Source organism: Lissotriton helveticus, chromosome 1_1 (assembly GCF_964261635.1).
Source record: "Lissotriton helveticus chromosome 1_1, aLisHel1.1, whole genome shotgun sequence".
NCBI lineage: Eukaryota > Metazoa > Chordata > Amphibia > Caudata > Salamandridae > Lissotriton > Lissotriton helveticus.
Window position 1 is genome coordinate 1,312,345,248 of NC_136057.1, and position 72,089 is coordinate 1,312,417,336.

Genomic DNA, 72,089 nt, shown 5'->3' on the forward strand with positions numbered 1-72,089 from the left:
CAATGGTTGTTAGGCCGATGACTTCACTCAGTCACAGCTGCAGTGTGTTCTGGGTGGAGTGCCAAGTTTGGCTTTGTCCAGTTCCTCGGCCAGGCCTGTAAACCCCACCCTTCACAGCATATGAAAAATCTCTCTGGATGGCTGTTGCATTCCCTCCAATGCATGAAATCATATGAGCAAAAAACAATAGTCAAGAGTGGCTCATAAACTAGCAGAGCAGATTTAATGGCCGCACAGAGACTATCGGTGAACACTGACTAAAGTAAGACAAATCTACTGGGGGTCTGGCTGCCGAACACATCACATCATTCACGCTACAGCCTAGAACCTGGTGCCATATATCAGTGCCAGTCACTGTGACGTCAACTGGCATAGACTTCTAATCTTGGCTCAACTACATGAACTTGGACAGCTTCAAACCCCAACTTTCACCAATGCCAAGCCACTCTTTCTATCCTAGATGCCGATTTCACCATCAGGAAACAAATTGACAAGAAAACCAAGACAGCCTGATACCAGATCACTCTCCGAAAGAAAGTAAAACCATTCCTCCCAAAAAAAAAGCAAATTTGGCACACCCATAGCCAGAACACCATAATGAAGATACGTCATCTACAAAGCCATCAAAACCGGCACTCCCACCTGCCCAGCTGGCTGACCAGAGCTCGCCACCCTCGAGGCTCTTGGAACACCCACAGCCAGGACACGTCACTCTGAAGACTAAGAATGCAAATGAGGCAACCAACACGTGTCTCCATGTATGCACCCCGGAATTCAAACAACACCCCTGTATCAACCAGGACCGCCTAATGATATGCCAGTCTAGTAAGGGGCTGAAGCCAGCACTACATCACAGCGCAGCAACAGTCCACTTCCGCTCTGAGATACCAGCTATCGCTCCAGCTACCTCTCGGTGGTATCTTTGCCTAAGACTATGTAGATATGTCCACTAGGTTAACGCTACAGAAATACCACACACACACATTCGTGCACACAGCAAGTACAGGGCCCAGGCCTTTGCCAGCGCAGAGGCCTGAGCTTCCCTGTGCCATGCCTCGGGGCTGTGGTGGAGCCTTTCGAAGCAGCCTTTATTCATTTTTTCGATGTGCTTGGGAAGTATTAATTTCCCATCTAATTCAGTGTCAAAACGTGAACCGTGGCTGTGCTAACAACGCAGCGCTAGGAAAAAGTGAGTGCGTCCCAAGGTGCTGCGAGGCAGCGGTGACAGCATCGCCCAGTTATTTGGCAAGAGCCTCCTGATCCCCCGGCCCATTCACTGGGGACGGGAGGGGCGGAGGAACAGGTGGCAAACTGCAGAGTGAACAGACCTTTTCGAGCGGATCTGCAGGGGCACCATTCTGTGCAGGCGAGGCTGATGGACAGGCACCGGGGAGGGAGGGGGGGGATAAAGCTGCCCCCCACGCACACACTCCGCACAATCCATCCAACGGATAATTGTAGTAATTGGATTTGTTGCACGGCTCAAGGGGAAAAACAAATGCTTGGGCAGAAAAGGGGAAAAGAGTGTAGCAGTGAGAGTTTAAGGCAGGGCCATTACGGAGACAGCAGGTGGAAGGGGCACTGGGGTCGTCCAGAGGGTGTGGGAGTGCCCACCAAGAATACGGACACGTGCAGCACCAAGATGCGCGACTGTTTAATGCACACAGGGAGCCTGTGGCCAGCACACCGATACCGCTGCAGGAAAAAGTTAGCAAAAAGTTAACGATTGAAGGTAGATTTTCAACCAGACTACAGAGGCCTGTGGCGAGCTGCGCGGCTAGACGGCTAGACGGCCAAAGGAAGGGGGAGGGGGGGGGGTTGTGTAGAATGCCAAACGCATGCGGTGAGGGTCCTAGTCCATTAGGCGTCGTCTGTCGCAACACATTCCCCAATCCCAACCCAGGTGCCCCAGCACTCACGCCGCTGCAGCTCCTCCTTCCTCCTGTACGTCTCATACCGAGAGGCGAAGCGGGCATTAACTCGAAGTTCCGAAGACTCAGGCATGGTTGAAACGGAAACAGCGGACATGCGCTTAGCCAATCGGCGCACAGAGATAGGCAAGCTCCGCCTTTTCCGTCCAAGGAATGCTGAAGGATGGACTGAACTTTGTGTCAACAGCCACAGACATTAAAGAGAGACAACTTGGGGCGATAGTCACAGACCTACAGTTTTCGACATAGAAAAAACACTACACCGGGACAACCGCGGAGTGCAAGAAAGAGGACGCCTGCTGTTATCAAGAAACAAAACACTTACCGCAACCTAGGAAAGAAAATACTTTTCTATTTCCAGCACAGAATATGTGAGGAAAGTTGCAAATAGAAATAGTACACGAGGAGATATTTTTTTAATTATTCTAACTCCAGCACTGTAACATATTCGAGGGAAGTTAAACAAGTCAGGTCCCGGGCCGGCAGCCAATCACAGCGCGGCCCGGGGAATGACGTCACGGGGGTGTCCCGGGCCGGCAGCCAATCACAGCGCGGCCCGGGGAATGACGTCACGGGGGTGTCCCTGGCCGGCAGCCAATCACAGCGTGGCCCGGGACACAAGGGCGGGACTTAAAAAAACAGTTAGAAACGCCCCCGATTCGCGTTCTGACCAGGAAAGAGTGACGGACAACAATGTCTTCCAATGGCTAGCCTCCATTTATGGAGCTAGCCAATGAAAGACAGAGGCGGGACCAAACCCCATATGTAGGATCATAAGATTTCGCCCTGGGTGGAGCAACTGCTACGCAGTTGCAACGGCCAGGGCGAAACCTAAAAAACAACGATTTTCCGGACCTTCATATATATTTATGCTTTAGATTTGACATGATGGTGATGTGAAATAACATCTTGAGGTATATACCTGTGAAAATGTGTTTTAGAAACTTTTTATGTCCATTTAGCAACTATATAGACACTATAATGAAATATATGATCTTATGAAAAATTACAACTTAAAAAGAAAACCTTTTACCATTATCCCATATATCAAATCTCTATTTATTTATTCATTTCATACATATTTATTATACTTCAGAAAGTTTCTTCATCAACATATTTACGAGCATTTTAGAGATGATCTTGCGCACATAATTTATACAGATGATGTTTGGCATATGGGATACTTTTCGTACAAGATTGTATGCATGTGCCACATAATGAACAGCTAACGCATTTGCACTTTAATTATAATTGTGTGTATCTGGGAAATCCAAATGATAAATGACACTCGAAGGGAGCCCCCCCCAACGTTTTCCTCAGTTATTTCAAGTGTATTTATAGAAATTCGTCTAGTCATTCAATATAGTTGGATGAAATAATGTTAAAATGTTTGCACTCATAGATATCCTTTATTGAAATAGGATTGCATATATGTGTGGGGTTGGAGTTTTTGGTTTAAATGGTATGTGAATCTGCACTTTGTAGATGGCCTTTTGCACAACCTTTACTGCATTGGCACTTTTCAAATAAAATTGAAAGTGGTTTTCTTTGATGTAAACTCTCTGTTAATCCATCATTTATAGAATAGAGTACTATAATTGCAGTCTTCTTTGATATAAATTCTCTATGAATCCATCTTTTTTTAGAAAAAAGAATACTTTACTATAATTGGGAGAATTATCACTCTTTTTGTAATGCATATGAAGGAAGGAAGCATTTTGCCTCGAGGCATTTGCACTTTATTCATGTGTGGATCTTCTGAATGCATTTTCCTGAACTTGGACTATATCTTATTGTGTGTCATAATGAGAAATCAAGTACTTTGCGGTGATTCGGACACATCTGGTTAATCCACTGAATCGTGTTAAGGAGAAAAGGTTAAGTATATCGACCACTCTTCAAATTGCTGTCAAATAATTGATTCACCAAGTTTGAGAAAATGTAAAATGAAAAAACAAGGGCACTTTATGAAAAAAGCATGTAAAAAGAAATGTTCTAAAATGGTGGACGAGAAATGACAGTCTTTTGTAAAAAAAATTATACGGACTAGTTGTATTGAGTTATGACAACGGGAAACGTACTATGGCGTTATGAACACTTTAAAAGGACACTCTAAACAGTGGGACTCTGTGGTCCTGTGGAAGGCAAAATGCCAAAACACGTAGACTGCCGTCCAAACTCATAACAAGCTACAAGATTGAGTGGACCCTCAGGGGCCCCACATTGGGCCAGTCATTTTATAAGCATAGTCCAGTGCTGCACCTGAGCTGATTCTTGCCAGATTATTCCACAAGCACACATTCTTTATAGACAGGCGGTAGCTAAAGCTATAGTGGGACGTTGTTGTAATAGGGCAGCAATAGCGATCTCTGATCAGAGTCCTGGGTTGGTGCAAGCACTGACACATGGTTTATGGACCAAAGCAAGTAGAAGGACCTTGTTTCTGTGACTAGTATTAGGTTTTGTCACATTAGTAAAGTACTTGGAGGACAGCATCTTATTGTGTTGGTTGATTGTCGAGTTCTGAGATCTTGCCCCCTACACTCCCACCTTGAGGATCCTTTGACCGCGTGCCCTCACTAACCTGAGAGTCAGGTATGGAAAGGGTGCACTTGGCATGGTTTGCAGAGCTTTAGTAGGATGGACCCCAGGACTCCAGTGGCAAATAGCCTCAGCCACCACAGTTGAGGCCCTGTAGCCCTGTCTGCCCGGTGGCCCCCTGAATGGGGTCTGACATTAGCATGTCACAGCCATCCCTGCCCTATTTGAATATGACTAACAGGGAAGGACAGTGGTGCTTCAACCCTCCCCCGGTCAACGTGGATTACATGGAGCTCAGAAGCACTTGGGTGTGCCCAACCTCTTCAAACACAAGTGAAGTCACCTAGTGATGATGCCAAATACCACACAGACTGGAACTAACACATTCTGTGTGTTTAGCTCTTAGCGAGCTTATGTAAGGACAGCTTGGATAATGTCCTCTGCGTTCCTAGCTCCAGGAGATCCAGGAATCCAAACTTCGAAAACACTAAAGAGACACCTCAAATATCCCCATAGTCTTGCACACACCCAGTTGAGCACAGATTAGGGGGTTCTGCTCTTGCCTGAAATGGTGAATGCAGAGATCAATGAATATGTATGATTGATGTTCTTACCCTGCACTCGCATCAAGAAGTTGATGGACCCCTACTAGCGAACACAACAATAGAGTCAACATGTGTTGCCCACTCAGCTTGAAAGACTGCATGGGACTTGCACAAGCCAGTGAACACTACAGGGAAAACCCCACATAAACCTTGGATCCTCAGACAAACAATTCATGACACACCCCATTGTCCTCTCATAATCAGATGAAGTTTGCAAGAGATGCCCAGTAGTCACATATTTGGTGTGGACAGTTTTCAATCATACATTGTCCTACACAGCTGGATTGTTAGGCCTAAGAGCATTCATATGGGCAACTTTGCAGCTATTACATAGCTGCAAAGTTTCCCAGGTCCATGCATGATGTGCTGCTCCAGTTCAGATTTTTTTCTTGGAATTTCACGCATGGACTGTGGAAACTTGACTGGGCTGTACAGACCAGGCTGAGCTCAGCATGTCCCTTTCATGAAATCGGTGGCAGGGATTCGCTGCGGCAGTGCCTTGGTTCCACCAGTGTGGGTCAAGCGACTGACGCAGCTGCGGTCTCCACTCTGGAAAGAGCTGACCTCCCAGCGCTTTGTCCTGCTTGGCTTCAGGTCTGGCCGCCGCATCACCATGCTGTAGACCTTCCTCAGCACGGCCCGCCGCAGCAGGATGTACACCCAGGGATCCAGGATCTGGTTCCATGACGCCAGGCGCACCCCGATTAACATCAGCCACTGATTGCGCTCCATTCGGTCCATGCGCCCACTGCGGACGTAGTTCACAGACATCATCACAAAAACCTGGAAAGAGGAGAAGGAAAGACGAGAGGTTAGGGATTCAGCCTGGGCACTTCTAAAGGCTGCGTTTATCCTTCAATAGCTCTTCACTCTGCCCCCTGTTGCCTTTCCCCACCCCAGCACTTCCAAATAGCCCAAGACCTAGCAGGGCTCCTATGTTATCAAGTCAACAAGAGGAGCTGTAACTGTAAAGATGTGGCACTATACCCGAACATAGAGACATCCAGGTTTTAGAGGACAGTTGAAGAACCCGGGTCAGGTGCCTTGGAACAGCAGCTTGAGTGACACAAGCACGTGACCTATCCCCACAACAGGAACATTGAAGCCTTTTCCACCCAGGTGCATGTCGCTGCCTGCTGGTAGAGAGGCGAATGGTGTAATGGGGCGCCATCTTCTGATGGGTGGTAGACTACCATACAGTGCTTAATTTCAATGCAGAATCCGAGTTCCAATGGCCTGTACGCGCTGCTATTTTTATTTTGAATGTTTATGATTAAACTGATGTGCTTTGCGGGGAAACAGATGGACAGCGCCACCATGTGGCGGACTATCATAGGATAAGGGCTGGTGTTAAGAAATAAAGTGCCGGTGCCGAACACTGGCAAACACTGACACAAATTAAGCATATACACTGCACAGCTGTCAGGCATGCAACGCCTATTGGGCTAAAAGGGCTTCAGCCACCTGTTGTCTTCTCAGCCAGGGCTGTCGCAGCACGGAATGACACAGAATCCTCCTGCTGCCATTGCCTGCTCTGGGCTGGGGCTGTGAGACCTCAAGGACCGCCTCATCAAAAGTGCTTTGCCGGCCTTTCAAAAACTATTTGGGAGGCTTTGTTTTGTTTTTCTTTTACTGACAGGGCTCTCTCTAGTCCCCGCTCTCACTCCCCATTTAGTTTATTTGCAAGGTAACTATCAAGGCTACTTTGTCGACTATGGAAGAATGCAAAAAAGCAGTTTTGCTTTGAGACATTTGCTGTGCCTGCACTGTGCTTACCATATGATGTCCATACCAGTAAGGCTCTAGGACATGCCCGAGGTGGGACGAGGGCGGGCGGAAAGGGAGGAGCTGGGGCTAGGGACGGCAGTTAGCCGTTAGCCCAGGAAGAAGAAGGACGCAAATAAAGGAGCTGATACCCTGTAACCCTGTGTCCGTGTGTGTGTATATCCTGAAGGACACTACATCTGGCGACGAGGCCGCAAGCTCACACGTGTGTGTGCATCGGACGGCTAACTCAGTAACACGTCCGCCATGTGGCCCGCCCGGAGCTCGCCCCGCGTGTGTGGAGGGCTGGAGTGTCGGCGAAAGAACCGGAGCTCGCCCCGCGTGTGGGGGCTGGAGCGTGTCTGAGGGCCTGCCTACTGGGAGCCCACCCCGGCGGCAACTAACATGGAGCTCGCCCTGCGTGTGGGGGCTGGAGCGTATACTTCGAAGCGCCTACCGGGAGCCCACCCCGGCGGCAAAGACAAGAGAACAAAAAAGAAATAAACCATCTCACCTGGCGCGGCATCCGTGTCTGCAAGCGTGGAAGCGGTGAGTGAAAGCAAGCGCGAAGGAACGCTGTGTCTCCGGTGAAGAGAAAGGCCAAATCTTGTTGCACACGAGATTCTCGCAGCGGCCATTTTGAGGTCAGGCAAGATTGTCCAATCCCCTGTTAAGGATCATTGGCGGCCATTTTAGAGTCAGACGGAGAACCTGAACTGCAAATAAGCACTGGCGAGTGCAATGAACATAGTAAACAAGCACTGGTGAGTGCAACGAAGATAGCAAACAAGCACTGGCGAGTGCAACGAACATAGCAAATAAGCGCTGGCGAGTGCAACGAAGATAACAAACAAGCACTGGTGAGGGCAACGAAGATAGCAAACAAGCACTGGCGAGCGCAACGAACATAGCAAACAAGCACTGGCGAGTGCAACGAAGATAACAAACAAGCACTGGCGAGTGAAACGAAAATAACAAACAAGCACTGGCGAGTGCAACAAGTGTAGTAAACAAGCACTGGTGAGTGCAACGAAGATAGCAAACAAGCATTGGCGAGTGCAACGTACACAGCAAACAAGCACTGGCGAGTGCAACAAAGATAACAAACAAGCACTGGCGAGCGCAACGAATAGCAAGAAAGGGTCGGTAAGAGCATTCAAGAACAGAAGAATAGTACAATGACTGACCCAGCTACCATAGGTATGTTGGGGGCCTAATTCCTGCGCCGCCCCGAGCCCCTCGCTCTTGAATCTGGCGGGGTATGGGCCTGCGATGGCAAGAATGGATAGAAGATTTCACGGACTTCATGAAAGGGTCGAAAGTATCAGATGCCGAAGAAAAGTTGCTTGCACTCAAGAACCTGGTCGGCAAAGAAGTTGGACAGATCATAAAAGAACTGCCTACTGAGTCTGCTGGGTCCTATGAGAAAGTCTGTGAAGCGCTAAACCGCAAGTTCCTGCACAAAAAGAACGTTGACTAAGAGCGGTACACCTTCAACCTGGCTGCACAAGAGAAAGGTGAACAAATGGGTGTATTCGTCACACGCCTTAGACGTTTGGCGAAATACTGTGATTTTGACAAGTTCTCCACTGACGACACCATTCGACTGAGGATTATAGAAGGTTGTCTTTCAGAACCGCTGAGACGCAAACTGCTCATGAAAAGCTACTCGCTGTACGAGATAGAAGAAATGACGAGATTAGATGAGCAAGCCGATGAACATGCGAAGAAAATGGAAGCCGGGAGAAGTGAGAAACGGGAACAAGCATTCAGGATGCAGTCTCGACAAGCGCATGGAAGGTCCCCACCTCAAGTGCGCTACTCCAGATCCAAGAAACAATACCACCAGTCAAGTAATGGACACAAAAGCACAAGCCACACCAAGAGACGATCAGACAGACAAATGAAATGCTACCGATGCGGATACGACTTCCCGCATGCAGATGCATGCCCAGCACTAGGACAACAATGCCGGAAGTGTGATAGAGACAATCACTTCGGAAGCATGTGCGGGACATTGCACAAGAGTGATCAGCGGGGACAGCCCCGGCAACATCATCCCTCAGGCAGTCGTCACCATGTCAGAGCAGTCCAGGATAGACAAGACTCATCCACTGGGTCGTCACAATCCAGCTGTCACTCTTGCTGGACATATCAATCTCGACGGTCATCATCAAGAGAATCCAGATCCCTCTCAGCCATCTCACAAGACCGAAACAAATATATCTACTTTGTGGTTGATCCGGATCGGATAAAAGAATATCCACGGCTAGACATCAGAATTGGTTCTCATCATACCAAGTTTGTGCTAGACAGCGGGGCGTCGCTAAACTACCTACCTGTAGCGGAATATCAAAGAATGAGGCCGCCTCCCAAACTAGTCAACGCCCACGTGCAAGTATATACGTGGATGTCTAAGAAACCACTACTGTGTCTTGGGAAGTTTGCAACCGATCTGTCATACCAGGATCACATGATACAAGCCTACATTCACGTCATCGAGGGACCTGAGGCAGACTGCCTCCTAAGCCTGCCCACTGCAGAACGACTAAAATTGATCAACCTATTGTACAAAGTGGATGACAAACCAGACATCATCCAAAAGTTCCCCAAGCTTTTCCAAGGCCTTGGAAAAATGAAAAACTGCCAAATAAGACTGCACATCAATGAACAAATCACCCCAGTGGCGCAACACCACCGGAAAATCCCATTTCCCCTGCAAGAAGCTGTGGAGAAGGAGCTCCAAGAACTACTAGATGCCGATATCATAGAGAGAACGGACGGACCTACACCATGGGTCTCCCCGGTTGTGGTAGTCCCAAAGAAAGGAGAAGCCAGCCGAGTCCTTCTATGTGTGGACATGAGAGCGCCTAACACGGCAATAGAGAGAGAGAGACATCCAGGCCCCCACATCAGTGATATGATCACGTCACTCAACGGAACCAAAATATTTTCAAAACTAGACCTCAACAAAGGATATCACCAACTAGAACTGCATGAGCGGTCAAGATATATCACAACATTCTTGACGCATCTAGGGCTGTTCAGATATAAAAGATTACGTTTTGCGGTGTCCTCAGCAGCAGAAATATTCCAAGAAACAATCAGGAGAACAATTCATCATATCACTCATGTACTAAATTATAGTGATGACATCCTATTATATGGAGCTACCACCCAAGACCATGACAGGGCACTAGATCGTGTCTGTCATGCACTAATGGAAGCCAACCTCACACTCAACAAGGACAAGTGTGAATTCCACAAGCCAACGCTGACATTTTTTGGCCACATATTCTCGGGAAATGGTATGAAACCAGACCCTGAAAAGGTAGCAGCGCTAAATGACACACCGAGCCCAGATGACGTTGGCGACGTACGATAGTTCCTAGGCATGGGCAGCTACTGCTCCAGATATATACCAGACTATGCCACAATAAGTCACCCCCTGAGAATGCTCACCAAACAAGGACAGCCATTTCAGTGGTCCACCCAATGTGAAGGGGCGTTCAGAGAAATCACGAAAGCTGTGGAGTCGGCCAAAAACTTGGCTTACTTCAATCCCAAAAAGAAAACTGAAATAATAGTAGATGCCAGCCCCGTAGGACTATGAGCTATCCTAGCACAATACGACAGAGAAGAAGACCAGCGACACATAGTAGCATACACCAGCAGGAGTCTAACAGACACAGAGAGAGCATACTCCCAGCCAGAAAAGGAAAGCCTGGCTGTAGTATGGGCATGTGAACATTTCCACATATTCATCTTTGGAAAACACTTCACCTTAGTCACGGACCATCAGGCTCTGACCACAATTTTTGGAAACCCTCGAGCAAAAATGCCACCACGGATAGAGCGATGGGGCCTCAGGCTACAAGAATATACATACACCATCATACACAAGCCCGAAAAAGCTGGAAACCCCGCAGACTACATGTCCAGACACCCCACCAGATCCAGCATATCAGAACAATCAATTGCGGACGAATACATTAACTTCGTAGTAGACCAAGCTAGACCTCCGGCTGTTCCGCTGGAAGCCATCTGTGAAGCGACACAAGCTGACGTCACCCTACAAGAAGTGAGACGTCGGATCCAAACCAAGAGCTGGCGGCACTCACAAACCAGTGAACAAAATGACCAAGAGATGGCAGCATTCAAACATGTCCATGACGAACTGTCAATAGCGACAAATGGTCTCATCCTAAGAGACACCCGAATTGTGGTCCCACGACAACTCAGACAAGGGGTCATAAATCTAGCGCACGAAGGACACAGGGGCATAGTAGCCACGAAAAGAGCACTCCGTGAGAGAGTCTGGTTTCCAACACTGGACCTGATGGTGGAAACAACACTGAAAGACTGCCCACAATGTCAACTGGTGAGCCGTCCAGATCCCCCTGCACCGCTACAAATGTCTCCACTACCGGAGGGTGTCTGGCAACACATTGCCATTGACTTCTTTGAGCCAATCAAGTCCGGCCAATATGTCCTGGTCATCATGTACGAATACTCCTGATTCCCCATTGCACAACTGTGCACATCCACGAAAGCATCTAGCACCATACCTATCTTAGAAGAGGTCTTTGCCACGTGGGGCATTCCTCAAGTGGTGAAGTCTGACAATGGGCCTCCATTTAACAGCCATGACTTCGCTGATTTTGCTCAACATCTCAATTTCAAACACCGGAAGATTACACCGCTATGGCCTCAGGCGAACGGAATGATCGAATGCTTCATGACCACGATCAAGAAAGCCATTCAGCAAGCGGAACTCACCCGGAAGAGCATTCAGACAGCACTAAACGAGGTATTACGAGCTTACCGAAACACGCCACACTCCACCACAGGCAAGTGTCCTGCCACCATCATGTTGGGACGACCAGTGCGTACAAGGCTACCAATGATGAGTCCCGCAGCGAGTGAACAATATCCCGACTCTGACCATGAGGAGATGGTGGCCATTGATAAGATAAAGAAAGAAAAGATGAAGGACTATGCGGATGAACGGCGACATGCCGCTCCCACTCAAATCCACAAAGAAGACTGGGTGCTGGCGTGGCAAGAGCAACACCGAAAGACTGACTGCCAATATCATGAGGTTCCTCTGAAAGTGATACAACAAAAAGGAACTATGATCACTGCGGAGACCAATGGAAGACGAATTACCCGGAACGTGACGTACTTTAAGAAGTGCAGCCCCAATGTCAAGGAACTACTGACTGAACCAAGAGTGGAGATAAGAGAACCAGAGACACTACCCAGTCGCAGTCAGGCACTGATAGAAATCACTGACGAGCGTGAGCGTGACAGTCCTGACCTCCAGTCGCGCGCCAGACGGGTCATCACAAAACCGTCGCGCCTGATTGAAGAACTATAAGCAGAGACAGTTGGCGACGGGAAATAAGGGGTGCAAATAGATGCTGTGTTTTGTTTTATTTTTGCTTTGTTTACAGAGGGGGGAGATGTAATGATGTCCATACCAGTAAGGCTCTAGGACATGCCCGAGGTGGGACAAGGGCGGGCGGAAAGGGAGGAGCTGGGGCTAGGGACGGCAGTTCGCCGTTAGCCGTTAGCCCAGGAAGAAGAAGGACGCAAATAAAGGAGCTGATACCCTGTAACCCTGTGTCCGTGTGTGTGTATATCCTGAAGGACACTACATATATCAATGTGCAAGGCTAAACTGTTAAGCATTTTACTTACTATTGTGTTCTGGGAAGCTGGAACAGTTTCTAATTTCAGGAATCCTTGCTTAAATTATGTTGCACTCCTGTTAAGTTGTAAAACATTTTGTTTGAACAGGCACCCCTATTAGGGTGAACCAGATGACCCCTGACCATGGAGATTTGTATACATACTGCCTGTGTTTTCAGTCTTGAGAGGAGTCTTGGTGGCTGATGTCTTCCATCAGTCAACACACTTCCTCAACAAGTCTAAATAAATGTGTATTCTGGTATTACCTGAGTAAAGTGTTGTTTTTTTCTTCTACAGGCAAGAACAGCAGGGTGTATAGCCCCTGTTAGCACTCCCCGCCTAATCTACAAATACATAGTATGGGTCCCCTTCCCCACTTTACAGCAAGAGGGAGAGAATGCAAAATGTAATCAGAATGTAATCAAGAGAGGGACAGAATAAATATGAGAAAGATTTTGCCTTTCAAAATAAGAAATATATGTCTAAAATGAAAACCCAATTGTTAATAATACGGGCTTTACTTTTAGTGGTTTGACGCCATTCACAATAGGAGGTACTATTTAAATAGAAACTGAAAGTAAGAAAAGTTGTATTATGAAACTAGTGGCTAGATTAATCAACACTTCGTGCCAGTGCAAAGTCACAAAAGTGACACAAAATGTTGATAAATGATATACTTTCCAACGCAAACCTTGTTTTGCCCTGGATAGCTGTTTAAAAAGTAACACAACCTCTTAGGCCTACCCAACCCACTAATGTACCCAGCTAAGTCCCGGAGAGGGCGACTGAACGCAATCGCCCTAGGGGCAGCTACTCAGAATATACTCGCACACTGGCGGTCTCCCCAGCCCCCACCTCATTACGGTAGGCTCCAGAGACTGTGGATGGTGCTGGGGATGGAGAAATTGACTCTCACGCTGGCAGGTAGGGGGTCTGAATTCCCTGAGCTATGGCGCCCTTTCCTAACGTTGCTCATAACAGAGTTTAGAGAGCTGACCTGCCCTAGATACCTGCGACTATTGCATTTGATTGACACGCAAATACCACAGGTGAAATCTTCGTGCAAGACTCGTAGACCGCGATGAACATTACGATGCCTCACATTTCCCTTTCTATTGTTCTTGATTTGGCGGACGAGAGAGGGAGGGGGGTGGAGGGTGGGAATGTTGGGTTTCCCTTTTCTGTTGGCGTACTGCCTCTCTTGCACTGTTAACCATTTGGTCAAACAGACCCGCTCCATGCATTTACTAGAGTAATAACACTTACTGCGACACTTGTCTGTTTTATGACGATTCTGAGAGCTGGGGGTCGTGTTTTCAATTTTGATATGTGTATTTGAACTCAATAAAAAGATTTAAACCATAAAAAGTAACACAAGTACAGCTATGCACTAATTTGCATCAAAGTGCCGTTCCATCAGTGGTACATGGGCATTCCTATGCTACCACCAATGGTTTTTAAACAAAGCTCAAAGCAGTAGGGAGCCTGAATGTGTGCCAGAACTTTGGAAAAGAATAGCAGGGCCATTTCTAAATTTGATTGCTGCACTGCATTGCATGGCATATTAGTGAATCTCACCCTTACTTTTCAGTGGACAACATGTTTTCACTCGAAAGATCCCTAAAATTAACTTAAATTCATGTGTTGCACTACTTTGCTTTAGTTTGTGTCAAGGAGTCATCCCACATGGACTTTCCCAATCTAGCACTAATGTTTTTTGATCCAAAGCCCTCTCTACTACTACAGGTAATTAGGACTTTGTGCCAAAACAATTGCACCTTTCAGAGGCAAGCACGAAGTAGGAGAAATGTTTATATTTCTCCAAACTTTTCAAACTTTGCATAAGTGCTGCACTGTGCAGCACACCTGCAAAGTGGCAAACTTTATAAAGTTAGTCTAAACTTAGTCCCAGATTTACTAACATTTTGCATCGTGCGTGTGACACTTTTTTTGTCCCAAAGCGCAAAGTGCATGGCTTTATAAAACAAAATTTAAAAAAACTAGAGACAGCACATATTCTTTGCGTTGCGGATGCTTTAAATGAGTGAAGGATGGGTTAGTGGCATAACACAAAATGATGGGGCACCCCTGAAGAAAGTAAAGAGCAGCTTTTCCGAATATCTCATAGATATTCATTGACCTTGGTCTGAATGGGGCTGCCCTGAAATGTTGAGGGGACTGCTGAAAGTGTAGGCGCCCCACACCACAGAGGCTGCAGGGGCTTGTATTGTACATGTGGCATGGTTGTTCCAGTCCATCCACTGATGTATTTTGACAAAAAACTCGGATTTTATAAAGTCTGTAAACCTATGTTTGGATTTGAGATTATTTGAATCTCCCACAGGGAAAACATTCTTCTTTACTTGATAGTATACCGGTGCTCGATTTCCCTTTGGGTAAAAACGAGCCCCTCTCTTTGGTTTTCAACCTATGTTTGTGCCAAAATAGTGCGCCAATCTTAGGCTGTCTTAACAAGGAAAAATATCTTTATTCCTTCTTGTAAGTTCCTCTTTGCATTTGTGCTGCATTCTGCAGCACACATACACAGACAAATAAACCTCTAAGAATAGATTTGGTGCAGGAAGGTATCTAGATTTCTGATTGTGAAAGGCCTGTCAAGAGTCTGCTGTTCTGCAAACTAATTCTTTCAACCTCCATACTGAGAGAGAGGTGGATACCCTACTGGAAAACACACCTCGAAGCTGAAGAAAAAGGGAAACCAAGGAAGTTTCGAAACTGAAACAATGGACTTTGACAAAAAAGGGGACTGGGGCCTGCATAGCCAGAACAGAACTACTAGACAACATCGGCTGCTTCATCTTTATTCCAAAGAAATATCTAAGGGATCAGCAGTAAAGGCATACAGTAGATGACGAGGCCAAGGGAAGGCTACACTGACTCACCCACCTTCCACGCCACTGAGGTGGGATAGTGGGAGCAGAACCTGGATAGTTGGGCATTTTCAGAGGCGGCAAACAGGTCTACAACAGGTCCCCTGAACCTTTGGCATAATCTCCTGAAGATAAATTGACATATGGAAAGATTTTGGGAGGATGGAAATCTCCTGCTTAATCTGTTTATCTATGTGACCCCGATGTGAGAAGCCCTTGTAGTAAGATGCGATTCCACCCAAGCATCTACCATTAGGGCTCCTAGTCAGAGAGAACATGATTGAGGTCCTCCTTATCAGTTCAGATAAGCGCGGTCACTGTATTGTTGGTTTGTAGTAGACCATGGTGCCCCTTCATTTGATGCCGGAAGTGACAGAGATTTATATACTTTAGACAGATACCTCTAATGTGAAGAGTGCCTGCGGCATGTCAGTGACCAGGATCCTTGAACAACAGTGCCTCCAAGGTGGTAACCCATCTAAAGGAGCTGACTTCCTTTGTTGACACCATCAGGAAACCTACATGAAGTGGAAAACCTCTTGTTAAGGATTCTGGGTTCAACCACCAGCAAAGCTGAGGATGTAGAGAACTTGACATAGGTATCAACAGGCCGTGTTTCTGAGACTCTGGATTCCAATGATGTAGACTATGAAGTAGAAGAAAGTGAAGATGCAGATGTACTCAAGGTTCTGTAAATATGCAAGAGGTTATATGTCCCTGAACTTTCAAGAAAAGTCTGGCTGGAGCTTGACTGAGAGATTTTAGAGTGGTCCTTAATCTTTCTACTCTGACTGCAGGTAGATAAAGCATATATATGTAGAAATGGGCTCCAAACAAAGTTCTGTTTTGAGATTGCTCTGCCTGGCATTTTGGCAGATTCAAGAGAAATCCTTGCAGTGTCAGACAAGAGCGAAGAGCTCCTATTCCTGTCAAAGTCCCTTCTGTAGAACAAGCATTTAGCAGTCAGTCATCCAGACAAAGGAACATATTTTCTAAGTCTGAAAATGGGGAAGAGTAAAAATGGGTGCCGCCATCTTGGTAAAGACTCTTTAAACAGAGAGTAAGAAGTTTGGATTTTCCCTTACAATTCCCGCAATACCAAACATGAACTGGTTACCTGTTCACATTTGGAAATTACATGTATAAAATGTAAAAAGGTAACTCCAATGGTATCCTATGGGAGAGTCAGGCCTTGCAGTAGTGAAAAACGAATTTAAGAATTTTTCACTAACAGGGCACTTTAAAGTACATGCCCAACTTTTTAAATACACTGCACCCTACCCTCTGGGCTGCCAAGGGCCTATCCTAGGGGTGGCTTATGTGTATTAAAGAGGAAGGTTTATATTTCTAGGTCAAAATGGCAGTTTAAAACTGCACACACACAGGCCGTAAAGGCAGACCTTAAACATGTTTAAAGTGCTACTTAAGTGAGTGGCACAATCAATGCTGCAAAGCGAAACAAAAGCGGATGATGGACGGAGCGTTTGTACAAATCAAACACTCATCCCCAGTCAATTGATCTGGGTTTAATCCATCACCATTCTTTAGTTCACTCAGCCACCCCAGTTCAGACATGGCTATATGCAAATCAGTCTGACCCTGTGCCTCCTGGGAACAGTCCAGCCCGAACTGCCAAGCCACGTCTTCCCTGGACCGGAAACAAGCATCCTGGGACCGGTTTCGGATTCATAATCCTCATCAGCCAGGCTATCTTGAATCCAGTGGCCAAGTGAACAAGGGACTCACGTCTGAGCATACCCTGCCACACTTAGGGCGAACAAAGTGAAACAAAAGGGGATGATGGACGGAGCGTTTGTACAAATCAAACACTCACCCCCAGTCAATTGATATGGGTTTAATCCATCACCATTCATTAGTTCACTCAGCCACCCCAGTTCAGACATGGCTATTTGCAAATCAGTCTGACCCTGTGCCTCCTGGGAACAGTCCAGCCCGAACTGCCAAGCCATGTCTTCCCTGGATCGGAAACAAGCATCCTGGGACCGGTTTGGGATTCATAATCCTCATCAGCCAGGCTATCTTGAATCCAGTGGCCAAGTGAACAAGGGACTCACGTCTGAGCATACCCTGCCACACTTAGGGCAAACAAAGCGAAACAAAAGGGGATGATGGACGGAGCGTTTGTACAAATCAAACACTCACCCCCAGTCAATTGATCTGGGTTTAATCCATCACCATTCTTTAGTTCACTCAGCCATCCCAGTTCAGACATGGCTATATGCAAATCAGTCTGACCCTGTGCCTCCTGGGAACAGTCCAGCCCGAACTGCCAAGCCATGTCTTCCCTGGACCAGAAACAAGCATCCTGGGACCGGTTTGGGATTCATAATCCTCATCAGCCAGGCTATCTTGAATCCAGTGGCCAAGTGAACAAGGGACTCACGTCTGAGCATACCCTGCCACACTTAGGGCAAACAAAGCGAAACAAAAGGGGATGATGGACGGAGCGTTTGTACAAATCAAACACTCACCCCCAGTCAATTGATCTGGGTTTAATCCATCACCATTCTTTAGTTCACTCAGCCATCCCAGTTCAGACATGGCTATATGCAAATCAGTCTGACCCTGTGCCTCCTGGGAACAGTCCAGCCCGAACTGCCAAGCCATGTCTTCCCTGGACCGGAAACAAGCATCCTGGGACCGGTTTGGGATTCATAATCCTCATCAGCCAGGCTATCTTGAATCCAGTGGCCAAGTGAACAAGGGACTCACGTCTGAGCATACCCTGACACACTTAGGGCAAACAAAGCGAAACAAAAGGGGATGATGGACGGAGCGTTTGTACAAATCAAACACTCACCCCCAGTCAATTGATCTGGGTTTAATCCATCACCATTCTTTAGTTCACTCAGCCATCCCAGTTCAGACATGGCTATATGCAAATCAGTCTGACCCTGTGCCTCCTGGGAACAGTCCAGCCCGAACTGCCAAGCCATGTCTTCCCTGGACCGGAAACAAGCATCCTGGGACCGGTTTCGGATTCATAATCCTCATCAGCCAGGCTATCTTGAATCCAGTGGCCAAGTGAACAAGGGACTCACGTCTGAGCATACCCTGCCACACTTAGGGCGAACAAAGCGAAACAAAAGGGGATGATGGACGGAGCGTTTGTACAAATCAAACACTCACCCCCAGTCAATTGATCTGGGTTTAATCCATCACCATTCTTTAGTTCACTCAGCCACCCCAGTTCAGACATGGCTATATGCAAATCAGTCTGACTGGTTACCTGTTCACATTTGGAAATTACATGTATAAAATGTAAAAAGGTAACTCCAATGGTATCCTATGGGAGAGTCAGGCCTTGCAGTAGTGAAAAACGAATTTAAGAATTTTTCACTAACAGGGCACTTTAAAGTACATGCCCAACTTTTTAAATACACTGCACCCTACCCTGTGGGCTGCCAAGGGCCTATCCTAGGGGTGGCTTATGTGTATTAAAGAGGAAGGTTTATATTTCTAGGTCAAAATTGCAGTTTAAAACTGCACACACACAGGCCGTAAAGGCAGACCTTAAACATGTTTAAAGTGCTACTTAAGTGAGTGGCACAATCAATGCTGCAGTCACACTAGTAGCATTTAATTTACAGACCCTGGGCATAGGTAGTCCCACTTTACTAGGGATTTGCAAGTAAACTAAATATGCCAATTGGGTATGTCAATCTAATATGTTTTAGGGAGTGAGCACAATCACTTTAGCACTGGTTAACAGTGATAAAGCATCCATGAGATTGGTCGTTAGCATGAAGACTCATGAAGACTCCCTTCGGAACCAGTGGAATTACTCTCTGAAGGCTCTTCACTTTGAAGGGAATCTTCTGTACCCATAGATTGACTCCCCTGAGACTCATGATCATCTAGAATTCCCCTGTTGAATTGGGAACCGGAAAGACTCTACAATGTTTTCTGGTCCCTTGTTCCTCTCTGGGTACATGAACTATTGCTTGCTTTTGTAACATGAAAAGGTAAGTCTGAAGCATGGCAAGCAACTTAGAATGAGACCCTGGTCATGCCGTACGTATACTTCAAGAACTTCTAGGTATACAGGAGAACTTGATTCAATATCTGTTGCTCATTACCTCTAGAACTTAAGCATCAGAAGTAGATTTTCACAGCTGTCCATGAAATGCTGCATCTAACCTCCCATTGGCCAGGCAGAGCCATTTCTGGTATAGTCAGGAAAGCCATGGTTTTGCCAGAGAAAGATTCCTTCTGTTCGGTGCAACCAGAAAAGCCTTTGTTTCTTATTTCAAGGTGAAGGCAGATGTCTTGAGGATGAGTATCTTATGTGTTTGAGTACTGCTTAATGTGAGTGCTAACAACAACAATTTTTTTTTTTTTTAGAATAGCACAAATTCATGCCAGAGTAATTAACAAGCAGTAAGATAGATAATACATTTGCACTCACTCTCAGGAGGAATGAAAGATGTTAAAAATTAGGGGTGGGCAGAACTCGCAGAATTTCGCTCAACAGAAATCTGTGGATTTATATGAAAGCTCAATGAGATTCCACTGAGTTCTGCCAACGAGCAGAAAATATACATGTTGTGCTGCTTGCACTGCAATTTAACATCAATATTTTGAGCAACGCTTAAAAATCAGCGCAAACTGCACCGTACAGTGCGCAATAGCACACATTCATTCAAGTTTATTTTGCTACTGCTCCAGTAGAAAATCTACTTGAACGGCATCAGATCTATTCGATAAGCAGCCGTCTGACTGCTTGCGACTGCCAGTGTTAGAAAATCACGCTAGGGGATGCCAAATCTTGCTCGCTCTCACCAGCTCGCATTTCTGGAGCCATGTGGGGGGAAAATTCCAAACACACAGCGATTGGCGGCATTTGGCCAGAACTCTTATTTTAACATTTTAAGAGGAACGTGGAATCGCAAAATTCCGCCAATTCCAAGGGTGGTATATTCTGCCCACCCCTGTTGAAAATCACACCGGTAATTACCTATTCATCAGGTGTGGCACCCTACTAAGGTCAATATTTGGAAACATGCACACATTTGTGCAGCCACAACCAAAACAAGCACTGGCGTTGCCAATAGGTCTCGTAATAGGAAAGTTGGAGCTATTGGTTTTGTAAATGACAAAGCCCTTTATGTTTTTAAAATGAAAACAAAAATAAAAGGCATTGTTATTTGCAATTGTAATAGCTCCAACTTTCCTACTGCGAGACCTATTGGCAACGCGAGTGCTTGTCTGCATGTTCACTTTTTTTATCTTTTCTAAAGGTTTTTATTATCCATACAACAAAATACAATACAATTCTCCAACAAGCAATGACATTTCATCTTCCCTAATATGATTAATCAACCACTGAATTTTTTAACTCGAAGCTATCCTGTAATTTCTAACCTATCCATTACAAAAAATGATTAATTTCAATAACAATTCATCGTAAATGAAATGCATGACGTAGAAACTTGTTGAGTGCGCAAGACCTTCAACAGCAAGAGTCTTCGACTAAGGTATGATTTGGATTATATCTGAAGAGTACAAACCAAAAGCTCATTAATCTTGAGCTAGCCTCTAAATCTTGGTTGCTATAGATGCCTGCTACTCGTTAAAAAGCAATTCAATGCCTTGTGAGCGTTACTAAGTGCTAAATAAAACAATGGAAAACTGAACTAAATTTCAGACATCTCAGACAATATTGTTTACATGATTTGGCCTATACTCCTGAACATTTCTGTTTTGTTCTCATTCCTGGATTCATGTGTTTTTCACAACGAAGAAGACTTTTTGTCTTTGTGCAAACGCTACTGAAGAGCAACTGATTAATGCAGTGCTGACATCAACTGTCTTCCACACAAAAGCTCTGCTTATAGCTTGCCAAGTTGGCAAACAAAGGAAACATTTTTATTGTTACCCAACTCAATGATACTCATTTTACTGACTTTGGAAAGACTGAGGACAGCCACCTGGATTTTATCCTGTGACCTGTAGGTAGAATGCAGATTCTTGAAGTATATGGATTAATCTACTTGGGTACCAGATTGGAACAGTGAGTGAAAATCTACTGTGAATTCATGTGTTTGTCTTACAGGTTACATGCAGCTGTTTTTAACAGGCACATAGGGATCTCTGAAACAAATACATTAGCCCACAGGTCTAACTTACACAGAACTGTGGCCTGCAGGTTACACGCAATTTTCTATAACAGGCAAGTTAACCCACTGAGCTATTTCAGCATCGTGCAAACCTATGCCCTGAAATTACAGATATTTGTGGCAACTATATTACCCATGTGATACTATATGCAGACACGCGGTTATTTTGAGTAGATTAAAATGTGTTCTTAAATCCATAAAAATGTGTCCCTAAATCCAGCTCCGACCGTCTTCTCTACATAGCAATTCACGTCTATCGTTCCATATTTGTGGGTCACATGAGCACGGAATTATTTTTCAATTGCATGCACTATAAATCCCTGTTGAGTTGTTCCTCCTGGGTTCAAAGGAAACAACATAAAGCTGTAGGCATGTCTACTCGGCCCTCCGAGTCGTTGCCTGCAGTATTCCTGCGGTCAGTATGCAGCAGATAAAAGCAAGGTACTGGGAAAGCGATCGCGCATTGTAAAGCTTCAAGCAGGCGCTTCCGCACGAGCCACCTGGGGCCGGGAGATGAGGGGCGTTTTGCAAGCAGTTAATTTGACACTGTAGCTCGAAAGCTCCGGGGGAGGTTGTCGGCGGCGTTTAATGTAATTATGACTCCCCGCAGTGATACAGAGCGAGTTGCCCAGGATCACACAACTGAGGCAGTTCCTCAGAAGACTGCCTCTGCAGCAAACCCCCTGACCGACACAGCGTAGATCTTGTTGCAGTGACAAACAGAGCTCTACAGACACGTCCCTGTATATCTGGCGCAGCGCAGTGCTGTGAATTAGATTACACAAAACGGAGGGGTGTACGTGTGATTGGGACAGTAAAAAATACAATAGCTTTTAAATGACATATTTACATGAAACATAAAATGAGTATCACTGCGGCGGGTAACAGTAAACCTCTGTTATTCAGCGCCAAGAAGCTCCAGAGGTGAACGTGCACTTAGCAAACATGCATATTACATTCACGTTTACATGCACGAGCAAATGAGGCGATCTTCCAAAAATGTAAAGATTTTTGTTGAAACTCGGTAGGCAGGAGTAAAGCTCGCATCATCTCCCAGTCCCGCCACGTTCCTGCCCCTCAAGCAAACCTCTTGCTATAGCAGTAGCGCCACTCCAAGAGACCTAAGAGCAATGCAGGCAGAATGAGAGAAGACTGCCACATATCGGAAATGTAAGATTATAAAGGGACCACGGAGCCGAATGGGAGATTTCACATGGCGTGCAAGCCATCTATTTCACTAGACAGCAGTGTAAGCGCCTCTCTGTCATCTGCAAACACCCCGCCCCCCAACAATCCCCTTTACAATCAAAGAAACCTAACAGTCTTTGTGAAGTCTGAGAGTGAGTCAAAGAAACCTAACAGTCTCTGTGAAGTCTGAGAGTGAGTCAGGGACGCATCACAGCATCACGGGCCGTGAGAGACGGAACGCAGGGGTAAGATCTGCACGGAGCAGAGGCAGGGGAGAGGGGTGACAGGGCAGCATGTGACAGATGAGGGGCCCGCTAGCAGGGTAAGGCAGATGGAAAAGGAAGGAGAGAGGGGTGGAATAAAAAGGAAAAGAAAAAATGAGAAAGAAAGAAGCAGAGATGAATAACAATTGAGAACTAAAATAGAAAGATACAAAAGGAAGGAAAAAAAAATAAAGAAGGAATGTGAAGAAAGGAACAAAGAAGGAAGAAAATCGGTGATGTGGGGGAGGAGAGGAAAGAAAATATAACGAAAGAAAAATAAAGAAGGAATGTGAAGAAAGGAACAAAGAAGGAAGAAAATCGGTGATGTGGGAGAGGAAAGGAAAGAAAAAATAACGAAAGGATAAAAGTGATAAGACGGAGGGAAGGCAGAGAAGGGGAGGGGGAGGAGAAATGCGACACGGTGTGAAGCAGCAGGGGCCTTTGAAGTGAAGCTAAGCTTCACTTCAAAGGTGTGGGAGGAGTGCTGATACGGCCTGGGGGAAGCTGGCTGGGGAGGTAAGGCCGGCCTGCGGCCGGCCATGAATAATTAGGGGAGGAGAAGCCCTGGCCGTGAATGCGCGTGCTTGTTTGGTCACGTGGTTCACGTGAACTTAAACAAAACCGCAGCGCAAGAAGCCCTTGGTTTGACGATGTTTTTGGCCACTTGAATTCTCGATCCCTCAATGCGCTTGCGCGCATTGTAGGTCACGAGACCTAAAAATGCTGAATAACCTTATGGACAGACTGAGAACATGTCTTCAGACATCAATCAGGCAGGAGCACCTTCCTGGACCTACAATGAAACATATTTCACAAAAACTTTATCCTGCCCCAGAGGAAATCGTGCATGAATCAGCAAAAAGTGTTATTATCTTGAAATTGTTTTGCGAAAAACGGTTCTCATATACTTCATATTAAAATCCGTAGACAGTGCTTTTCAGTTTTTAGTGCGCTCAGTCCCATTTCAATGATCACTGACAGCAGCCTATGAGGCATCAATTCCACAAAAACACACTTGTAATCTTATCGGGTTTGTCCACTATTTTTACAAAGCAAAGTTTATTGCTCCATTTTGATACATTGGCTCAGAGGTGCCAATGTCACCTTTGCATTGAAGGGTAAACTCCACCCCTTGCTAGCAGTGGAGCCCCACCCACTGGCTTGAAGTGTTAGGCCCCACCGAAGTCCAGGACTAGTTGCACCCATGACAGCAATAACGGGTGCAGGGCATTCGATAGGGACAGTACCTCTTGTGCGAACCTCGGATGCAGGGCCGGGTTTAGGGTGATGCGATCGGTGCAGCCTCACCTGGCGGTGACATTGGGGGTGCTATTTTTACATAACTTATGTTAATGTTAATGTTAGTGACATTTATAGAGCGCTAACTGTTACTCGGAGGTGTCCTGCCGCTGTGTAAAGTCCTACAGAGCCTAAATCGGAGAGAATATTATTGGATTTAGACAGTAAAAAGCCATGTTTTTAAAGCCTTCCTAAAGGCAAGTAGATTGGTCATGCATCTGCGCCAGCCACAAAACTTCTGCCACCCCAGCTAGCTTTTTTTACAAAGGGAACTGACATCAATCTTACTTCTGAGGAGCGCAATAGTCTTTTTGGTACATACCAATGAAATTGCTGCTTTAGGTAGTCTGGCCCAGTACCTTGAAGGGCTTTGAAGACCAAGCATAGGGCTTTAAACTCAAAACGCTTCTTAGCGGGCATCCAGTGGAGCCTTCTGATCTTAGCCGAGATTGAGGCGTCTCTTGGTGTACAGGTAAGCAGTCTAGCAGCTTCATTCTGCAGAAGTTGTAATTTGTTCATAAGCCCTTCCTGGATAATGATGTAGAGACTATTACAGTAATCCAGCTTGGACATGGTTAAGGCAGTGATAACTGTTTGTTGACTGTCTTTGGGCCAGAATGGCATTATTTTCTTACAGGATCTAAGAATATACAATGTGGATGAAGCCACCGCATTCACTTGATCCCTGAAACTGAGTTTATTGTCTATCCAGACTCCCAGACTTTTTATATTCTTGATAGGAATAGGAAGAGGACCCAATGTATCCGTCCACCAAGCAGGGGTCCTGAAATTAGTGTCATTACCAAACAACACAACCTCCGTTTTACCGGAGTTGAGTTTGAGGCAATTTTGGGCCATCCGAATTCCCAAAGCCGTCATTCAATCATAGACCCGGGATGCCGTTCCCAACATCCTTCCTGGCTGCAGCAATACCACAATTTGGTTGTCGTCCGTGTAAGATGTCAAACTGAAGCCAAACGATTCAATCAGGGGAGCCAGCAAGGATAGATAAATGTTAAAAAGTGTCAGGCTTATAGATGACCCTTAAGGGACTCCACTGGGCAGTGAGAATAGTTTGCCAGAGAATTCGCCGAGTGAGACAGTTTGAATTCTATTCGATAAAAAGGATTTAAGTAATTTCCAGCCAGTGCCCTGGACTCCAATCTCTTGCAGCCGGTCCATCAACAAAACATGATGGACTGTATCAAAGGACACTGAGAGATCCAACATAATCATTGTGGCTTTTCCTCCCTGGACAAGTATAGCCCTGATCTCTTCTGTGGACTTAAGAAGAGCAGACTCCGTGCTGTGCCCCCTCTATAACCATCCTGGGTAGGGCCCAGCACTTGAGAATCTTGCAAAATCAGACTAAGTTGTGCAATCACGTTTTTCTCTGCGATTTTCGCAGGAAGTGGGAGTCTAGAGCTAGGTCTAAAGTAATTGAAATCTTTATGATCAGACTTGGTTTTTTTATAGCAGGGGCAATATGGATACACTTTTCCAGTTTATGGGAAAATACCCTTCAGAAAACATAGCATTTATGATGGAAGTCAATGCTAGTGTGACTGGTGCTGGTGCTAATTTTAGTATAGAAACCGGGAATGGGTCGTACGGGGAGCCTGATATCGCTGCGTTTGTAGCTGTTAATGGGGCAACTTTATCAACTGTGATGTGGAGCTCTTTCTGACATAAGACTTACAGTATGGTCAGAAATTTTTTAGTTGTTAAATCAGTAAAAGTGGAAAAGATGGCATCAACTTTGTCAAAGAAGAATTTAGCTATTTTGTCACATAGTTCTTGACTGGCAGGGATAGTATGGGTTTAAAGATACATGCGTCACAGTTCCTCGTGGCTAGCATCTTTCAGGTAACAACAAAAATGTCAAGATAATTCTAGTGATTAATAATCGTGCAGAAGAGAGATCGGAGTTGTGTCTGGTAGTAGTTTTGACTCATCATAAAGTAGCACGGAGGGTTAATGTGCCTGCTGCAAAGAACATGTATTATGCCGATCACAGAACTGAGTGTAAGTGAACTATGAGTAGCGTTATAAAAAAAATTCATCTAAGTCAGAGAGGGTAAATGGAGTGATGAGGGGCACTGTTGGGGGTGGTAGTGAGGGAATTAGTGGAAAAAAGGATCATTAGGCGGGTGCCAAAAAAGACTGTTGCACCAGGATCCACCAGTGCTAAAGCAGGCCCAGATTCAGATGCGTGTCTAAGACCTTAGGGGCTTATTTACAAGCCCCTTGAGTCGCTGAAGCATTACTTTTTATCACAGTATCCGGGGGCGCAACGTGCCACTGGCATATTTATAAGGCCACATGATAAAGCCACATTACATGGCTTTTCATGGCCTCATAAATATGTGCCCCTTTCACGCAGAAAACTGCATCAAAGGGGTGTGTTGCTGGGGGCGTTCCCAGCAACATCCATGGCATTTTGACCCTGCCCTAGATTTACAAGAAATCGCAAGTCTGAGGCAGCGCCAAAACGTACGCCTCCCCAAGGGAGACAGAACGAGGAGCAATATCTTTATTTCTCTCGGCTTTACCTCTTTTTATGTGTGCTGCATTCTGCAGAACACATAGAAAGAGGAAAAAGCCTTTGGTGATTGTTTTTGTGCCGGAAGGTTTCTCTTCCTGCACAAAAATAATCATCCCTGCAGCGCAGGCACCTTCGCAACATGGTGCAAAAGTGCTGTATGGCAGCGCAGCAGCAAGGCCTGCTGCACTGCTCTGCGGCAAGTAAAAAGCCCATAAATGAGGCACTTGGTTTTCTGCAGTTTAGAAAGATATACAGAAAGGCCAAAAGTGGAACTTCTTAGGGTAGTTGTGACTTTAGGTGCCGCCGGGTGAATGGGTGGTACTGGTGAGGGTAAGGGTTTTGGGGGTGGAGCAGAATGTTGGATAGCGCCACAAAGGAGCAACTTGGGTGCCCACGAGGGAGACATTGACTCTGGTGTCAGTGAATGAGATCACTTTTTTTAATCCCTCGTTAAAATCGTAAACAAATGTGTGCAAAAGCACAAGTCTGGTTTGTTAGGTATACTGTTACTTTTCCATGTGCAGGGACAAAAATGGAAGAGCAATAGAGGTCACCCAAAGGTTGGTGAACAAGAGCGGTGAGTTCAGGGGTTCCTTGGTTAGGGTCTGCTTTCATGAGCATGGTATATCAGTGAGGAAAGATTTTAGGGTGCACAGGGGAATTAACCTTTGTTTTTTATCGTAGGTGGAAGGAGATATTTGAGGGTTCAGAGAGGAAACAATTATTGTATTGTCGGTCGGTTTTGATTAATACATTCCACATCCTGTCAGGAATGTATGTGTGAGCCACTAGGTGGCACTGTCTGATGCTTTACTGGCACTCTAGAACCAAGGATAATTAGCCATATCTTCAGGCTTTGTAGAGACGAATGAGTTTATAGTATGTCATAACCAGTGCTTTAAATTGGCCGGTACTGCCCGGTACTGCCCGGTTCTGAGTACCGGCACTTGTTTATTTTGAGCTGGACAGTACAGGCACTTCTCACGAGAGATGTAATTCTTGCTCGACTAGAGACCTGGGCAACTAATAAGGGGATTATCTCGAAAACCCAATATGGTTTCCGCAGGGGGTTGGGCACTACAGATCAATGCCTAAATTTGTCCCTGATTATGGGCAAGTACATGAAGGCAAAAGGGGGTTCCATCCGCCTTGCCTTCATCGGCTTGTCGAGTGCATTCCATACCGTCAACAGGGAGAACTTTTGGGCGTTAATTTGTGAAATGGACTTTGAAAAGGCACTGATCCTGCTTTTAAGAAGACTCCATGCTAACACCTCCGTCTCCATAAGATTTGGCCCACAAGGGGAAAGGACTAAACCCATGGTCTCCACTGAAGGAGTTCGTCAGGGGTGCATTTTAGCTCCTTTTCTTTTCTTGATTTATACTAACGGTTTGGAAGAGTTTATATTAGGTAAGCACATTGATTTCCCCCGCATCAGAGACAACCCAGTCCCACTACTTTGGTATGCAGATGATACAGTGCTGAGAGTCAACAGCTGACAAACGTCACTGGATGGATGCCTTTACAAAGTTTGTGTTGGCCCTTGACCTGAAGGTCAATTTTTCAAAATCTTATATAAAGGCAATTGGTCCAATAAAGACTAAAACCCGTAGTTTTACTGTGAGGGGCAAGATTATTGAAAAGGTGGAAATCTTTAGATATTTGGGGAATATGTTCAATAAGGAGATGAAGTGGGATCCCTTGGTCATGGCAAGAGCTCAGCAAACAAGTAGAGTTGTGGAGGGGCTGTTTAGGGTTGCCTGCAAGTTAGCCATAAGCCAGTGCCTGAGATTGTTACCTTTAACAAAGCAAAATATTTATCGGTTCTGTCTTACAGGTGAGTGGAGCTACCAAAAAAATCACCTGTTACAAGTGGTGGAAAATAAGTTCATAAAACGCTTATTAATGATTCCAAATAGCTCTGCCTAAACAGCAATTTTACCTATCCTTCACTACAAACATTCAGACACGTTTCTTGTTAACCAGATTCCGCTTAGGCACTTTGCATTTTTTAGTGGCATTTCCCAGACAATCTGGGTGAATGGACAATCTCATTCCCTGTCCTTGTGATAATATGGAAACCCAGAGCACCCTGCACTTTATCCTTTTTTGTGCACTTTACAAGGAACCAAGGAGAAGATTTTTGGCACCCCTACTAAAGAATATTCGTCCATGTGCATATGTTGAGGGGTTCAGATATCTGCAATTGCTGACTAATTCTGTTATATGTAGCACTGAGTCAAACTTTATCAAAACTAAAATGGCTAAGAAATTTTATGATCGATGATGCATTTTGTTTTAATTGGGATTTTATCTTATTAATAAGGATTTTTAAAATATTTTAAAATGTATTGTCTGCTTGTCAAACTTTTGTGGTCTTGGTGCTGAATAAAGTTATTTTGAACTGAACTGAGAGATGTAATACTTTTAATTGTAGAGTACCGGCACTTCTCGGAAACATGCAGGTACTCTGTTACAGAATAACTGCACTTCGATTCCTTCATTTTATGCACTGGTCATAACCTGTAGTTTTGTCAAGTTATGGGAGAGCCCAAGTCGCTCAGTCGCACAGGGGGGAGTAGCCATGACCCCCATGTGCGTGATGAAAGTGGGCCGGACTAGCGTACGCCAGTCGAGTTTAAGGGAAGTTAATAAAAAGCCCGGGGCTCCGGGCGTGGCACAGTTATCTGACCACCACCATACTAAGGCCCCAGAGTAATCCTTTGGGCACGTAGGCCCAGTCCGTTTGACGACACCACATAACCAACCAAACTACAACGTTTTGCACACAACTATTTTTAACACATACCATCTTGTTGGTTAGCTGTCTTCCAAATCTCCTTAAAGGAGGGCAGATTTACAAACGTGGCTGAGAAGCACTGGGAGCGATTCATAACACTGTGTCCAACTCTCTTCTATTTCTAGGAGCACTGACAGTACCTGCTTCCTCAAACTTCATTTGCCTGCCTGGGCCTGTTTCCTGTGCAGGTACTTACGGTTTCTGCACAATGTGTACCAGCAAGATAATTAATTTTTTTCAGTCTCTCACCAGGCCCTGCTCCAGGATTCGGGTTCCTAAAGGGCCATGAAGAAGCATGGATGGGTTGTGACGATTTTTGCAGCATTGTGATGGGTGGCCCTCAGACGGGGATTGGGAGCCTGGGCATGTTCTCTACGCAGGCTGCAATGCTGCCTGTATGGAGAACATGCAAAGTTTGGCCAGCCCCAGAGGGCCGGCCAAACATTTGTTGCATACTTGGAGAGGGCAAACTACTCCTCCTCTGCCCTGCTCTGAGGGCAGAGCAGCCTCACCCAACCGCACGGCTTAAATGCAGTGGGGCAACGCTCCTCTGCCTTAACGGAGGAGCTGTCACTGGAAGTCTTTGTAACAGTAATGTGAAAGGGGGGAGTCAAGGAAATACCAAATGCTATAGTGGTTGCTTCAGGGCTTATATAGGGAAGTGAGGGGGACTCTGAAGACGAACAGGCCTCTAAGAAGGGGTGAGAGATCAAACAAGGTTGGACCGGCTTCTGGTAGCTAAGGTAGTTGTAATGCTTTGTGATGGATGGGCATAACATAGGCCTGATGGCCTGGGTTGTAGGAAGAAAGCGTGATGGACTACAGGGAAGTGAGATGTAGAAGGGAAGAGTTTTTGTAAAGAGCTGTGAGAGGCTGTGGGCAGTGTCGCAGCGCTCTTAAGAATGACACACCGGCACAGGAGTATACTTTCTGCTTCCTTCTTTATTCCCTGCCAGCCTCACACTGACTTACAAACTAGTAACTTCCTGTGACCTCACTTCCTGTTCCTGCTTGCCTGTCCTGTACCAAACCGAAGGTCAGACGGGACGATGCTACATCTCCCCTGTTTTACAAAGTCTCACTTCCTCTATATCTCTTCGACCAAACGTCGAGGTTTCCTTATCAGACGTTGCGGCCGTTCTCTGTGTCTTGATGCTGGACTGTGGTGATTTGTGATTTCCACCATTCGCATGGGACTGTGGTGGCTTTGGTCACTGTTGTCACTCTGATTGGAGGAGTCACTTGAGGGTAAATTTGACACGGTCTCACGGCAGCTACGCCGGTTGCATTTTCTAAAGTGTGAGATGTTTCTCGTTATTTGCTTGTGGTCAGCTTTGGCTGTGACCATGGTTCCTTTCCTCTTGGTGACTTGCATGGGAGTGTCGAGGTATCGACTGTCTGCTTTGGCTCGCCGATCACTTCGCACTATCACCCAGTCTCCTTCTTGTATGTTAGAATCTTTGGCGTGTCTGCGTTGATCAGCATATGTCTTCATTCTGTGCTTCTTGGTGTGATCGATTTCCACGAGGGTGTTGTGATCAACCGTGACGTTTCGTTGTTGAGGAGTTTCGTTCAGCATGGGCAGTCTTGTTCGAGGTGTTCTTCCTAGAATTATAGTGGCTGGGCACTGATCAGTGGTGTTGTGCGGCGTGTTTCGATACGCTCTTAGTACTTCATTTAATGTCTGTTGGATGTCTCGGTGAGTCAGTTCTGCTTGCTGGATTGCCCTCTTTACTGTCCCCATAAATCGCTCCACCATGCCATTTGCCTGTGGCCACAGCGGAGTGATTTTCTGGTGTTTGAAATTGAGATGGGTTGCAAAGTTTGTGAACTCATGGCCGTTGAAGGGAGGTCCATTGTCTGTCTTTACTCGCAGTGGGATGCCCCAGGCTGCAAATATCTCATCAAGCACTGGGATCACTGTCGTTGCTCGAGTAGATGATATTAGTTGTGCGAATGGGAAACGGGAGTATTCATCCATGGCAACAATGATGTACTGTCCTGATTGTAGTGGGCCGAAGAAGTCGACTGCAATTTGTTGCCATACTCCGTCCGGCAGCTCTGACATTTGTAACGGTGCTGGCGGTTCTTCCCGGCTGACTACTTGGCATGTGATACAGTCTTTCAGGGTTGTCTCTACCATGTAATCAAGGGTGGGGAACCAGACTCGTTCTCTCAGAGCTTTCTTGGTTGCATTGATGCCTCTGTGTCCTTCATGTGCCAGGTTGATGACCCCTTGGCGCAGTTTAAGTGGAATTACGATTCTCCCCCCTCTTAAGAGGAGACCGTTGTCACTGATGGAGAGTTCCTCGCGTACCCGTTGGAATGCGGCCAAATCTTGTCGAAGTTGAGCAGATTCAGAGGAGGACTGTTTCATGTCCCTCCATGAGTTAGTGCGAATGCGGGTCATCACTGCTTGGACGAGGGGGTCAAGTGCGGATGCCTCCTGGATGGCCTCAACAGGAACAGTGGGAGGACATGCTGCGTCGACAACAAAGTGGAGATATTCGTCAGCCACAGAAAGTGCAGAACGGGCACCTGCCAGCGGATGCCTCGACATGAAATCAGCTGGGTTTTCAGCTTTCCCAGGTTTGTGGATGATGGAGAAGACGTAGTCTTGGAGGCGCAAACCCCACCGCTCAATGCGTGGAGGCATTTTTGCATTGGGGTTACCAAAAATTGTAATGAGCGCCTGATGATCCGTAATGATCGTAAAATGCTTTCCATAAACAAAGAGGTGAAAGTGTTTGCACGCCCACACCACAGCTAGGCTTTCTTTCTCCGGCTGGGAGTACGCTTTTTCGGTATCCGTGAGACTGCGGCTTGCGTAGGCGATGATGTGTCGCTGGTCTGAGTCTTCGCGGTATTGGGCTAGAATGGCACCCAGGCCCACTGGACTGGCGTCTACCGTGATTTCAGTTTTCTTTTTCGTGTCGAAGTACGCTAAGTTGATGGCTGACCCCACAGCTTGTTTGATCACGGAGAATGCGTGCTGGCACGCGTCCGTCCATTCGTATGGCTGACCTTGGCGAGTGAGTTCCCGCAGCGGGTAGCTGATCGTGGCGTAATCGCGGATGTAACGCGCGCAATAGCTTGCCATGCCAAGGAAGGAGCGTAGGTCTGTGACATCTCGGGGCTTCTGAGTGTCGGCCAGGGCCGCCACCTTCTCAGGGTCTGGTCTCATGCCCTCCTTCGAGAAGATGTGTCCATAAAATTTTAAGGTGTCTTTGTGGAATTCACACTTGCTGGCATTAAGTGTTAGGTTCGCAGTCATCAGTGCATGACAGACTCTGTCCAGGGCCGTGTCATGTTCTGTTTGGTCCTTCCCAAATACCAGCAGATCGTCACTGTAGTTGAAGGCATTTGGGATGCCTTGGATGACTCGCCTGATGGCCTCCTGGAAGATCTCGGCGGCCGAGGAAATGCCAAAGTTCAGGCGTTTGTAGCGGAATAGGCCTTGATGCGTGGTAAAAGTCGTAATATATCTCGACTTGTCGTGGAGCTCCAGCTGGTGGTAACCTTTATTAAGGTCGAGTTTGGAGAATACTGTGGCGCCATTTAGTTTGGTAATCATGTCACTGATATGCGGCCCAGGATGGCGTTCTCGCTCGATGGCGGTGTTGGGCGCGCGCATGTCGACACATAGCCTGACTTTGTTGTCTTGCCCCTTTTTAGGGACTACCACAACTGGCGAAACCCAAGGGGTGGGTCCCGTCGTGCGTTCTATGATGTCTGTTCGAAGGAGATCTTGGAGTTCGTCATCGACAGCTTTTTGTAGATGAAATGGCACCTTCCTATGATGTTGAGCAATGGGTGTCACGTTTTCATTTATGTGGAGTTTTACTTTGAAGTGGTTAAGCTTCCTGAGTCCTTTAAATAAGTTGGGGAATTTCGCAACAATGTCAGGAGTGTCCTCCGTCATGTAGAGGAGTTCTACGAGTTTGAGTCTTTCCGCCGTGGGTAAACTGAGTAGACAGTCTGCCAGATCTGGTCCTTCCACTACATGGATGTAGGCGTCAATTGTCCGGTCCTTGAACGTGAGTGTGGTGCGGAAGCGGCCTAGACAAGGCAGTGGCTTGCGTGACATCCACGTAAATATGCGGACAGCTGCTGGTTCCAATTTGGGCTTGTGTTTCATATTTTGATGTTCTACAGCACAGATATAGTTCAAAGAGGCTCCAGAGTCCAGAACAAATTTTGCTGGATGGTCTCCTATCAGGATGTCGAGTTTTGGATATCGCTTCAGTCGGTCCGGGTCTGCAACCATGCATATGTACTCATCACGATCTGGGGCTGTTACCATACATATGTACTCATCACTGTCTTGTGATGTGGGGGTGCGCGATGGCGATTCACTGGAGATGTCTCTGCGTGACCGATAGGAGTCTGTCACTTGACGCCTGGTGCGGTGACTACTTCCAGAGCGACCTCTTGAGTGGTGCGAGTAGGCTGACTGAGTGCTGGAGTTGGATGAACTAGAGGACCTTCTTCCCCTCTCTTTTATGGCTCGGGCGTGATGACGTGGCTCATGTCCTTTGGTCGATGATCTGTGACTTGGTTGTTTGGCTTGACATGCAATCTCAAAATGATTGTCTCTTCCACAACGGTGACATTGTTGCCCGATTGCTGGGCATTGTCCTGAGTGCGGGTAGTCCTGCCCGCATCTGTAGCAGGTGGGTGTGGCTTTTGCGGACCTCGTGTGTCGCGAGCTTCGACGTGAGGGTTGAGACCTGTGAGATTTTGATGTGGACTTGGTACTCTTGGAGGACCTGTGTGCCTGAATGCGCAGAGCGTGGTCTTTGTGATCCGATGATTTCTGTGTCCCCATTCGCTTCGCGTAGTCCTCCGCCTGGTCATTAATTCTTGTCAGTTCCTCGATTTCTTCTAGTGTATACGGTTTTTTTAGGAGTCTCCGGCGCAAGGTTTCAGATGAGCAGCCATCGATGATGCGGAGTCTCAAGGCATCTTCCGTTTTGAAGTTGTCGAAGTCGCAGTATCGTGCAAGTCTTCGTATGCGCATGATGAAGTCGCTCATGCATTCATCTTTCTCCTGCGTGGCAAGGTTGAACGTGTGACGCTCATAGTCTACGTTGCGTTTGTGGAGAAAGCGTCTGTCAAGGGCAGCTTTGGTTTCATCATAGGTAGCTGTTGCAGCGTTGGATAGTTCTTTGATGATTTGTGCAATGTCTGGACCAATCAGGTTTCTCAGGGCCACAAGTTTTTGCTTATTGTCTTGCACTAGGGAGCCAACCATATAATCTTCAAAATCTTCACTCCAAGTTTTCCACGATGGGCCCATGCTGTTGCCTGGGGTCAGTGGTAATGGCTGTGGTTGGCGCATGAATGAGGCTCCAATGGGGTTATTCGCCATTGTGGGCACGTTGGTTGGAGAAGCTGGGCCTCCTGTACTGGGAACTGGGCTTCCTGACCTTGCCGCGCCTGATGTATTAGGAGCTGTGCTGGCAGTGTCTGAGGAGCTATCAGGGCCCTGATCGGACATCTGCGACTGATTTGCTCTTAGTGGCTCTGGCTGGCTTTGTGAGGCGCTGTCCAGACTGTATTTGCGTATTTCTGGCTTCACGCTGTATTTTATATATTCTTTGTAGCTCCTGGAGCTTCTCTCTGACTTGGCTGCTGCTTATTGTTGATATTTCCCCCAGAGCCGAGTGGTGCCTGACTTCTAGATGGCCGCCATGGAGGGTGCGTGGTTCTGCCTGTAGGCGGGCGCCTGACTTCAAAATGGCCGCCGCGCGGGACAGTATGCCTCGTGTCTCGGTCTTGGGCTGTGCAGGCGGTGCGCGTGAGGGAAGCGATGGGGTTTGAACTCACCCTCGCTCCACGCGCTGTATCTGGCTCCTCACTTCTTGGTCGCGCTTGGAATCGGGCACTGCTCTCTGGTGCCGCGCGAGCCCGACTGCACACTTCTGGGAGCACGCGGTGAGCGCGCTCTGACACACGCGTCTCTCTCTCCTCGGGCAGCGGTCGGGGTTGCTTGGGGCGCTGTCCTGGCATACGCGCTCTTGCTTCTTCGCGTTTCACTCGGGCAGCAGTTTGGTGCCTCGTGGCTTTGGCGGACTTTGGTTTCCGCTGTAGGGTTCGGTGGTCGGCCACATTGGGTGGCTGAGCGATGAGCTGCTTGTGGGTTTTTATAGATATCCCACCCTCGTCGCCATTGTCGCAGCGCTCTTAAGAATGACACACCGACACAGGAGTATACTTTCTGCTTCCTTCTTTATTCCCTGCCAGCCTCACACTGACTTACAAACTAGTAACTTCCTGTGACCTCACTTCCTGTTCCTGCTTGCCTGTCCTGTACCAAACCGAAGGTCAGGCGGGACGATGCTACAGGCAGGTTGGGTGAGCTCCAAGCAGATGAACCCCGGGCACGTGTATATTTCCCCTACCGGACGGCGGACTCTCTCGGGATTGTGCCAATCTCATAGCTGCAACTGGGCAGGCTGTATTGTGGAAGAAAACTGCCCGACTGCGACCGGCTGGCGAGTGGCTCTATGCGAGGCAAAATGGCGGCCGCAGAGGGGTGGAGCAGTTAATCTGCGGCGGATTGAAAGCTGACCAGATGGGGGCCGAGACTCTTGGGTGCAAAATTGGCGGAGTGACCCCGGAGCGATGACTCTGCAATCCGAGAGGCACTGACGGATGACCCGGCAGACCCGATCATCACAGTGCGGCAGAGCAGTGACTGGGGCTGTAGCCACATCCGAGCAGTGGAGAGGCCTACGGCGGAGGCGGCACCCAGCTGAGGTCGGCGGTCCCTGGGTGCGCACTGTGGGGAAAGTGAATCGGACATTGGCAGTTCCTGTTTCCCCCCTTCTGCTGCCCGGTTAGGAGAGACCTGAGGCGGGGAGACTGGGACGCATGATTTGAAGGCCTTGCAGGAGTGCTGAGATGAGGGGCAGCTGGTGCACTTCGAAAGGAAGGTAGGGGTGTGTCCCCTTTGTGCCCTGATAGATGAAGAGCCAACAGTGTATAGGTGACAGCCTGAGAAATGATAGCCTCGCCGGGGTACCGAGTTAGGCTTCACAGCATGGGGTAGCAACTACAGGATGGAGGCAAACTGGATCTAGAGAGGCCTGCAACCCGGTGCTGCTGGTAGGCAGACGTGTGTGCACAGCGGGTGCTGATCAACGGATACGTAGTCACTGAAAGGGCAGGCCCGCTACCCTATTTGCACAGTGTTACCGAGGCCTTTATCGGGTCCCCTATTCAAAGAAAGCATTGTGCAGGCTTGACACCGAGAATCCAGTTGCAGAGCCGGGGCTATGTGCAAGCCTTGGGAGCCCTAGGGTGCCTGAGAGGTGCTCAGTGCTTGCATATAGAGCGGGGGAACAGGCCCATTTTGGCCCGGTAATTTCTGGAAGAGTAGAAAGTGAAGAGGGACGCCTCGAGCACCTAGGGACTCCGGGGGAGATATTGAGTCCTTTTAAAAACTAATGGAAGTCTGACCCTTCCCTCCCTACAGAGCTCTGTCATACTTGGCACACTCTCGGTTTGGAAAAGGGTCCCATGATGCCTGACCCAAACATGGCCGACAATGGTGACTTCTTCCCCGTTGCTGAACTTTTACTTACTCAATCCTTGCAGGACTGTTACTGACCTCAAGAGGACTTCTAGAATTCTTTCGGACCATGGCTCCCCTCCCGCACTATTCTGACAATTCCTTTGTACACATGACCTCTTTCCTGACAGTGCAGTTCGAGCATTATGTTCGACGCCCGGTGGAGCTGCTCTGTTCAGCTAATGTGGAGATCGGACTTTGTTCACCACCTGACCGTCAACTGCCTGGCCAGGACCTTATGCACAGTTTCTCCCCTTCTCCCTGTCTCGCCCACCCTCCCCCTCATCGTATTTCTGCCATTCTGCTTTTGCCTTGTCTCCTCTCTATCCACCTGTCTAACTGATACCCATTGGAGCTTCCTTGAGAGCTAAAGGGGAGACTGGCCTTGGACTACCTCCCTGGCCGTCACCTACCCATGCGGTCTTTGGGCTGACTTTACCTCTGTCTCTTATTCCGTGTTCCCCCTCGTCCTCTCCCTTCTCACTCCCCTTCTCCCCCTTCCTTCTCAACTGGTCTCTCCTTTTCTCCCGTTAATGTGTCTCATATATTTGATGTAATGTGTAATTTTTATTATTGTTGTAACTTTGCTGACCTTATGTAAAGCGCTCCGATACCTACGGCAATATAAAACTCTTTAAATAAATAAATGTCAGAGGTTAAAAGGAGGTCTGACTGACATCCATATCTGAAATACTATAATGAAGTCGGGTGAGTTGAAAGGGGTAAAAGAGGACTGTAAAAGGAAGGCCAGAGAGGCGAGGGGTGTGCATGAGAGGGGCTTTAGAGAGACGGGAATGGCTGCCGGAAGATTTGAGGCGTTTGTGATTAGGAGAAGGGTGAATGAAGGTGAGGGGGCACTACTGAGGCGATAGCGACTGAGTGGCGTTGCAGAGTTTATAGGGCTGTGAGATGGGTTATGAGATAAAGGCCTTTAGGGATTAACTAGTCAGCCTGGGCATAGTAAAGAAGGAATGTTGGAGGTAGAAAAATATTTCATCTGTCTAGATGTGCATGTATATTTCATTGGGTGGGGTTGGTGAGGGGTACTTGTAAAGATTTAAATGAATCATGGTGGAGGTCAGGGCACCATCTCACCAATAAGCATGACATGGAGATCATGGTGGATTCACCCCAGTGGGCAAGTTGGGGCGACTTGGTAAACAAAAGAGGAAATTCTTTGTCTAGGCCTAGTGAAGCCTCTTTTGGAGTACTTCAGGGCAACGTCCTCTCGCGTCTTCTCTACATGCTGTGTGGAACCACTAGGCGCTATACTCAATCTAATATTGCAACAGCCATAAGGCGCTCACCTCTTCCCTTACAGATATTCTAAACTTGATGAGTAACCTGAAAGTAAATCTAAACCCTCCCAAGAATGAATATTTTCTTTTTTCCGTTTTTCGCCAAAGGACAGGAAATTTTTGATGAGTGATCTGCTAAACTCAAGAACATGTACTGCACACCAAATCGACCAGCTTAGCCAAATGTCTTGGCTTCAACCTTGACAAACTATTCCACCTTGACATACACATCATTGAAAGGGCAAAACATACAAGCTCTCCTCCCAACACAAGACCTAAAATTGGCCATCCAAAGTCCTATTCATTTCATGTATAAACTACTGAGGTTCTCCATGGACCAGGCTTCCTAAATCTCTCCTAGCAGCAGTCAGCAGCACATCTGGTCTCCAGTACAAAAGTGCATCACACCAGCCACTGCATAACTAGGTTGGCTTCCCAGGAAGAGTTGCTCTTCTTTGAGGATCGCTTGCATCTCTTGCAAGGAGATTTACATGAATAAACACTTATCTCAAAAGCTTCAGCAGCTGAAGCTGGAAACTCACAAATTAAGGATGTCTTCCCCTCTGAAAAATCATACTCTGGAAATGTGGCGAGGATCTCGGATGCCGCACTGACACACGTCTGACAAGTGGGGTCAACAGCTACTTTTTAAAGGGTCCTCAAAGAGCGCTTACTAGGAGACCTTTAATAATCTGTACCCAATTGATTGTCCCTGGTCTCCACAAAACTCCATGACTAATACACCAATGCCTTTCAGATGACTTAAACTCCTTTTTTTAGGACCTAGGCTTTTGCTTTATCAATGTTGTGCTGCCCCACTCTCTGTAAAGCGTCGGCCATCCTGTGCACAGAATATAAATAAATAAAACAACAAAATCATCCCAGTGGACATGTGAAAAGGCCATGATCATATTGTCCATGCAAGTATGTGGTGGAGGCCATGGCGACATATTACTCATAGACCCTCGTGAAACTTCCCCCGCTGGAATGTGATGAAGGAAGGCCATGTTGACATTCCCCCACATGCACGCGACACTCACCAGTACAGGAATCCAACAAATGGAGGTCACCATCATGATCGCAAGCAGCTGCACCACCATCTCGATGTCATGGGATTTGGCCCAGCGGTTGCACTTCCTCTTGCGCAGCCGGGCACAAACCAGAGTCAAACCACTCACTGTGTTGCAGACCAGTGCCATGAAGAGTGAAATCAGGCCCAGCAGCGAGAAGAGCAACGCAAAACTGACCTCGGTCCAGGGCGACTCTGGGCTGACATGGATGAAGCACCATGTTCCTGGATACTGCATGTCATACCGGCCAAAGCTCAACATGGGAAGTAGGGCAATAAGAAGGCAAGAGGTCCACAGGCCCAAAAGAGTGAACTTCATCCGTCTGGATGTGACTATTGAAGAATGCAGCAGCGGGTGGATCACACCGATGCAACGCTCCATGGCCATGACGCAGCCCAGGAACAGTGGGCAGAGGCCAAAGAAGACCATGCAGGCACCGAAAAACTGGCAAATAGAGCCTGTCTGGTCAAGTTCTTCCCACTGCAGCTCGACAGCGTAGAGGCGCAGCACGAAGGTGCCCAGGATGAGGTGCCCGGCAAAGTCAGTGATAACCAGGCTGCTGGCGAAGAGAAGGAAGGTGGTCTTGGAGCGGCGACGGAGATGGGCGTAGGACTGGACCAGGATCACTAGTGCAATGATGTTAGACATGGATCCCAGGGTCATAGAAAAGCTGGTCATGGTGGCTGACTGGGAGTGAGATGAAACAAGCTGGGTGGAAAAAGCCATGTTGGTGACACCATCTGGCACGTTGGAAATGTTTCTCACCTCATGAGTAGTGTCACAGGAATCGTTGTCTAATGCTTCGTATAGGCTATGCAGGGATAAGTTCTGCTGGTATAAAGCAACCATCTTACTGGTCTCAGCGGGAAACATCCAATGAGCTGTAGAACAAAAGACATGGAAAACTTATCAGAACTTTGACATAGAAACCACAGCAGCTAGAGTGGGGCGTAGAAGAACATTGTGGGGTGGGGTGAAAAAGAACATTTGACGAGTAAAGAATTGGGGAAATGAGTATAGCCGAGAACATAGAAAGAGTATAGCCATCAATGAGTTCCTAGGAAGATGAATAGGAGCATCCATCCACGGAAGCTTTACCCAAGTGTGCTATGGGATTCTGAAACAAACAGAGAGTAGCCATCTTGAGAGCCTAAAACAAGTAGAGAGGGCAGCCATCTATTTGAGCCTAGCACGAGGATGAAGGCAGCCATATTTGGCAGCCTAAAACAAAAGAGGGCAGCCATATATGGGAGACTATAACTAGGAGAGGAGGCAACCGTTTATGGGAACCTAAAACAAGGACAAAGGGCAGCCATCAAGAACAAGGAAAGGGGTCCGTGATCTATGGGATCCAGAATTAAGGGAGGTACTCTGGTAGGCAGCATGCAAAACACTGGCACGGGGCAACAGGAAGGCACTGATGTAACTGGGAAACCGAAAGGAGACCAAGATGCAGAGATCTGTGAAACGGGGCAAGCAACGTCTGTGGCACTGGACAACAGCGAGGGACTCAGACCATGACAATAGAACGTAAGTACCCCTAGAAAATAAAGCGCCTCGAATTATTTAGTGCTGGTGATGCTACAAATTCCATCTAGACCAGACACTGGGAAGAATGTCTTAGGTGGTTCTTCATTACAACCCCAATTATACTTTACTTTGAAGGGAAGGGCCATACTTAAACTTCGACAGCAGGGGTGCAAAGGAAGGCAGCAGGCCCCAAAGCATGCATCCGCAAGAATGGTAGACTAATGAGCTCCATTTTTTGCAGTGCATGGGTCATCTATGTCTAGAGTTTGCACTAGTGCTCGTGCAACGGTGAGAGATGCAAAGCGTCACAAGACTTCACTAAACAACGGACCAACTTTCCCACACAAAAGGTGGTTTGCATTGAAAGTTGACCCTTACGCTACTCCCAAAGTGTGTTGCGCCTTCCCCCTGATAATGTATGCAATGAATGACTGTCCTGAGTTGGTCAGCGCAAAAAACCTTTGGCTTGGTGCAAAGCAACATTCACTAAAATAGTGTTATCTGTTTTGCCCCAAAATCTTATTGCCAAAGAGAAACGGACACAGACAACGGTTCAAGTGGGGTAGCTCCTGAAACAGCTACATGTGACTTGTGTGCCTTACCCTAAAGCACATGGTGCAAACAAGCAGACCCCTGTGATGGGCTCTATATGTCCAGTACAAATACAAAGGCAGGCAGTGCAGTGTCCCCTTTGTGCCACTTGGTGATGCTCTGGGCGAGCGCCGCCAATGACATCATTGTCAAGTGACTCTTACTAAATCAGGGGGCTCATTTATGAGTCCTTGCGTCACTTTTACGCCGCTGGTGCGTCACTTTTTGTGACGCACCAGTGGCGTAAAAAATGCGCCTTGTTGCGCCATATTTACAAAGTGACGCATCTAGGTAGATGCGTCACTTTGTAAACCCCTGCGCCACATTATACCTGTGCCAGGTATAATGTATGCAAGGGGGGCGTATTGACGCAAGAAAGGGTCGTAGAAGTGACGCAGTGAAATCTATGTGATTTCACTGCGTCACTTTTAGGACGCCGTTGCGTCAAAATCTTGCGCCTGCCTCACAGCAGGCGTAAGACTGACGCAGGCCCTTTCACATGGGGCTTGTCCCATGTGAAAGGACACATTGCTGGAGTTGCGTCACTTTTGTGACACACTCCAGCAATGCGTAACTTTTGCGCTTACAGATACGTCAGAAATACTGACTGTATCTGTAACTCCTTGCGCAATGATGCGTCATACTGTAAATATGATGCATCATTGGGGTCGCAAGGAGGGTGCAGTGAAAAGTGACGCATTGCTGTTTTCTCGCAGCTATGCATCACTTTTCATAAATGAGGCCCCTATTGCTGTGCTATTTTTACTTTCACGCAACTCTGTGCTGCGGTTTTGTTACCCGGAACTGAAAACCTTTTCTGAGACTAAATCATCAACAGAGCACACTGTCCAACCCAGTTTTCAACAAGTGCTAGTAAACCACAGGCAATTCCTGATTCCTCCACTTCCATAGTGTCCGACCCCGTCCAGGTCCTGAGGAGAACCCTTAGAATGTATTGGGTTCAGAAACACGTCAAACCCCCCCCTCACAGTTAGTAACAGCCACTACCAACTTATGGAATGTACCATATAAAAAAAACAGGACTTTCTGTCTGTTGTAACCTCGGTTGATCTAGCTGCATCTGGCATGTTGCTTTTTAACAAGTATCAATCATTTGCACTGCCATACAAATAAGGACTGGTCTGATGATTGCCACATTGTTTTTTGTATACACTTGTGTGTTCATTGATGTGGTTCTTTAAAGTATTTCTGTTTGTAATGTGCTTCATGTCAGTGTTTAACTGTAATGTTGAATGTTGTACAGTGTCTTCCTCTATGACATGAATCAAATGTTGTAATAGTTCGTATCTTGAATGAAATAAGAAAAGGTGAAATAAAAGCACCACAACCACTTAATGATTAAAGGTGGTGAGTATCATAAGAACAGTGCACGTCCTGGGGGGCGTGGCTAAGCCGCCTAAGATGGCGGATCGATCTCTCTAGAGCTCCGGCTGCCGGCCCACGTCAAATGCAGTTTACGGTGTCCCCCCACTTGATACAGGGGCTGCGGAGGCAGTATTGACCGTCTGAGTGCCCCGTGACAGCCCTGATCCGCTTGAGGTTCCCGGGCAAGAACCCTGGAGGGCCCGCGGCGCTCCGCTGTCGCTCCCCGTGCTCGGCCTGGCAAGATGGCAGCCACCGGGTGGAGTGACGGCGTCTGAGTGCCGCTGAGCCCGTGTAATCGGGATTCCCCGACGGAACACCCACGCTGGATTCAGAGGTGAGGAGGCGGCGCTGGGGCGATGGCGACCCGTCCCGGCCCGCGGCCCGAAGTCTCAAGAGCGGAGAGGCCTGCGCGGCCCGTGCCCGGGACACCGAGAGGACCTGACAACCCACATAGCACCGCCAGAGACGGCCCACCGTGCTAAACCACCGCCGTGGTGGCCTGCCCGCGCCAGACAGTGCTGTGAAGTGGCACGCAAGGCCGGCAGGCGCAGAGACACTGGTGACGGCCCTGGGGCAGAGTGAACGACGGCCTCCCCTCCTTGCGGGGCCCCGGCAGGGCCCGGAACATCCCCCACCTGCAACACAGCCCCTGCCACGAGGTTCAGGGACGGGAGGGGCTGGTGTCTGAGAGCACCCGATGGCACACGCCACGACCCTGAAGGCCCGGAACACTGAGAGGGACTGACGACCCACGCAGCACCACCAGAGACGGCCCACTGCTGCCACACCTCCATCCCCGGTCTGCCCGACACCCCGATGCCCCGCCATCAACTGAGTGAGGCATGGGCCACCATACCGGGCGTAGAACACTACACTTTTGTGGCGTCAGATTGCCCTCCATCTACCTCCAGCTGCTAATACACAGACCGGGGTCGCGTGAAGAGGAGCGCACTGACGGAGGCTGGCCAACAGAAGACGACACAAGCCCAGACGGCCATAAGTTCGGGTGGCTGCCGTGGGAGACCCCCTCCCCCCGCCCCCCTCGTTTTGAACCGACAGGACCCAGATAACTTGTTGTTGCCATTGGCGGCTGCAACCCCCGAAGGCGGCGGCACCGTTGGAACCCCCCCTTCAGAACGCAGTGTCGGCTGACACGTGACGAGGTAGCTCCCGGAGATACCGAACCGGCCGGAACGCTGACCCAAAAGCCGGTCGTCGCCTACGTGGACCCCCACGAGAGATCCATAACCCCCACAATGGGCCGTCGAATAACGGGAACCTCACACGGCGCAGACCAACAGAAGATGCCACCTCCACTGCCGACTCCGACCACATTGCGGGATGGGCAGGACAACGCAGACCCCACGTCCAGAAAACTAGACCAAGTACTTGCAGCGATAGAACATTCCAGGGTGACGATGGAGAACAAGTTTGACACCCTAGCCACAGACCTCAACCTTCTCCGTGACGACCACAGGAAGCTATCGGACAAAGTTACCCAAGGTGAACAGGTGATACAGACCCTAAACCCACAAGTACAACAACACCACTGGGATATTGCGGACCTCCAGTCCCGACTCAAGGCCTTGGAATACAAGATGGACGATTTAGAGGGGCGCTCCCGGAGGAGCAACATCTGCGTCATGACTCTGCCAGAGGGGGTCAGAGGGGACTGACCCAATACAATTCATCACGGACTGGATTGCGTCCTTCACACCGGCCACAGATCTGACCCCTACTTCTCCATTGAACGAGCGCACCGAGTCCCAACACGGAAACCTAAACCCGGCATGCCCCCGCGACCGTTCCTGTTGAAACTCCTACACTTCCGAGATAGAGACGCAATTCTCCGGGCAGCCAGAACACACGGGAAACTACAAGTAGAGGATAAACAAGTGATGCTCTTCCCCGATTATTCCCGGGCCGTACAACAACAGAGGGCCACCTTCCAGGCAATAAAGCGAACACTCCGACAGAAAAACATCCAATATGCCCTCCTGTTCCCGGCCAAGATCAATATCATCCATGATGGCGCTGCGCACTTCTTTACAGACCCGAAAGAAGCGGACACCTGGGTGGAACAACATACCTCTCGCCGCCCGGCGTCACCGGGCACACAAAACGATTCGTCTGGACGACGACTGCGGAGACAGGGCCACAAAGTCACCCTGACACAACTCAGTGCCAGGTCCACTCAACCAGGGAGCAGCTCCCCAGACCTCACCCAGATTATAGCGGAGCGCAGAAGAGCAATCCAGGCGGTGTCCGCGCTCGGCCCGACGGAAGGGGGATTGGACATGGACAGAGAGCCCCATCTATTCAGCTCTGAGGATGAAACCAGTGATGCTCCGGCCTCCCGTGAGGGTTCACTGACACCCCCGATAGTGACTCCCCAGACCGCGGATCTGCTGATGTAACAGGGATATGAACTCGGAGACCGCTTGATACCGCGGCTCAGCTCGAACTGGACAGCTCGGCAGGCCTTCGGCGGCCCAGACAACCGTCTAAAGGGATGGGTCCGCGGGTGGATCTGAGATGCTTATGGGACTTCGCCACGTTGCCCCGAACCTACACCAAACGACCACTCAGCACGTGACACCAGAAGGACAGTTTCCGCAATCAGTATGCCTTAATCGTGGAACAGGCAGCACCAGGGAAGGAGACCGGCTACCACCCCTTAGCAACAAACTAAAGACTTCACATTCTATATTGTTTGGACGTATTGCCCCGAGCAATAGGTCCCCCTAGTTGGGAATGTTCCCCAGAGTTATGGTTTATCTTCCCTTTACGATATAATTTTCCTGGACACTATGAAGCGGGCGGGCTTGGGGGGACAGAGCCATGGCATGCGGCACCGGGTCGTAGGAGGGGGGGGCGGGGGCCTGGGGGGGATTAGGTGGGGGGGGGGGCGTGGTTGTTGCACAGGGTCCGTAATCTACGCGACTGAACCATGACACCTAATTTACCAAACACGGACCTCAAATTTGTAACCCTAAATGTCAAGGGTATGCATGCGGCCACTAAGAGGTACTCGATCTATGCCTATATTAAGCGACAGCAGGCACAGGTGGCCCTCCTACAGGAGACTCACCTGACGGAACAGGAGGTATGCCGCCTTCATAGAAAATGGCAGGGTATTATATGTGCCACCAAATACTCCGCCTTCACCAGAGGTGCTTTGATATGGATTAGACCTGGGGTGCCATTCAAAGAACAGGCCCGACTGATTGACAGCGATGGGAGATACGCTATAGTTAGTGGCCTATTAGAAGGCCAACCGATACTTATCGGTTGCGTGTATGCTCCGAATACAGAGCAGGAACAATACTGGGACAAGCTAACCGCTATACTAGCCCGTCACACATCGATACCTTGGCTCTTGGGAGGAGATTACAATTGTGTAGTAGACCTACACCTAGCCAGATCACACCCTCCCCCGCCACACTCCCCGGCACACAAACAAACAGAACATTTTCCCAAATGGGTGGACCACTGGGCGCTAGCGGATGCTTGGAGAGCACAGAACCAGACGGCCAGGTTATATTCCTTTCATTCCATCCCGCATGACCTTAGGGTGCGACTCGACAGATTTCTGTGTTCCGCAGCCATCCTACCGAAAATACAACACACTGACTACCTGGGACGCATAGTATCGGATCATGATGCACACACAGTGACCCTTCGTTGAAGACCACCCCACCCCCCTATCCCCACATGGAGGCTCCCTCAGGAATGCCTCACTGATCAGGCCTTTCACCAAACGCATGAGGACTTCATTCAGGAACACTTTCGGCGTAATGCGGGCTCTGCCTCCTCCAGGGCTATAGAATGGGATACATACAAGGATACCGCACGGGGACATTGTATTCAGCAGGTGGTGGGGGTACGGAGAACACTAGAACAAGCACTACATGCGTCAGAGATAGCGCTGACAGGACTGTCCCGAGATTCGGACCAGGGAAGGGCCACCTTAGAACAGATTGGGGCGGCGAAGCTCACACACGCGGAAACACTACGAGATCTGCGGAAATATAAATTACGCATGTATGTCACACGGGCACACAGGGAGGGCAACAGAGCAGGAGCACTCCTAGCATGGATGGCCAAACAGGACACGACCTCACAGCCCATCACAATGTTGGTGGACGAAACTGGATGACTCCACACTTCACAACTCGACATCCTGAACATATTTCGCACCCATTACACGAACGTGTACTGTAACCCAGCGCCGGTGCCACCATGCACACTGTAACACTTCATGGGTATACACAGGCTCCCCTCCATATCCGCTGAGGAGAAGAAAGATTTAGATAGCAAAATTACATCCTCGGATATTAAACGCGCTATCGGGTCCCTTGCACGAAAGAAAACACCGGGGATGGATGGGCTCCCATTGGAATACTATAGCACGTTCGCAGCCCAGATAGTGCCCCATCTAACGATCACATACGAAGAGGCCCTATCCAAGGGGATTCTAGCCGCATCATTCCGCGAATCCACGATGGTGACCTTCCTAAAACCCCACAGAGACCCCACACACCCGTCCTCATATAGACCCATCACACTCCTAAACACGGATTGTAAGATCCTAGGGAAAATACTAGCCGACCGTTATAGTCATACTTTACCAGCCCTAATGCATCCTGATCAATGCGGATTTGTGCCCGGGCGCAACACATCACATAACTTAAGATTACTTTTCCATATCCAGGACAGTGTGCAGGACAGATTCCCTCACGCGGCGTGCCTGATCTTCGACCTAGTGAAGGCATTTGCCACATTGCTATGGCCACACCTATTCGCGGTCCTTCGGACACTGAACTTCGGCCGGGTTTTGGTGGCGTACACGCAACTCTTATATAAGGGACTCACTTCTAGAGTAAGAATCGGCAAGCTTATCTCTACTCCCTTCCCGATTGAGAGGGGTTCCAGGCATGGGTGCCCTCTCTCCCCCCTCCTATTCGCACTAGCCGTCGAACCTTTGGCTGTGCGGCTGCGACGGGAGGGAGAGTCCTGGGGGATTCCGATCGCTGGGACAACACACTGAGTATCATTATATGCAGACGATCTGCTGATATACGTCTGCGACGTGATGAGAGATCTTACCTCAATATGGGATACCCTACAGACCTTTGGAGCCATTTCAGGTCTCAAGGTCAATTGGGAGAAATCGACTATCTACCCCCTCGGCCCCCACCTCGCGCCGCACAATGTGACACTGGCCACTCAGACCTTGCACTGGAATGGGGCTGCCCCTAGATACTTAGGAGTCCGACTTTACCAATCCCCGACTGACTTATATGAGGGCAATCATCGCAAGGTGCTGGCGGGCCTGCGATCGGCGGTGAGCTTCTGGAAGACTCTGCCCCTGGCACCCATCGGCCGGGTGGCCATAGCGAAAATGATAATGGTACCCAGGCTACTCTATCACTTTGTCAATCTCCCGGTAATCCCACCCCGGTCATTCGTCCGGGAACTAGATACCCGGCTCACAACGCTAATTTGGGGTGCTGCCCGACATAGGGTGGCACTCCGTACGCTGTATTTGCCCACCACACATGGAGGCCTAGGAGCCCCATCCTTTGAATCATATTTCCTGGCTGCCTAACTCCAGTGGCTATCCCACTGGACAGAGGAATGGTGTGTCGGGGAAACGACAACAGAGACCGGCAGGATACCTCTGCCGGTCATCAGGAGGATGCTCCTACCCGGAACCAAACCGTCTCGCACCCACCCGATTCAAGTTTCCATCACGCGCAGATGTATGATGCGTATTCATCGAATGTCCAAAGACCGGCCACTCTATTCCCCACTGTTACCCTTGGTAGGTCTCCCTTGCGGAGAAAAACATTACACTACCAGAACCCTACAAATCTGGACCGACCACAACGTGACGGAGGTGGGAGCGTTGTTCCACGAGGGTCAATTGCGCACCTACGAACAGTTGGCTGAGTAGTATGACCTCCCGCGAGGACTATTCCTCACGCATAGGCAACTCCTGGATAGCACACGACCGATCTGGAACCTGCGAGACGGAGAGCCACACACACACCCGGTACTCCATACGATACTCCGAATGGGAGCTGGAAGACACCTAGTTACATGGCATTATAAAGCCATCCGAGAATTGACAAATGCCTCCCTGGATACTTTACGACAGTCCTGGGAAGACGACGTTGGCAGGGTGTTCCATGACACAGAATGGAAGCGCGCTCTGGAATACTCAAAGAAAGTGTCCAGAAACGCGCGATTCAAGAACATACAGTTCAATATACTCCACCGAGCCTACCTCACGCGGACAAACTACACCGGTATTACCCGGATACACAATTCAATTGCCCGCGCTGCAACCTATCGGAAGCAAACTTTAAGCACATGTTTTGGGACTGCCCCTCCCTACTCTGCTACTGGACCAAGATACACAACACACTCACTGCATTGGTCAATATGTCGCACGTAGATTCCTGGGAAGTCTGTGCACTAGGGACATACAAAAGGAAGAAATCAGAGAAATTGCACTGGCGGTTCGTATCCCTCGCTCTGCTATTGGCCTAGTGGGCTATTGCCATGCACTGGAGGGCCCCCTCGGGCCCCCCGGAAGCGGCTTGGATAGGAGCGGTGAATAAGTGGGGGGCGGCGGAGGATGCTATCCTACGGGAGGAGGAAGTGAAGGGAACACGCAAGCACCCCATCTCCCTGGAATGGGCACAGCTGCTCACACAATTTAGACAAGAGACGACCCCGGACGACACCGCGGGACCATCCCCGCCTCACACCCAGTCTTCCCCTCGGCACCCCAACCCCCCCAGTCAAATGCCTGAAGCTTGATTCCCCTGCAAACGAGATAGGTCGGACCGAATGCCGGTCCCTCATGGGGATGCGGTTCGCCACCTCTGACGAAATACTCCCCTCTCCCCCGGGGGCCCTTGCGGACCCGCGCACCCCCCCTTGACCTACGGTCCCCGGCACCCTCTACTCACCATGACCATTGGCCCCAGCGAGTCCGCCTCACGCACATCCACCGCACATGGATCTAGGAAAAGTTTTCCCCGCAGTTTCACATTTAGTTCTGGCCGGTAGTTTGGACACCAACACACATTTTCCTGGTTTGCAACTGCCGTTCAGATAAAGGTTCATATAGACATACACAGGGGCGACATTTACACCTACCCCCCGCCAGCACGCAACTCCCAGGACGAGATGTAAAAGGTTCGTACCATGTTACATTCAGATTCCGAACTCACAAGCCTGAGGACATCTGGGTACAAATATGGTAGACGGGGGGACACCTACACGCTGCAAATATCTTCTAATTGTGAATTTTGTGTAACCCTCTCATGTGTGACATAAATGGTGAATCTTTGATGCATCATCCCCCCGGGGGCTTTGAAATGTAAAAACCTTAATAAAAAAATGTAAACAAAAAAAAAAAGAACAGTGCACGTCCTAAACACCCCCTCTATTTCCCTTAGTATTAAGGTGCACTAGTTTGGACATAAGTATTGGCCCAACCCCTTGTTGTAATAAAGCGCTTTTTTATGCAGGATTTCCTTGCATGAAGGACAGTAAATTTGGGCCTTTGTTTCACACGATTCCCGTCTAGGTGCTGTTGGAACAAATAATGCATTAGGCAAATTCCCAAGCCTTCTTTTCATACAAGTCTGTCTGCACAGCCTCTCGTTTTTAGTTCTGGCGATAGACAGGTCCTTTTGATTTGACTAAATGAATATGTATATGTAATTAGTTATAGAGAAATTCAGCTGGCCCTCTTCATCCATGGATCTGTTGTGAAGTCATTAACATATTTCATCCGTCCACTACAAAGTACAATTTGGGGCAACTAAATGAGGGAACCACTTCAGGTACTGGCTAGCTTCACTCTGAGTGATGGCATTCTGGCCTTTCACAAGGAGCACATTCACACACAAAAAAGTTGTTGCCTTAAGTGCCAGGAATTACCATGACAATGTGCGCTTTTTGAAACCCCCAAATATTTTTGCTGTTCACCAATATTATTTTTAGATTGAAGAGGGCCTGGTAGCTTCCCAAACAATAAAGTTTTACAAAAACCGTGACAAAAAAAGCTTTGACAATGACAAGAGGCTGGCGGCCAATGGCCAACTTATTCTCTTTGCCAATGCTTGTTTTGTCATTTTGTTGATACTAAAGTATCCTTCGAATGTTCCATTTGGATGGGTTGTATTGCAAATGCAGCCTCTTCGCTCCTTTAGGACTGATGACTGACGATCCTTTATAACCTTCAAATTATGAGAGGTAAGTACAGCTCTGCCGGTGCACCTCAATCCCCACCTGACACATCAAAGACTACTCCAGTACTGGGACCTCACCGATCTTTGCCAGTGCTCCTTAATCCCCATCTGCAGCATCACTTGCTATAACAGTACTCAGGGCCGGTCTGGCCGTAACTGGCAGCAGGTGTTTTTTTTTATTCGGTGGGCCGGAAGGGTGGGGCCCCGTTTTTGACCCGTGGGGGACGGTTTTGTTACTGGGGCCGGTTTTGCAGCAGTGCTGAAATATCAGCCCCATGAAATAAAAGCGGCACTAGCACTAAGGCAGGCGCATCTCAATAGCACCACTCCCCCCCACTCCATGGGCGGTCGGGCGGAATTGCCAGGGCTGGTTTCCATTCCCAATCCGGCCGTGATAGTACTATGATCACACACAGCGCTACCAGTGCACCTCAATCCCGCCCTCAGTACCACCTGCTAGCAAGGGCGCCAAGTTGTATGGGCGTATTGGGCGAAAGCTCCAGCAATCCTTATGATTAGGGCTACAAGGGGCAAGCCCAGTGGCGGCTCGCAGAGGGAGTGCTGCGGGGCGGTGAGGCAGGGCGGGGGAGGGGCAGGGTGGGGGGTAGTGGAGTCGGACATACGACGGGCAGCAGTAAGGTAAATAGTTTTATTTATATATTTACTTACCTTACTCCTGCCCGTCGTATGTCCTACTCCACTACTCCCCACTCTGCCCATCCCCCACCCCGCCTCAATGCCCCGCAGCACTCCCTCTACGAGCCGCCACTGGGCAGGCTATGACTGTAAGGGTGTTAAAGAGGGTGCTTAACATAGCTGCAGGATCCTATGACGAGACTAGGGCTGCAACTGAAAGCCATATCTCACAGCGTTGGCACCAGTCATTATCACTTTAAAGAAATTGACTCAGAACATTTAATTGAGTCAGTGAAAATGGGCCATTAAAATGTACCAATCAAGCTCACCTCCCTTTTGTTTTAAAATACAGCTTTCCGTAATTTATTCTCCCAATTACCTCTTTATATGTGGAAAAGGTAGACCTAATAGGCACAATTATTTTCAATTGTTCTTTTCACATTGCTGTTTGATAATATATATATATATATTTCATTTGATGTTTCTGTATATCGCTCAAGTGGTCAGGATGCTGCTATTAGAACACTATTTAAAATAATATTATGTCAAAAGCTCTGAGTTCCACGGATGGAAAACTGCACCCTGACAGTTACAAATGTAAATGTTAGTAGCATAACATTGCAGGGGTTCTTAAAGCTACCTTTGCATGCCTTAGTTTGTGATTACGGGTCAGATATTCAAAGCTGGTTAGTGGTTGCAAAGCCTACAATTCCTAAGGGCTAGATTGTGTGAAGCATTTTTGCAATCGCAAACGGCCTGATGCGTAGGATCAGGCCGTTTCCAACCGCAAACATATATTTTGGTATGTAGTGATCCCAAATTGTGATTCCGTATCATGTAACGGAATCGCAATTTGGAATTGCGAATACATACCAATTCGGTATTTGGAAGGGGCATTTTTAGGGCATCTCTTCCAAATACCAAAGCAGAATGGGATGTATGAATGTTTTTGGACCGAAAAGCAGTTGCAAATCATTCGCACTTTACAACCAAATTAAAGTTCGTGGTAACCCATTTGCAAATGGTAGAGGTCCACTTACTCACGGACCATTGTCCACTCCTAGAAAAAGAAGATGAAACTTTCCATTTTTGATTTTTTAAACACGTCCTGTTTTATTTAAGGAAAACAGCTGATTTTTTTTTTTTTTTTAAAAGGATTGCTTTATTTAAAAGCAATCACAGTCATGATGGTATGCTGACCCCAGCACGCCACCATCCCTTTGATAGCAGCGAATTCTAGTGGGTCACAAATTGTAAACTACCTCAATAATATTCTTGAGGTACGCATATTTACAACCCACTACGAATTGCTATTTAGGGAATAGGGGCAAGATAACCCATTTGTACATTAATAGTAGTGATTAACAATTAGAGATTCACTAAAAAAATCTCTATTTGGTAATGGCTACTTCCAAACATAAGCATTTGTTTTTAAATATAGGCTTGTATATGCCTCAATGAGTCACTGTTTTCAGGGAAAAACAGGCAAAAGTCACGGTGTGGTTAAATACAAGTAAGTACAAATGACATAAGTGGAGGTAAAAATAATAAATATGCACTTACCACTACATACTTATCTTTATTATATTGTTCTTGACAATATTTTAGAGGACAATATTAAAACTTTGAGTTTTGGTAGCGTTTCAATGTACACTTATATTTACTTGAATATTTCTAAAGCACGCAGCAAAGTATGTATTTCTGCTCTGACTGGAAACATTCGCATTGAAGTAATGGAAACAATAGGGTTGTGACATCACTTCCCGTGACATCACTTGTTCTGTTGTAGTGACGTAGTTTCACACTGGCTTTTAGTATTAATCCTTCACATTTGTTTAGGCCCTTCGGCATCCCCCCTGTTCCAAACTGCTATAGTGGGAAGTTCCGTACGCCACTGGCCCCAACAATAATTTGGTGACTCTTGACTCCAAGCACTGTAGCGGAATCAACAGTTGGCTCCCACATTTCACCTCAATTTTATCTTGCTACACTACTGGGTACTACATCTCTGGAGCTCCTCAATCCTGGCTTGTTATAGCTCTGGGCCCGCGTGTAGCTCTGCCAGTGAACCTCATTTCCGGCCTACAACATCCAGGGTCAGACTGGGACACAAAATGACCCAGACATCAAAATAAAAATGGCCCCCATTAGCGAATCAGATAGCTACAAAAGTTATATTATAAGGGAAAACCAGCCCAACTGTCTGTAAAACCGGTCACATTGGCCAAATAACAACCCACCCACTCATTTGTCAGACCAGCCCATCAGGCACTGGCTGATTGCCCTATAGGCCAGTCTGACCTTGACAACATCACAGGCTGCTATTAATACCCAGCTCTGCCAGTGTACCTCATCCTCACCTACTAACATGGGTGCCAAGGGGTGCGGGCCTGGGTGGCCCTAGAGGAGAGGGCAAACCAGGGCTGTAGGGGGGTTAAACAGGGTGAGCTGCAGATCTCAGGGTGACTATAGCTGCAATTAAAAGTCACCTCTCACATTATCAGATCAGAGAGTTCGCACCAGACATTATCACTAGAAATCATTGTGTTCGGAATATTTGATGCAGTCTGTGAAACATGCTCCATTAAATTGTACTAACCAAAGTCTCCCCTCCCCCACCCACCCCCGGTGTTAAGTTGTTGTAACTTGGAGTTATTTAGACGCTCAATTACCCCCTTATATGAGCAAGATAGATGTACTGGGTTCAATTATATTCAAATGTTCTTTTCACATTTGCCTCTGTGATATTATCAATTTCATTTGATGGTTTTGAGCAGGCCGCTCGCAATTAGGATGCTGCTACAGAACATACAAATATACAATTATTAGAAACCACCGAGTTTCCTGGAAAACTGTACCTGTCCCCACAGCACACTGTCTTCAATGTGTCACAAACAAGTGATTTGATGTGACATGTCTTTGCTGATATTAACCTGATGGGTTACATGTATAAAGTGTAATAGCATAATATGGATAGCTTCTGAAGGCAATCTCTGAATTCTTTTGATTGTATTTACAGCAGGGGTGTAGCTTCCATTGGTGCAGCATGTGCAGTGGCGCCGGGCCCAGAGGCCTGTGGTGCCCACTGAAGCCTTGTTATTGCTGTATTTTATCATTCAAACAGCAGCAAGGGGCCCATTTCCTTATTTGCACTAGATCCCATGACACACTGGCTATGCTTCTTTTTAACAGTACAGCACTGCAGAAATGACTATCTTCCTGAACACGTTCAGTAGTTTTGAAATGTTGGTTCAAATATTCCTACTTTGCAGGGTCAATTAAGTAGGCATGAATGGGTGATATAGTTTTTGCTCGTACACATACATTGTATCCGCGTTTTTACTTTTATATTTAACACACAGAGCAAATGTGTACCTGAACTCTCGCGCCCCTTCGTAAGTCTCGAGGTAGACTGAACCGGGCGTGTCCATGGTATACGGAGGAATTGCGCCAACTGAAATCAAGCTGTAAACGCGCCGAGAGGGCCTGGAGGAAGCACTACTCGACTCCAGCAAGGGCCTCGTTTAGGCTGGCACTGCAGGGTTACAAGGCACAGATAAAGCTGGCTAAAGCGGCTTTTCTGGAATCCACTTTGAACAAGGCGCCTAACAAGTCTCAGGCCCTATTTAAAATCGTCAGGGACCTGTCTCATCCTGCATGCGTGGCCAACACTGTTGTTGCGTCACAGGCCCTGTGTGACTCTCTGGCTGGCGCCTTTGAGGAAAAGACCGCTAAGATTTTAGATGGTCTAAAGAACTCTCTGTCTCCTGTTCTCGGTCTGGAAGCTCCGGTTAGTCCGTCCAGCTGACCCCGGCCGGCTGTCTCTGGCCCCGGTCTGGGAGCTCCGGACGGGTCACCCAGTCGACCTCAGCCGAGGGACTGGTCTCTCAACTTGGGCAATCTCGGTTTGGGAGCTCCGGTTAGCCCACCCAGTCGACCCCGGCCGGTTATCTCTGGCCCCGGTCTGGGAGCTCCGGACGGGTCACCCAGTCGACCTCAGCCGAGTGATTGGTCTCTTAGCCTGGGCAATTTCGGCTTGGGAGCTCCGGTTAGCCCGCCCAGTCGACCCCGGCCGGCTGTCTTCGGCACCGGGCTGGGAGCTCCGGACGGTCTATCCAGTCGACCCCAGCCGAATGACTCGGCCCTTAGTTTGGAAGCTCCGGAAAATCTTTCCAGTCGACCCCAACTAAGATCTTTTTCTAGTCCTTCCTTTGAGGAATTCTGCAGTATGGCACAAATGGTGTCATCAGGCTCTCCGCTCGATCCACTGCCTCCTAAATTTTGGAAGGCATTTCAGGCTGAATTATTTCAGCCTCTATATGCTATCTGCCTCCAATCTTTGGATCTGGCTACTGTTCCCGAATGCTGGAAGTTAGCAGTAGTGTCTCCCCTGCTTAAGAAACCAACGCTGGATCCAACTACAGACCAATTTCCTTGCTCCCTTTACCTATTAAGATCTTGGAAAAATGGGTGACCCGCTCTCTTTCGGGCTTCCTGGAGGAAATTGGATGGTTCGATGAGTCACAGTTTGGCTTCCGTCCTGGGCACGGGACGGAATCCGCACTGGTAACCGTACTGGACAACCTTCGTTCGCGTGTCGACAGTGGTCGGGCAGCCTTTTTAGTGCTGCTCGACATGTCGGCAGCGTTCGACACGGTTTGCCATCGGACCCTTATCGGGAGGCTTGAGGAGTGCGGGGTCACAGAGGGAGCAAGAGACTGGCTGGTATCCTACCTCAGCAATCCCCAGCAGTTGGTCTCGCTACCTCCATTTCGATCGGAACCACGGAAGGTAGGGCAGGGGGTCCCTCAGGGTTCGGCCATCAGCCCTATACTCTTTAATCTATACCTCCGCCCTTTGGTCCAGCTCATAAAATCTTTTGGTGTCTCGGCTTTTAATTACGCTGATGACACCCAGTTGGTCTTTTCTTTGGAAGGAAATAATGCGGTCCCTCTGGAGATTTTCCATCAATATATGGCAGCCACAGCGGATTGGCTGCGGGCTAATTCCCTCCAATTTAACAGCACTAAGACGGAGGTGCTTCACTGCTCCATGGACCGGATTCCGCGAGTACTTCCAGAGAACTTTTGGCCTGTGACTTTCCCCGAGCCAGTGTCGGCGGCGGAGTCAGCTCGCAACTTGGGGGTGATCTTTGGCCCAAATTTACAGCTTGATATGCACGTTAACAAGACCATCTCTACATGCATGATGCTGTTACGCATGTTGCGCAAAGTTCTACCCCTTCTCCCCGCTCAGGCCAGGCCAGAAGTAGTGCGCGGGACTATACTAAGTCGCTTAGACTACTGTAATGCGCTACTTCTGGAGGCTCCAAAAAATCTGCTGGGGAAGTTACAACGGGTGCAGAATATGGCCGCCAAGCTGGCGCTTTCTCGCCCTAATTTCAGCTCCTCCACCTCAGCTTTAAGAGATCTTCACTGGCTTCCGGTGCACTCGCGCGTACTGTATAAGGCGGCGTGTCTGGTGTTTAAGGCAGTACACCGACAGGGTCCAGTGTTATTACAGAACATGTTTGCCTGGTACTCTGCCTCGCGGCCTCTCCGCTCTTCCTCGGCACAGCTGCTGGTGGTCCCAAGGTTTCTGAGAGTTAGGATGGGCGGCCGCTCATTTAGTGTAGCAGCGGCTAAACTTTGGAACTCCCTGCCACTCTCTCTGAGAAGCCATAGGGACTACCTTCCGTTCAGGAAAGCGTTAAAAACGCATCTCTTTCCAAGAAATGTTTGAGCTGTGAAAAGTGTAGTTGATTGAAGTTCAAGCGCCAGGATGCCCTTTGGGTGACAGGATCGCGCTCTATAAGTATACAAAATAATAATAATAATAATAATAACTCTGACTTGAAAAGAAAAACATACCCATTAAAGGGTATGATAGGGTTATACTTCATGCCTATGGGCAGGTGCGTAGCTTGGTCAGTAAAACGAGGGGGGGAGCTTTAGATTTTCCGACAATCACGCTGGCATATCATGTTGACTATTGTATTTGTATGAGAAGCAGCACATGAGGGGGGCTTAATGGCCAATGGAAAGAGAAAGGAGCGGATTGTGAGGGGCTCTTAAAACTCAGGGGCATATTTACATGCCCCTATCGCCACGAGAACGCCACTTTTTTTTATGTTGTGGTGGCGATACGGGCTTTGCCTTATTTACTAGGCAGCATTAAGCCACTTAATGTGGCTTAACGCTGCCTTGTGAATAAGGCACCCTTTCACGCTATACTTGGGGTGAAAGGGGAGGGCAATGTGTGTTGCTGTTGGCGTTCCACCGGAGCACCCATTGGTCTCCATGCGGCATGATCCGGCTCTCGGGCATCCACCAAGCTCTGCATGGCATCTGGGCTCAACGGAAGTTCTGACGCGACCTAGACCCCATCATTTATTTAATGAACACCTGCAAGCATTGCATTGAAAGCTAAGATACCTCAATCCTGACCTGCAAACCAACCATCTCTACTACAGTGCAGGAGGAGCCAATATACAGCTGTGCCAGTGCACTGCTATCTTGAACTGTAGCACCCCCTGCAAGGATGGTACTGGGGCCAACATACAGCTCTGCCATGGCACACAATACTGGCATGCAACTCCACCTATTACCATAGATCTTGACCCGTATGGTGGTGCTAGTGCACCTCATTCGTGACCTCTAAAACCACCTGTACCTTACTGGAGCCAGCATGCTTTCAGGAAAGCACTTAAAACATGGTTATTTAATCGCTAATCTTATTCTCCTCTTTTACGCAGCTTACCTATCTGAGACTAGCACCTAGATGCCTTCAGGTAGTAGTGCGCTTTACAAATCACTTATTCACTTCATGCAGCTCTGTTGGTGAGTCTCACTCCAGGGGCGCAACTGGACAAAACATTGTGGGGGTGGGGAGGTTAACACTTCAAACAATGGGACAGAGGTGTACTTGAAGGCAGTAAAAGAAAAGAGCATGATAAATTGTGCATTTTAAATATATGGAACAACCCCAATAGGATTACAACAAACATGGTTTAGTACAGTGCTTCCCAAACTTCTTAGAACCACAACCCAATTTTGAGAACAATTAACTTTTGCAACCCACCTAGCTTTAACCCCTTGGCTGCGGCGGTAATTTCGCTGCGGCGCTAGGGGGGCCACACGGCTCCGCCATGCTAGTGACGGAACCACTCCGTCACGAGCCATGGTGGGGCTGTGCTTGTGACGGAATGGTTCCGTCACGGCCCGCCCGCTCAATAGAACGTGCCGCGCAGGCGCGAAATTGATGCGGTGTAGGCGCGGCGGCCGGGCCGTGACGGAACCATTCCATCACCAGCACAGCGCCACTGTGGCATGCAAAGGGTTAAAGGACATGCGGCAGGGACAATTTCTTTATTTAATGCTAGCAACTGTTTGTATGCAAACGTCACAACTTTGACCACAGCCTTCGATATTGGACTGTGGCCAAGATGATGATTTGCCCATGAAAAGGGCAGGTGTTGAATTGCACTGTGATCTGGAGCTGGAACGCGTTTTCAGCTGGAGTGCTGGACTGTGGTTTCTTTCACTAAAGTCACAAGGGTTCTGAAAAATCTTGGTGTTGATACCAATGATTTTAGCAAATTTGAAAACCCTTTTTTGCAGAACAGCATGAAGTAAGCATCATATCTATTTTTGAGTGAAAAAGCGGGCCAGTAGTACATTTTGGACTCAATATATACATTTTGTAGTATTATATAGTGCGAACACAGAATACTGAATTGGGGCACTTTACATGCACCAGATTACATTGCACAGGGTCAGTGTCATTTTATTATAAGCATTGGAGAGTTGGGGCCTGATTTAGATCTCGACTGACATGTTTCTCCATCACAAAGGTGATGGATATCCCGTCGGACGAAATATAAATCCCATTATATCCTATGGGATTTATATTTCAGTGGACAGGATATATGTCACTGTTGTAACGGAGTAACTCGCCTGCAGAGATCTAGATCAGGCCCTAAATAATTTGCCAAGAATCAATGTATGTTGAGCCAACACCAGGACTCAAACCTGGTTCCCTAGATCCAAAGTCAACAGCTCTGGCCATTAAGCCATGCCTATATTTTTCATTTTATGTGTTAAAGTCATACCCACGTAGTATGGTTATGTATGATCGCGTACAGTGAGCACATTCTGTGTGGAAATGGCTTTGTGAAGTTAAAAAACAGCAGTAACAAATACTGGAAGTTTACCTGGAGTCTTGCTTGGGAATACTTGCAAGGGTTTATTTTAAACATGGACTTAGAGACATTGTTCAGCACATTTCTACTAGTGCCCCAACATGGCTAATCATTTTAAATATTACATGAATATAGACCAGGACTTTCACGACTCACCAAAAATCGGCTCATGACCCACTAGTGGATCCCAATCAATAATCTGGGAAACACTGGTTTAGTAGATTTGACAACGTTTTTAGGCTCCTGATAGGGATCTTTGCAAAGGGAATGAGTGATTTGTCAACTAAAAAACTGCTTTTACAGATTTCAATACAAAACGTTTTGCAACTAATTTTCACAAAGATGACGACCCTTTTTGCCAATGCTCAGGAAATTCCTTCAGTGAAATGATGAGCTAATGAAATAGTTTCGATTCCATCTTTAGAAAGACCTATATGTCTGATTGTTTACCAAAGGAATGTTTTAATTCTGCTCAAGGGGATGTTGCAACATATGCTTGATGGAGGATGTACACATGTTCACATACGCGATAACAGAACTGATTTAGACAGGAGACCCCTTATTTTTAAAGCCAAAAATCGTTTTATTTTAGATGATTCCTACCTGAAATGTTTTTTCACTATCTGTCACTTTCCTTTTTGGAAATGTTGGGCATATATGTGAACAGGTCACAGCATATTGAGCTTAATGATTTCAGGATCTGGCACTGGCAAGTCTTGAGTTTGATTCATTATTCATCTTCTATTCCTCCTGAGACGGCATAAGTGAGTGCCAATCAGTTGTCAATCATACTGCCTGCAAAATGCTCTGCCAGGAATCTTTGCTATTCTAAATCAAAACAAAATAATTGTTGTTAGAACCCCACGTTGACCAGTTCTCATGTTAGAAGATTGAGCAAGGAAGCCACCAGATTTAGAACAGGCAAAACAGGTAGTTGACTTGAAATAACTTTGCAACAAACAGTTCTTAACCAGGCAAAGTGGTCCTTCAAGGTCCGGAACACTAAGAATGCGTGACTGATAGGCAATGTCCTGGAAAGAGGTCACTACAACAGAAACAGAAATAGTGTCTTGTAATACAATGTGTTAAAATAACAAGAGGGCTTTCAATTCTGCTCTGAAGCCCCCAGAACATAAAGGGCCTCATTATGATAGGAGTTGAAAAGCCTCCAAACACTTGTAGGAGACTTTCTGACTCACATCGTAGGTTTCAAATCCAACAGCCTTGTTATGATAAAGGCTGTCGGATTTGAAACGGACTGGCTAGACGACTGGCTTCCAACTGGGTCAAGGAGCTTGTCAGCCAGTCGTAGGCCGCTTATAATCCCCTATCTATGGCGTTTACGCCGTGGGGATTATGATGTAGGTTTCTGACAGGCTTTTCATGTTGGGCTTTCCGACATAAAAAGCCTGTCGGAAAGCAACTTTGGGGGCCCCTAGCGGGCCCCCATGTCTCCACAGGCTCTGGTTGGGGGCCTGTGCCCCCTTGTAAATCCCTGCACCGTGTGGCAGGCACCATGGGAGCTTGTGCTACGGCCGCAGCACCAGCTCCCATAGGGAGATGGGAGTATGCGACTGCACCATGTATGTTCTCATCGTAATAAGGCAGTGGGAACCGCCGACCCATGGTTGGGCGGAGTCCATCCACACAAAATCGTATTAAGGCTGTAGGCTGTAGGCTAAATACCAATGTTGTTTTTAAATCCTGCAATCACCACATTTTTTTGCAAGTAAGGAGCATATTCTCTATAATAATTGTTCCTTCACGGCAGTGCTAATTGTGGCCTGGGTAGAGAAAGGGATAACCTTGAATGGGGCAGAAGTGAGACACCAGGCAGACAACATTGTTGCCAGTTTGTATTGTAACACTGTAATAAGTAGTGCACAAAGTAAGGTTTTTATCGTGCAATGCTTTTGCATTGAACATCTACTATACACAATATCAGACTTATGCTGCTTTTGACAGCGGAATACGCTTTCACAAGTATTTTGCTGCCAAACTACACTAGTCTGAAGAGGCAGGGAGGGCACAGTGATGCAGTGCCTTCACAGGGGGAGTTCTGTGGAGAGGTGTGGTGCAGGGGCCAGGGCAGCTGACTTCGGAGCACAGGGCTCACGGTTTGATCCCCGACTCCGGCGGCCGCTCAGCTCAGCACCATGTGACTCTGGGCAATAGCTTACTTAATTTCCACAACAGCACCCAGCGCCTTCAGACCCATAACGGTGAGTAGTTCACGCTTTACAAATACGGATTCACATTTTTTTACTTGTGTACTTTCTCTGAATAGACACCATCCCAGTAAAAAAATACACATGGCATACGTTTAAACAAAATACCTGTCTTAGAATGCTCTCTGAGAAATTGATCATAGAGATATGCATCTGGTTCCACATATATGTTCAGGCTTCACATAGCTGAGCTACCTCTCAGTCTACCTAGAGGTTAGACGCCAGACACCTGAGCTATCCTTTAAGTGGCAATGCCCCATCACAAAAAGACAAGAGTCACAACCTATCATTTCTGCTCTATTGCTTCTACAGTTTCCACTGACCCCAAGTGTAATGTCTGAAGTCTCCCACTATATATATATATATGTATATTCAAAACCTTCCTATGCAAGATATGAGGGGAGTTGAGTTGCTACTTATAAAGTGCAAAAAAGACCCTTAGGCATCGTGGTACTCAACTGACGAATAACATCAAAAAAAGATAGGAAGATAATTAGTTAAATAGATGAATTTTGGGAGCCTTCTTAAACATAGAACGGTCCTCTATTTTACGCTAACCAAGATGGAGTGCTTTCCAAAACGTGGATGCAGAGAAACAGAAGAAACATGCCACCATGAGCCTTTCTAAATCAGGACACTGATAGCAGGAGAAAAGAACTTCCAGACAACAGGACCAACGACAGAGGTGGAACTAAGGGCCTCATTAATCTGAAGGCACCCTGCTGCCACTACATTGAGATCACCGTCGCTTTGCAAGGGCATCTCAGTCAAGACCTACAGTCCAGCCTGCTGCTAGTCTACTGCCAGAGCACCTCAGCTCCCACCTGCTAGCAAAGATGCCACGCTGCATGGACCAGTGGGGCACCAGCGATATTCATGTTTAGCGGCAGATCAGACAAAACCAGAACTGCAGAGGGGTTAAACAGGGTGAGCAGCAGAGCAGTGGGAGCTGAGGCTGCAATTAAAAAACAGCTCTCACTTCATCCGAGTATTAGCTCAGGTATCATCGCGTTGAACAAATGCACTCAGAATATTTGGTTTAGTCCTTGAAAATGGGCCATTAACGTCTGCCAACTAAATCTCACCTCCCGCTGGTATTAAACTGTTGTAGCTTTGAGTTATTTATACTCTCAATTACCTCGTTTTATTGTGTAAAGACAGATGTACTGTGCAATGCACAGGTTCTTGCTTCCAACATTTGCATCTTTCAAGGGACAAACAGGTGTAAATGAACTTCTATTTTATCTATAAACACATACATTGTGTAAACATATATTGACTTGTATTACAGAGGCAGTTGCTCAGACACCTTTCTATATAGTGAAGAAATTTTTTGGATCCTTAATAACTTCAGTTCACATTGACCAATCTGCACAAAACATGGAGTAAATGTTTTGGAGCCTACACCCCGTTTATTCTGTGTTCTCGCGTCCCCCCCTCTTTATGCACCTTCATTATAACATAACATCTATTTGTAAAATATGCATTCACTCAAGGTTATCTTGGCTCTGAATAACAGATGTTTATTGTTACCCAACGGTACTCATGTTATCAATCTCAGAAGGATGAAAGGCTGAGTGCACCAGCCAGGATTTGAACCTGTGACCGTGAGATCAAACCCAGACCCCTACAGTGGATGCATTAGTCCACGAAGCCATCAGACCCATTAGTCATTATACACCAACAAAGACACCAATACATTAACTATGATACGTCATCACAAACATCATCATTGTATTGTAGTGTATTGTAATTGCATTTATAAGCGCTTACTATCCCTGACGAGGCGTCAAAGTTCTTTTTCGGCGAGTAGCACGCTACTCCGGGACCCATAGAGGATTAGTGTTGAATCAGTATAGTGAGACATGCAAGTCATTTTAAGTGGTGGATAGGTTAGTCAGTTATTTGGATTTGGAATGAGAGCAGATGGATAGAGGAGGGCAAAGGTTTGTATTTATATAGCGCTTGATTTACGCAAGCTATTCAGGAAGCCTACAAAGTATTAGTGGTAAATTAATATGGTGAAATACGAAGTAATTTCAGTGGTGGATATTAGTCAGTTAATTGGAGTGAGAAGGATAGCGGAGGGATAAAAGGGGAAGATAGATTTGTATTAATATAGCACTTGTTACCCCTGATGGATGTTGAAGCGCTTTTCTGGCGAGTAGCACGCCACTCCGGAACCCATAAAGGATTACTGTTGAAAATTAGTATAGTAAAAAAAATGAAGTAATTTGAGTAGTGGATATGTTATTCAGTTATTTGGGTAGTATATTAGTGTACTTCAATATGGAATTTGAGAAGTGAACATGTTAGTCTGTTAATTTCGATTGAAAAGGATAGTGGAGGGATAAAAGAGTGAAGGTTTTTTTGTTAGGTCTTAGCAGTAGGAGGAGGCTTTTGGATGAGTAAAAAGGAGTTGTGGAGGGGAGGACTCAGAGGGAAGAGTTTAGAAACGTTTGTTTTAGGGGATCGGTAAAGTAAAAGAGGTGTCAGATGATGCAAGGAGGAGTAGAGTAAGAGAGAGTCTAGAAAGGGTTATTTTGGCAATCATAGTAGTGGTATGGGGTTTGGGATAAATGAGAGAGTGGATGTAGAGGATATATTGATAGATGTATAGAATTAGAGATATGCTAGTGCATTGGAAGGAGTAGTAGAAGAAGTTTGAGATGAGGCAGAAGGTTGGGCTAGAAGCTATATTGAGCGAAGTATAGGCTGAGAAAAAGGGTAGTGCATTGGAAATGCTAAATAAGAAGAAAGTGATAAATATATAGATCCATAATTACATTGAAAGTATATAGATACATAATGGAGGTAAGTATATGTAGATTAAAGATATTGATAGAGGCACAGGATGAGAAATAGGGTAGTGCATTGGATATGCTTTTTCAGGAGAAAAGTAACAGACACACAGATACAAGTACATGGAAGGTACATAGATGTACAATGGAAGTATGTACATGTAGACCAAAGATGATTTTTATTTATTTATTATTATTATTACTTTTTCTCTCAACAACAATTATTTTTCATGTTTATACAAAGTAATACACAAAGATAGGTACATATCTATAGTGGAAAAAGATGCGTGTATACAGAGGGATATGCTGTAAATTTCTGTTTGCGTATGGTGCTTATGTGTGGGAGAGCCAAATCTTGAGTAGTTTTCTGAAGATAAGGTAGTTGTTGGTGGACCTTATGTTGGGGGGTAAAGAGTTCCATAGTTTGGCTGCTTGAACAGAGAAAGATGTGCCACCCATGGTTTTTTTCTTGTATGGTGGGATTTTGAAGCAAGATGCTCCTTTAGAGCAGAGGTTCCTTTGTTGAATGTGTTTGGTGATTTTATTCCTGATGAAGAGTGGTCCTACTCCATGTATTGCTTTGTGGGTAATACAAAGCAGCTTGAACGGGGATCTTCTGGCAACCAGTAACCAATGCAGGGCTTTCAAGGCAGGGGAGATGTGGTCTTGCTGTTTGATATGCAAGAGTAGTCTGGCAGCCGAGTTCTGAATCCGTTGTAGTCTTTTCATGGTCGTTAAAGGTGATCCGTGGTAGAGGCTATTGGCGTAATCGAGTTTGGACAGAACAAGGGAGATGGTGGCTTGGACCTTGTGTGGAAATCCCAAATTTGTTGCAGCGTTTTTAAAGTTTCAAAGCTTGATCTTGCTAGTTTATCCACTTGGGCATTCATCGAAAGCTTGGAGTCCATGGTCATTCCGATTTTTTTTACTTCCTTCAATACTTTAGGCAGTGATCCCAGTTCATCAGGCCATGCGGCAAGCGGGTTGTAATGCTTCCAATCGCCACACGTGAGTATTTCAGTTTTTGAAGCATTGAATTTGAGATGGCTCCAGCTCATCCACTGATCCACGGCTCTGAGACAGCTGAAAATTGGTGATTGTCCAATGTCTTTGGGGCATTCCAGTTGAAGGAGTATTTGTGTGTCATCTGCATAGTTATAGCACGTCAAGGTGAAATTTATTGATCAGTACTGGTAATGACTTCATGTAGATGTTGAAAAGCATGGGCGAGATGATAGAACCTTGAGGGACCCCTGCTTTTGTGGAGTACGGTTTGGATGAGAAAGGTGGGGTATGGATGACATTAGTTCTGTTTCGAAGGTTGGACGCGATCCAGTCTAGAGCAGTTCCCTCTACGCCGGCTTCATAGAGTCTTTGTTTCAGAATGTCATGGTCAACCATGTCAAAGGCAGCTGAGAGGTCCAAGAGTAGTAGCGCAGCAACCCCGTTGCGGTCAACTGTATTCTTTAGGTCATCCCAGATGGCAAGGAGGGCAGATTCTGTTTGAAAGTATGTAATTCTCTTCAATGAATTGTGACATCTGGGCGAACGCTGCTCTTTCTATCAGTTTTCCCAGGAACGGTCCATTTGTAATGGGTCTGTAGTTGTCAGGGTTCAGCGGGTCCAAGTTTGTTTTCTTCAGTAAAGGGCATATGTATGACTTTTTGAGTTCTTCTGGAAATATTCCAGTAGTTATGGAATCGTTGATGATTCTTCTTACTGGAGTGGCAGCAGAGGTTGTTAAAAGAATTGTCTTGAAAGTTTGTGGAGGACAGGGGTCAGAAGGGCTGCCGGCAGGCCTGCTTGCTTTGACCAGGTCCATAAATTCATTGTGTGAGATTTGAACGGAGAGGCTTGATTAGAGCATTCTTGGATTGTTGTTTTGTACAAGGGTTAGTGCTGGTGCTTTGTTTCTGTTTTAAGTATGATTCCAACGTGTCTGCTTTGTCCGTGTAATGATTTGCCACTTTGTCTGTGAAATCTTGAGTAACAGGATGAGTCCCTTCTAGGCAATTTGGTTTGCGAAATTCATCGAGTATTTTATAGAATTCTTTATTTTCACATTTAGCGTTTTGAATTCTGTCTGAATCGTACCTTTTCTTAGCTTTTTTGATAGCCGATTTGTATAATCTGTTAATTTTCTGTAGGTGAAGTTTGTCTTGTTTGGCGTTTGTTTTGAGCCAGGTACGTTGCAGCTTTCTAATTTGTTGCTTTATGTTTTTTATTTCTATGTTTCTCCAAGGCACTTTTTTTCTTTTGTTCTGTTGTGTGGTTTTGAGTGGTATCAGGATGTCAAAAGCTTCCTGTAGCCACTCATATAGATTTTGAACAGAATTTATGGTTTCCAGATTTGTACTGGATGTTAGTTGTGTTTCCAAGTGTTCCAAATTGAGTTTGTTCCACGGCCGATAGGTGGATGGATGTAAGGTAGTTTTAGGTGAGTCACTTAGCGTTGTTTTATGTTGGAAGGCAAGCAAGTGGTGGTCTGACCATGTGACTGGAGTTATAGTTTGAAAGGTAACTAGTTCAGTATTAGCAAAAATGACATCTAGGATATGTCCAACGGTGTGTGTCGGATTGTGGACAATCTGATGCACGTTCAATGCGTCTAGGCCGGTGATTATAGTTTTTGGATGGGTCATATTGGGTTTATCAAACCAAATGTTAAGGTCACCCAGAAAGCATAGGTTGGAGTGTATTGTTATCAGGTTTGAAACTGTTTCTAGAAGTGCGTCTGGGAATGTTGTCTTGCTAGGTGGAGGTCTGTAAAGGAGCAGGAAGTTACAGGAGGAAGACGTGTAGGATTGCATCTTGTTAGAAGAGCCTCACAATTCTTTACGGAGATGTTGTCAATTTTAGTGATATGTATTGTTTGCCTGAATACAACAGCTAGACCACCTCCTTTTTTCGCTATACGATTTTGGGTGATTTTTTGATAGCCTTGAGGAATGGCTTCATGCGGGACTGGAGCCATATCTTCTCCCAACCATGATTCGGTTATGAATAGTATGTCTGGTTTTGCATCGGTGAGAAGGTCATAGATGTGATACTTGTTTTTAGAGAGGGATCAAGCATTTATTAGTAGACAGTTTAGTGAGTGGCCTTTGGTGACAGTGGGTCTTTGTTTGGTAGAAGAGTGATCAGTATTGTGTGGGTTTGTAGCAGGTGTGTTTTTTAGTGCTGGTATTAGCTGTATTAGGATAGCAACCGTGTAGCTGTTCTGTATCGTGTTCCTCATCCAGCATGCTAAGAAGGCATTTTGATGGGTCTGCATGTGTATGTGTTGGAGATGGTGTTTGAGAGTGAGTTGGAGTGCTGTGTTGCTTTTGTGGTTTAACATTGTTGTGAAGTAGACATGAGGAAGCAAAGTTGTGACGTGTGGCATGTTGCTTATATTTTTTGTGTATGTTTAAGGCGGAAGGTGTATGAGTCAGGGGAGGTGGTGCAGCATGTGGGTCATGTAGTAATGTTCTAAATTGTCCAATGGATGAGAGGCGGTTAGAAGAGAGGTGCTGTATTGCTGTATCTGTGTTAGGTGTGGTGGAAGAGTGAAAGCTTGGCATTGGAGTTTGTTCCTTTGTGTGGTTTGAAAGGTGGGTATATGTTTGTATTTTGTGATGGTAAGTATTATGAGGTGTTGCGCTTTGAAGATCTTGTTGTGCTGGTGTGTGTGATATGTTTTGCTTTTGAGGAATAGTTAAAAAGGGTGCTGTTGTATATGTTTCATGCAATGGATTTGGTTGTGTAGTATTGTTTGTGAGAGGAGGTTGTGACGTAGAGGGGATGGTGATGTGTTTATGAGTAGAGTGTATGTTGTGTGTAGGAGGGAATGAAGTAGAGGTGAGAGTGTTTATCTTAGACTGGTTTGTTGCAAGAGTTACAAAGTATGGTGGTGTGCAGTGTGTGTGTTGTATGTTAGTTTTATTATGGTAGAAGGGAGAGGAGGGTGTTTGTTGGACAACTGATGGAAGGATGATTATATGTTTGTTAGCGATAAAAGGTGGTCTGTTAGGTGTAATTACAGCAGGGAGAGTGTGTCTGAATGGGATGTAGTTATGTATGGTGTTGATTGGTGTTGTGTTAGTGATGAGTGTATTGGTTAGTGTTATAGGATAGAGTTGTGTACTGTTAAAACTGTCACAAAAGGAAAAAGCAGGAACCCGCAAGAGTGAGATAAAAGAGTAGGGAGTGTTTGGAAGTGGATTAAATATTTCTAGGTGGTTTCAAGACTACGCTGCCTTGGGATTCAGCAAACTGACATTTACTAGCGCCGAACACGGGCTTCTGAGCAGAGCGTTGGGCACCGTCACTCATTTTTTAAGAAACTAAGCTTTGCATAGCCTTGGTGTGTCCTCAAATTTCCAACTAGTATTTTAGATATTGTGCCAATGGAGAGCTTTTACTAATCTCCCTGGGCCTACACAATCTATTTATCTATTGAGACTTCCCTGACCAAATTTTTAGGAATGAGATATAGGAGTTTACTTCCAGCCGAGTTTACTTCCAGCCGATCGGGAAGTTAGTGAGTTGTTTTTTTCCGGGCTGCATACAACATTGCATACAGCAGGGGATGAAACATGACAAGGCATTGGTAAATGGCAGTTGTGTGAGTGCATTTTGTTGGCTTTGTGAGCTTTTGATGCTAGGTGTTGGGGTATATGTTGGTGGCTTACACTATATGACTGTGACTGTATGATAGGGTGTGTGGTGTGGGTTTTGCTGATGGTTAATTTTTGGAGTAGAATATTACTGAACAATAACTGTGTGGGTGTGTAATGGTTGGCTTTTTGGGATAAGTTAGCATGTACTTTGGTAGCTATTTGACTGTGTGAATTATTTTGTGTGGGGTCTGATGCTGCCTGTAAGTGTGTATGATGGTGGTGGTGAGAGCTTTGGGTGGTGGGTCTATGGACGTTGGTTGATTGGTGTTAGAAAAGTAACGTGACTGAATGACTGTATTGGAGGAGAGGTGTTGCTGTCACTGGTGGTTGTGCCTTCAAAATGGTCGGTGCGTAGTCATATATGATGTCAGTTGGACGCTGTCTGGTGGTGGATGTGCTGTAGTCTGGTGGTTGAATGAGCACATGATGTTAGGCCATGTTTGCAAATTATAGTTTGTTTGTTGACATCTCACATTCATTTTGTGGATGCATTTTTGATTGTCACCGCGTTGTTGTATGATGTAGTTAATGATGATTATATTGTGTAGTGTGATACGTTTATTTTAAAGGATGTGTGACACTGGGAAGAGTGTATACCAATGGTGACAGTTAAAGTTCATTTAATATGGTGGGGTTGGAACATGAGTACCTTAACTCTAGAATTTCATGACTTCTTAGTTTTTATAGTGAAGCCACTGTTAATGTTAGTCAATCTTAACTCCTTTACAAGTTTATACTTTTTAGGTAAGGTCATGGTATTTTTTTGTTGTGAGCTGTGTTGAAGTATGATCAGAGCAGGCTTTAGTGCTGGTGGTGCCTGGTACCACAATCATTTTTGGTGCCCTCACACCCCATGACTGCCTCCTTGGATTCTCTCACTGTTACCATGCGAAAGTGCCCCTCATCTCTCCAATCATAATTTATTGCTAAACACAGCACCCCTCCCCTGAGGTCAGCACCCCCTCCACAGGTCAGTGCCCTGTGCAGCCGCACCGGTCACATGCCCTTAGTATGATCCAGGGTGTGTTTGCTACATAAGGTAGGTTGTGAGTAAGCCAAGTTTTAGGTGTGTTATGTGTATGTGGTAGTATGTAGTTGATTGTCTTTAAGCAGTATGGTGGAGTTATTGGTGTATGATTTTGGTTGTGTGGAAGGTCGATGGATAGTGTTTAGTCAGAGGAGATTGTTTGAGCACAGTTATAATGCTGGGTATCTGCAAATGATGGTGGGTGTTGGCAAATGATATGTGGGTTTGAGGGTGTGAAGACAGGATGTTGGATGAGTGGACTTATAATGGTTGATGTGTTGGTGCATGATGTGTGATGTTGGGGGTTGGATAGGCATGTGATGGAAGTCCAGGAAGTGGTAAGGAGACAGACTAGTGCTGTCCCTTGCCAAGACAAAAAGTTGTTTTAAAAACGATTTTCTCTTTCTGTTTTTACTGTCTTTGCCTGTGGTTGTTACAGTTAAAAACTGTAGTTTTAGCCTGCCTGTAATTGCATATTTGATCACCTGTGTTGTGTTTTAAACTTGTGGTTTTCCCTGCTCATGATTGCCTCCATTTAGTGTGTTGAATTGTTGGATTTGCAGTCCAACCTCTGTAGTTTTCCCTCCAAATTTCTCCTTTGCTCTGTGCTAAGACCGGTATGTTAAAACAGTGCACTCCCAGCCACCATTTTGTGATAACAAACCAGTGAAACCAACCCCCCTGCCTCCCCCCCCCATCCCCCACAGCAACAGGGATGTTCTATATCAGAGGGTGCTTCTGTGAGCTGTTTAAACTGTGTTTACTAGGGCCTATGCACTTTGTTTTTGGGCCAGCAGAGGGAGTAAAGTTTTATTCAAACAGTATTGTTAGATTTCAAGTTAGTGAGGCCCTTACCTGCTGAAGTCCAAAGTGTGGATTGAGCCTGTCTGTCTCCTATGAGATTCTGAACAAGAGTAGAAGCATCCAAAGCCCTGGCCAGCAAACCTTGTCTGAGGTCGCTGGGACCTTATGTGGTCTGCTAGTGGTTGGTACATGTCTACACTGATTGGTGGTTGTATCTGGTGTTTCTATTGGATTAGGGTTAATGTCCTCATTGGTTGGGTATTTGAGGGTTCTGATTGGTTTCTGGGTCTGTGATTCAATCATTGTAGGGTTGGGACTAGGGCTAGGGTTAGGATTTCTATTGGAAG

At 46.9% G+C, this 72,089-nt stretch overlaps 1 protein-coding gene across 1 annotated transcript; it reads right to left on the reverse strand.

The window, feature by feature from the left end:
• Positions 1-5,524: 5,524 nt before the first annotated feature.
• On the reverse strand, positions 5,525-40,454 carry LOC144763953 (prostaglandin F2-alpha receptor-like). The gene is made up of 2 exons (XM_078650019.1): positions 39,576-40,454; positions 5,525-5,860 (listed from the first exon to the last, which is right to left on the reverse strand). The coding sequence occupies exons 1-2, from the start codon at positions 40,452-40,454 to the stop codon at positions 5,525-5,527; spliced, it is 1,215 nt and encodes a 404-aa protein (XP_078506145.1).
• Between the last annotated feature and the right edge of the window lie 31,635 nt (positions 40,455-72,089).

Bases quoted from the DNA above. Each gene is read 5' to 3' on its own strand.
- LOC144763953 (XM_078650019.1), bottom strand. From the start codon at position 40,454: ATGGTTGCTTTATACCAGCAGAACTTATCCCTGCATAGCCTATACGAA. The intron at 5,861-39,575 runs GTGAGTGTCGCG...TCCTCTTTCCAG, and splicing joins TTTGTTGGATTCCTGTACTG to GTTTTTGTGATGATGTCTGT.